Below are 53,149 nucleotides of genomic sequence, written 5' to 3' on the forward strand. Positions count from 1 at the left end.
AGATTGATTTGTTTCTGTGTCTTCAGTAAAACAAGTGTACTAAGAATTAAGATTCTATCAGGTATAATTTTATATACAAAGAGTTCAAAAGATTTGAATTAGGTCTTAATTTAGGTACCATAAAAACAAAATATTCCATTTTATTAAAGTAGAGTAATTTGTCTAAACTCAGAAGTTTCATAAGGACTGTTTTAAAATGTAAATTTAAAAGAGGGGTCAACAGCTAGATAAGAGATATAAGGAAAGCTCTAGGTGTAGAAATATTTATAATATGGAAAGTAGAAGGAAAAAGAAATGTTTCTGGATAAGAAATTCTTTTGTGTGGTAAAGTAAATAGTTGTAAAATGTCTAAGTATTTTACGTAACATTTGTAGAGCGTACATTTCAAAAGGTTTGTGTGCAACTAAATTGGTTATATATGAATAGCACAATCAGTTAAAGTTATCCAAGGTTTTCCCCAAGGTCTAATATTAATGTATTGATATAAACTAAAGTTTAAAACCTCTGTGTGTTAAAGTGATAATGGTTTCTTAAAACATTAATCTGCTTTTATCTATCAAGATAATTTCTTATGTCTGTTAAGTTTTATGATTTAGAAAAACTAGTCTTAAGGGAATTAGGGTTTGTACAATTCTAGTTAAACAACAACTGTTATTTTAGAGTATTACACTCTATTATGTGCTCCCCATCACTAACACTTTAGCACAAAATACTTCAAGAGCCCTCTGAGATCAGGAGTCTATTCATAATAAATTTGAAGATAAGTTGAATGCCTCACAGGCTACTATAGTTGGCTTGGAGTCTAAATTTTTCTTTAAAAGCTAAACTTGGTACATTTAAAAACATCAGTGTAATTGTGGTGTTGTTACTAGCCTCTTTGTATACTAAATGCGTTCATATCTTCCAAGTATACAAATCTTGTATAATAACGTTCTTAAAGGGACATTTTTCCACTCTGGTTTTCTTCAAACTAAAGATTAAAGTAAAGATTTGGAATCATAAAAGTTATATTTCTTGGTTCATAGGTATTATAAAAATTCAATATGAGTTTTGTCTTGTTAATTTCATTTGTATTATCATTGTAAACTTTATGACTATTTTCTGTTAATGCCTCCCAGAAGTATAATTTCTTAGCTCTTGCCCATCCTGGTAAAAATTGTTGGTCCCTTTTGTCCTTGTTATATTTATTTATTTTGTATTTATCTCATTCTAGTACTCATGTTTTCTTGTTTCTCTCATAGAAGCACTCACCTCCCAGATGACTTTACTACCTGTTTTTTTTTTTTTCTGAACCCGACTTTCAACATATACCCCTGGACTGGCCAAAACATTCCTAAAAGGAAAGACCAAACTGTCTGCCCCACTTTACCTCCTCTCAGCCTGAAGCAGCCAAAGCAGTCATCGCTCATGTCCCCTTATAGCAGTAAGGGTTTCCTACTCAGAAGTGAGAATGAGACTGGGACAAGGGAGAGGTAACTGCTTTTTTTTACATTTAAAAAAGAGAAGGAAATGGGTATATAGTGCTCCCTATCACTAACCCTTTGTCACAAAATACTTTAAAAGCCTTCTGAGATCTGGAGTCTATTGATAATAAACTTGAAGCTAAGTTGAATGCCTTACAGGTTACTATAGTTGGCTTGGATTATCAGATATAAAGTCTTTAGGCCAGACAACAATTACAATGCCATGTCACTTGCCAGTTTATTTGTGTAACACCTCTTCCATCACATAGATCCTAATGGAACTGAGAAAAGATAGAGATGCATCTGTTAGGAGTTTGGAATCATAACAATGTAGTTTAGATCTCTTACAAATGCACCATTACATCCAAGTCATATAAAAAGTAAGATTCCCAAGTTATTTCCTGCCAGTTTTAAAGAAAATCCTATTAAATGACCTGAATGGTTTCAATTCATAAAATATGCTAAAACATGCTGCATGGAATCTCTTAGGACTCATTTCTTTGCTCTTAATTCTGTGTTCTGTTCTCACAGTCAGCTGCAAGCTCATCTGATACAATTTCCAGCACTTCAGAGTAGACATGCATCAGTTACATTTAAATAATTAAAAAGGGAGAGATGTGGAGAGGCATGACTTGGATTATGGTCTTTGAATGCCTGTGGCTGTGCTGCTCTGGGAACTTTCTGTGCAAAGGTGCAGGACAAGATTTTAGGGATTCTGACTGTGGAAATATACAGGGAAGTGTTCCTTTGGTGAGTAAACTCTCAGTGGGTTTCTGGCACTCTGTTCCCTTGCTTGGAATGTTTGGCAGCTTCTCCTAGAAGCTAGTAAGATAACTAATACAGGTGTAGTATCTAGTTGCTATGCCATTTTCTTCATGAAGAGACTCTTGGTTAGAGTCTTATCAGCCTAGACCTTGATTTCAGACATTCAGCTCCTGGGAATAGAGGAACACCAAACAATAATGTAGTTATGACACTAATGATCCAAAGTAACCTATTGATATAAATAAAGCTTTGCAGTTTGGCCTCTTTGCAATTCTGCCATCTTTCCTGTCTCTGCATCTTGTCTCTGTGTCTCTTTTAATTTTCCTTACACAAGATTGCCCAGTTGCTATGATGATGAAGTATGATAGATGGATTGGAAGGAGGGGAGTGGGGGCAGGAGGTGCTGTGCTGGGTGACAGAATTGGATTGGGTTGGGTTCTATGCTTTTGTGATTATGTCAAGGTATATCCTGGTATTGTGTCATAACTAAAAAGAATAAAAAAGTAAGTAAGATAAAATTGGAGGAAATGTTTAAAAATAAAAAACAGGGTGTATACTCTCATTGTTTTTATTCAATAGAGTCCTGGACACCTTGGACAGAGCAATCAGGCAGAGAGAGTAATAAAATGTATACAAATAGGAAAGTATGAAATAACACTATCTATGCTTTTAGATGATATAATTCTATACCTAGGATAATTTGAAGAGTCTATCAAAAATCTCTGTGAACTGAGAAGTTCACTTATGTTGCAGGAATGAAAACCAACATACCAGGTCAATTGCTTTCTTTTACATTAACAATAAACTCACTGAGCATCAAAAAGGGTGATCCCAATAATATTGAACTTATAAAAAAACAAACAAAATCAAATAAGAACCTCAAAATAAAGATAACAAAGGAGATGAATGACCAGTACAATGAAAATGACCAAATACTGAAGAAAGAAACAGAAGACACAAGAGGATGGGAATATATCCAATATTTATGGTTAGGAAGACTTGGTTATTAAAATAGCCAAACTTCCAATAGCAATCTATGGATTCACTGCAATATCAATTAAAATGCTAATGGTATTTTTCACAGAACTAAAAAATTTATTTGGAAATCAAAAGACCCCAAATTGCCAATGGAATTCTGGGAAAAAGCAGGAATGTTTCAGGCATCAAAATACATGACTTCAAATTACACTGTAGAAACACTGTGATAAGACATCATGGTGTTGGCATAAAACTATACACATAGACCTATAGAATACAAAAGAGGAATGAGGAATAACCTCACTCATCTATGGTTATCTTATTTTCTACAAAGCAGCTAATATTATACATTGGAGAAATGACAGCCTCTTCAGGAAAGTTTGCTGGGGCAGACAGACTTCCATATAGAAAAGATTGAAACTGGATCCCTATCTCTCACCCTGCAGAAAAGTCAGCTAAATAGGATTCAAAGACCTTAATGGAAGACCTGAAACTTTAAATTACTTGAGTAAAATGTAGTGGAAATACTCTAATATGTGGGAAGATTTCACAATTTCCTGACAACTACTCCAATAGCTTAATAAATTATACTAAGGCTTATCTAAAGGTTTTACATCAAATTCAAAATATTCTGGCAGCAAAGAAAACAATCAAGAAAGTGGAGAGACAATTTACACATGGGAGAATAAATTTTTAAAAAATTATTTTTTTGTAGTTGCAGATGGACAGAATGCCTTTATTTTATTTGCATATTTTTATGTGATGTTGAGGATTGAATCCATCCTCATGCATACTACCTCTGAGCCACAACCACAGCCCTGGGAGAAGACATTAGCCAGCTTATTCATCCAAGGGAGGAGTACTTGCTGAACAATCATTGAACTCAAAAACGTAATGAAAATAACTAATTAATTCATTAATGAATGAAAAGAGCTGAGCAATGTCTTTACAAAAGAAGTATACATATCCAATATGCATATTTTAAAAAAAGCTTCAGCATCTTTAAGCACTGGAGAAATGGAAATAAAAACAAAATTTAGAGTTCATCTCACCCCGGTAGAATGGTTATTATCAAGGAAAAAACAATCTTGCAAAGGATGAAGGGAAAAATGAAACTTTATAAACTGATGGTAGGAATATAAATAAGTCCAGCCAATGTGGAAAACAGTGTGGATATTCCTTAAAAATTTGAAAGTGAATAAAATGTAGGTGCCAGCTATACCAGTGTGACTGTGTATCCAAGGAGTCAAAGTCAGCATGCTGTAGAGATACTTGCATACCCAATTTATTGGGGAACGAGTCACAATAGCCATTATGGAATTAGCCTAGACACCCATCAGTAGATGAATAGATAAAGAAAATGTGGTATACAAATACAATGGATAATTATTCAGTCAAAAAGGAGATAGAAACCATGAAGTTCCATATATTTGGAAAAAAAATGATAGAACTGGAGAATCTTCTTTTGAATAAAATGATCCAGACTTTAGAAAGACACATATTACATGTCTTCTCTTGTACGTGGAATCTATAAAAAATAAAAAGATGACATGGAAGTTATGGGGTGTTATTAGGGAAGGGAAAGGACACAACAGGGAAGAAGAAGGAACTATGGAGGGTAAATATTATCAAAGTACCTTATATGTATGTTGGAAACCCACTATTTTATACAATTAATATTTGCTGATTATTATAATAAAGACGAGCTTTATTTCTAAAAGTCCACACTTGTTAGAAGGCAGATGGCTCTCGCATTTAATGACTAGATGTTCCGTTGCTCTAAGGAAAATAATTCTTCAAGATAGGGACTGAGATTGTATTCGAATGACAGAAAACTTGGTGTCTCAAGTGTCCAGGGTTTTGCAAGTAATCTCTTTAGAACGTAGGTGTTCTACATTTTATCTCCCTCACATTGGTTGGTGTGAGTTTCAGCCCAGTGGCCCTAAAGAAGATATAAATTGACTAAGATTCTGTGTTGATTAAAGTTACTATTGTTGGTTTTTGTTCTGGCTAGTGTTCTGGGAAGCACCCTTCTAATTGTGACCTTCTCCAGCAAAGTGGGACTAGAGTGTGTTCAGAAAGGGTTTGTGCATTCCCATGTAACTTTACTGTGCAGATTAAAAAAATGAAAAAAGAAAAAAAGGATCAAAACAAAACTGCAATATACAATTCAGACATCCCACTCTTCAATAAATTGATGCATAAAAATATTTGGAGTCAAAGATGGTAGAGTTGTGAGAAGGGAAAAGGAAAAAAAGGAAAGTCTCAATAGAAAATTGAAAGGTAGTTTCCATTGGCTTTCAAAAATTTTCTCAGCTTCCCTTCTCCCCAGGGTTGTGTGAAGTTTGATGGTAGCTCCAGTCTGGTGGCTGCCAGACCAGATGGGTGAGTGAGCTGATAGCAAGATTATCTCACACACTCTTCCAGTTTTCCAACCCATTGTAGACAGCCCCATCCCTGTGCACTTCAGTACTCACTGAGCTGGAGACAGCCCAGTTTTTTTCCAGTTTCACCAACCTGTGCTCCTCCTTGGGGGAACTGCTCCTAGTCTTTGACATTCTACAGGCTTGCTAGAACCAGACTGGCCCACACAAACCCAGATGCAATCTGATGAACTTGGGCTTCAGATTCCCTAGGCTCTGACTTGCTGTGGTCCCAAGGTCTCAATGCCTTTTCAACTTGCAGAGAGACCACCAGGGATGTGCTCACACAAAGCACAAGAGGCAGCCAGGTGGTGGCCACTAGCACAACCAGCATAAAAATCTCAGGTGCAACCAGACCAGCAGGTACCCCAAGAATATATCTCCAGGCCCTGGCTGGTGTACCTAAACTGAGGTGGCCATGCCCTGAGATGGTGGCAGTGGTGGTGGCAAACCTTCAGGCCTTGGTGCCTGGTCATGGGAGTCAAGGAAAGATTGAGGAATTGTTCTAGATTGAAGTTAACTGAAGAGACATGACACACAGTTGTACCATGTGATTCTGGATTCTGAAATGAACTTTCATTGGATGTAAAAAAATATCTGGGATTTATTGATAAAACACCAAAGAGAATAAGGTTTAGAGAGTCTCAGTTCATCAATATTAATTTTTTAATTCTGATGGCTTGATTGTTGTTATATAGAAAAATTGCCTTGTTTTTAAGAAATACATACTAAAATATTTCCAATTTACCATGACCTTGACAATCTAAGAGCATAGACCCAATGTTTATAAAACGCCCTTTCCTTTGAGCTTGTTGGATGTTGCCTAATTATTCAATTCAGCTTATTCATTTCTGCCAGAAAAGTCCACATAATGACGCTTTTTCCATTTCAAATGTTTCAAAGTAAAACAATTCTATACATACTAGGAAATTTTCTAAATACTTGTGGTTGTTAAAAAAGGAAGCCGGGGATGATGAAGTTGTGGCTTAGTGGTAGAGTGCTTGCCTAGCATGTGTGAGGCCCTGGGTTCAATCCTCAGCACCATGTAAAAATAATGAACTAAATAAAGTTAAAAAACCAAGGAAACCAGGCTGGGAATAGAGCTCCGATGTTAGAGTGATTGTCTCGCCTGCACAAGGCCTTGGCTTCAATCCCAAGACCCCCCCTCCACACACACACCAAAGGAAACTAATTGTGGATATTTATAAATATAAATACAATAGTCTTTCACAAAAGAGTTGATAGTGCCAAAGGACATCTCAAAAAGTGCTGAGCATCATTAGGGTTTATGAAAATACAAATTAAAATTTCCATAAGATATAATTCTTATAATCTAACAGAATGATTAAAATTTAAAAACACATATAAAATGTTGACCAGAATGTGAAGCAACTGGCATTGTCAGAAAAAATTATAAGTTGATTCAACCATTTTTACATTTCTCAGGCATAATTTACTGAAAGGGAACATGTATCTAGTTTGCATTTTCTCATAGGTATATACTGAACAGAAATGCAATCCCTTGCAAAAAGATTGAATAGCAGGGCTGGGGATGTGGCTCAAGTGGTAGCACGCTTGCCTGGCATGTGCGGGGCACTGGGTTCAATCCTCAGCACCACATAAAAATAAAAAATCAAGATGTTGTGTCCACCGTAAAACTAAGAAATAAATATTAAAAAGTCTCTCTCTATATATTTCTTAAAAAAAGAATGAATAGGAATGGGTATATATATATATATATATATATATATATATATAGTTTAAAATAGCCCCACAGATCATAGTACACAGATCATTAGTACACAGATCATCAGTACAACCACTTTGGAAATCCATATACTGTTTTCTCAAAAGGCTAGACATGGAGCAATCATATGACCCAGCTATACCATTTCTCAGTATTTATACTGAAGAATTAATGTCATAATACTGCAGTTACATATGCATACCCATGTTTATAGCAACAAAATTTATAATAGTCAAACTATAGAACAAGCACAGGTGTTCCTCAGAGGATGAATGGATAAAGAAAATGTGGCATTTTATATATATATATATATATATATATATATATATATATATATATGATATGTGTATTATATACAATGAACTTTTATTCAGTCATAAAGAAAACTGGAATTATGTCATTTGAAGGAAAGTGGATGGAACTAGAGATCATTATGTGAAGCAGAATAAGTCAAAGTCAGAAATTTAAAAGTTGTATATTTTCTTTCACATGTGGAAGCAAGAGAAGAAAAGGAAAGAAAGATCTGTGTAGATCCCAGAGACTCAAAATTATGATATTGGTGTAAGAGTAGACAATTGATGTACAGAACATAGGGCTTAACATATAAAAATAAAATCAACTGAGGTTTGACAAAAACAAACAAACAAAAAACAAAAGAAAACAAAACAATAAACCCAAAGGCAATTTAATGAAGAAGGACAGGTTTTTTTTCAATAAGGGTGGCTGGGACAACTGGACATTCACATGTAAAAGGGTGAATCTAGATGGAGACCTTACAGCCACCAGGAAGGATAAGTCACCATAGATGGATGGTAAATCTACACATAAGGCACAAAACTATAAAATGTGGAGAAAATCGAGATGCCCTTCTTCAGAAAATAGCTTTTAAAACACAACAGAAACACTGTCCATAAAAGGAGGAACTGTTTAATTACTTTTAATTAATGAACACTTCTATTTTGCAAAAGATATAGCCAAAGAAATGAGAAGACAAGCCATTCATTAGAAGTAACATTTGTAAATGACATCTCTGAGAAAGGAACATTATTCTAAATATACAAAGAACTCTTAAATGGAATATTATGGAATTGAACAACCCAAGTAGAATTGGGCAAAACATCTGAAGGGAAACCTGAACGAAGATGACATTCAAAGGCAAATGAGCATGTGAAAAAAATGCTTAACAATCATACACCAACCCCTGATGCAAACTGAAAACAAGATGAGATTCCACATAGAATGGTTAAAACCAAACCACTGATCAAACTAAAAAGTTGGCAAGGATATGGTTTAATGGGGACTATTAATCACTGTTGGTGTGTTTTAGTTAACTTTTGTGTCACTGTGACCAAAATAGCTGACATGAACTAATTGGAAGTGGGAAAGTTCATTTGGGGCTCACAATTTTGGATGTCCCAGTCCATAGATGGCTGACTGCATTACTTTGAGTCTTGCCAAGGCAGCACATGATGGGGGAAGGGTCCAATGGAGGAAAGTTGCTCAGCTCATGATTCCAGGGCACATCACCAGTGACCCACCTCCTCCAGCCATGGTGATGAGACTTTGAAAGATATTTTAGTAGTCACATCTACCATGTGATCCAGCAGTTGTGCTCTCTGTAATTATCCACATGAATTGAAGACTTGAGTTCTCACAACAATCTGCAAATGTGTATATATAGCATTTTGATTCATCACTGACAAAAACCAGAAGTCAGCAAGAAGTCCTTCAATAGATTGATGTACAAACAAATGGTGGTAAATCTACAATACAATCTTATTTGGTGTTAAAGTGAAATGAATTCTGAAAGCATGAAAAAACCCATGAAGGATTCTTTGCATATTAATAATTGAGAGAATCCAAACAAAAAAGGCTGCATATTGTACGATTCCCAATGTGTAACATTCTGGAAAATGCAACATCAGGGTAAGACTGAAATGACCATTTGTTGCCAAGAGCTTGTAGGCTAGGAAGGGATGAATAGGCAGAGCTAAGAGGACTCTTAGGACAGTGAATGTAATCTGCATGACAGTACACTAGTGGTTACAGGTTAGTGTACATTAGTCAAACCCCACAGAATGTGCAGGACAAAGAGTCAACCCTATGTAGTCTATGATCTGTGAGTGTCCATGTTGGTTTGACTGTATCTAATGAACCACCCTCCTGAGGCTCACTAATTGTGGGAGGAGCTTTGAGTGGATGTGAGCAGGGTGTGCCTAGGAACTTTACATTTAGGTTTGGTGTTACTAAACTTCTTTAGAAGTTAAATTTTGTTAATTAAAAAGAACAACATTCTAATCCACAATTCTGGCAAAGTTGAGGTTTGTATACTATGAATCTTGAGGGCTTCCTGCTGATACCCTCCTGAGTATTTGGACTGGGATGAGAATTCTGTGCCATGGGAAGTAGGAAATCTCTGACTGGGGAGCTGGAAAACCAGGATTCTGAGAGAAGATCTTGCACTGTTGCATTAGTGACACTTCATCTCACTTGGTCACTGATTGTTCATCATTGCTAAAAAGTAAAGTTCACACACTTGATCTCAGAAAACTCTTGTATCTTTTAATTATTTTGTATTCTTTCATCTATCAAAGGAAAGGCCCAGACAGTATTGTCAGGCCAACAGGAGAAGAAGGGGTGATCAGGGACTCACATCTCTTAGGAATAAAGTGATTCCTGGGACAAAAGCAACTGAGGTGATTTTTACCCAAAATAAGTCAATCAGATTCTTTTTAGAGTTCAGAGCTCTTGGAGTCAAGCAACAGACTACTACTTGTTTTGCCTTGCAGGTAGTCATCCCCTGCCATGACATGGGATCATGCCATGTTCTGCAGGTTATAAAACTGAACTGTTTTGATCCCTATTTAGTCAATCATTTGTATAATTATTAACAAAATTCATGTTTACTTTGAAAGTCAGTGATTATGATGAATCATGAAATACTGAACCTTGCTGCACAATCAGGAAATGTTGGTGAACACAGTAGAAGTGAATGTCTTTTTTTTTTTTTTGCTCTTTGATTAACATATTGGTGGTCCATCTTAATGGGTTTCATTGTGATATTTCTATGCACACATCCAGGGTGTGTTGATTAAATGCAGTTTGTTCTTATCAACCCTTCTCCCATTCATTTGGCAGCCTCTATTAACTATGATCCTACTTTCCAGTCAATTTTCTTTAGCTTACACACATGAGAAAACATGAAGTCCTTATCTTTCTTTGTCTAGTTATTTCAGAGAATAAAATGTCTTCCCTCCTTCCATCTATTGTGCTGCAAAGGACACTATTTCATTCTGTTTTATGTCTCTATAATATTAGAATGTGTATCTATGCCATATTTTCCTTATCTGTTATCTGACAGTGGGCATCTAAATTGATTTCTTATTTTAGCTATTGCAGGAAGTCCCATAATAAACGTGGGCATGTGATAAACATCTCTTCATATGCTGATTTCATTTCCTTTGATGTTTACTCACAGGTGAGATATCTACATTTTACAGCAGTAGATCAAGTTTTTTTTTTTTTTTTTTGGTTTGTGTTTTGAGAAACTTCTATACTATTGTCTATAATGACCTTACTAATTTTAATTTCTACCACCAGTGTATAAGAAGTGAGTTTCTCCTTGTGGGGAAGGGTGCAAGATGCAGGGAAGGTAGTTCCTAGGCTCAGGTCTACCAAGAGCAGTCTCTGTGTCCGTGTCCTATCCTGGACACTGCATCTCCAACTGTATGTTTTCAAAACATACAAGTCATGGAATATACTGAATTCCTCAAAGTCATAGATTCCCAATTGGCCTGAGGGTGTCAATTTAGCATGACAAGTAATTTTCTTGCACAAAATTATTAGCTTAAGTATTTATCAATCATAGCAGCACATGAAAATATTTGTTCTTTCTTTTGTCTACTAGCTGGTAACGGGACAGCAACCTACTACATTTAAATCATAATCTTCAGGGTGCTTACTAGAAAACAAGAAATATCAATATTTTCTGTTTTATCTGTTGTTGGAAGAAAGCCTCCTGGAGAGAGATGAAAGTCCACTCAGCTTACTGTTTGTTTATGTGTCAAAGGGTTACATATTTGATTAGCAGGAGACCATAAAAGTTTGGATAGCATGGTCACAGTTATCTCAGTGGGAAGAGAAGACTCCAATGGGTCCAGTGGTGGTCCTGGTTCTTGGTCTCTCCTGTCTGCTTCTCCTCTCACTCTTGAGACACAGATCAAGGAGGGGGAAGCTCCCTCCTGGGCCAACTCCTCTTCCAATTATTGGAAATATCCTGCAGATAGATGTTAAGGACATCAGCAAATCCTTAACGAATGTAAGTATGGTTTGTGCTTCTTCAGTGGCTTGTGAAGGCAAGTCAGTTGATTGCTGTTTTTAAAGATAGTATACTTCTGGAGGAATACTCTTTTAACAGATGAAAATACTCCCTGTAAACCTTGATGTCATGTGCCATATTAGCTCCATGTTTTACACAGGATTGCTATGAGTATAGAACTTCTCTGCAGAATCAACAATTATGCCTGAAAGCAAAGAAATAGTGTAAAGATTTTTGCAATAGCATGAGGTCGGATATAGCAACAGGAAAGAAAGAGACACAAAGAGTCAGTGTCCAATTGATGATATCAGAATTCTTTGCCTGGGGCTGGGAATGGACAAGGGTAGAAGAAATGGTTCTTCCAGTGGATGTTCATGTCTTGGTTCTGCCTTTGCAGTGTGTACTTTGTGTAATAGCTGCAGACCCCAACCATGGCTGGGCATTATGATCAAGCGAATTAACTTAAAAATACCACTTTCTAGGGTTCACCATAGGGCTATCAGCATCTTCTGCAAAGAGCTTTGTAGGTGATCCTGAGCAGTCTCTTGGGTATTGATTCCAAGGTTTGCACAGGGGTTCGATAAAGTGCTCGAGCATCAAATGTTGATTCAGTGACGTTCCAATTTTGTTCTCTTATCTTAGCTGTGGAACCCTTGAAATGAATTTGGAATTCTCTGATCTCATTTTCATTGTTAATGAAACAGGGCAAATAAGACTGCTGAATGCATTGATGTGAGAATTAATTTTAATCTGTGTCTGAAAAGCCTTGAAATTATATGGCACATCAGAAGCCATCCATCAATGGCAGCTCTCAATCATTTACATATGAAATGCAGAAATATTTCCATCTCTGTGTGGTAGAATAAAACCTTAAAATGATGAAGATAATATCAGCCAGAATCAGCATGATGCATGGTTTAGGTAGTGATTTGGTTTGCTAATATTTGCATTTTTTCCCATTTCCAGTTGTCAAAAGTCTATGGCCCTGTGTTCACTCTGTATTTGGGCATGAAGCCCATTGTGGTGTTGCATGGATATGAAGCTGTGAAGGAAGCCTTGGTTGATCATGGGGAGGAATTTGCTGGCAGAGACTGTATCCCAATTTTAAAAAGAAGTAAGAAAAACTTTGGTAAGTGCACGTGCATGTGTGTGTTGTGCAGTGGTCATTGGGATTAGTAGCATGAAGAAAAGAGACCAGGGCTCCTGAGGCAGAGCTTGGCCATCCCTGTGGTGTCCCCCAGTAGCTTTCCTGCCTTGTTGGGTCTCCCTTCTAATCTCTTTCCTCCACTTGTAGGTATCGTTTTTAGCAATGGAAAGACATGGAAGGAGATAAGACGCTTCTCTCTAATGACCCTGAGGAATTTGGGGATGGGGAAGAGAAGTATTGAGGACCGTGTTCAAGAGGAAGCCCGCTGCCTTGTGGAGGAGTTGAGGAAAACCAATGGTGGGTGCCTGTTTGTGTCACTGACCTTACCAGAGTGCCCTCTTCTATAGTGACCTTCTTGGAGGCATTTCAGTTGAGTGAGAGCTCTCATGATGGGCCTTGGTTGTGACCCCATGTGGGACAGGGATGGTTTTAAAAAGGGACAAGACATGTTTGTTTATCAGTGTTGTCTGGGTAGTGATGTGCTTTGGCCTGCAGTTGGGGAGTAAAAGTTCTTTTGATCTGTTTCTGTTCTGAATATTTTTATTTTTCTTTCCAATCAGAAATTATGAACTTAGTATGTGAGTGGTTTTTTTTCCCCTAAAGAGTTAAGGAGCAGTGTTTTCCCTTAGTGTAAATGAGGGCAACCTATTCCATATCATGCCAGTAGAAAACCTTGGTGAGTGATGGGGAGGCAGTGACCCCACCACTCCTTCACGGAATCCCAGCTCTTTGCCATCTGCTTTCCTTACGTTGGACGACACTTGTGTGAGCAGCTTCACCAACATGGCTCAGGATTTCTTCCAGGTCCAGGCTGCAGTTTTGGCCAGTCATGGTGTATTGTATATTATTAATTGATTAGCTTTATCTTCATAAAATTGACCTCAATTATTTCTCTCTAAATACGGAATGATTTTTTATTTTTTTATTTTTTTATTTTTTTGTGGGGTGGTGCTCCTTTAAGAGCAGTATTTTCAATTAATTTTATTAAAATATAATTTGCATTCAATAAAAGGTACCCACAGTTCAATGTGTTTTAACAAAGATATTCCCACGCCCCTGGGTCTACCACTCCAATCAAGTTATAGATAAAACATTTCCATCTCTCCAGAAAGTTCCTTTATTCCTCAGTATAGTTAGTACTCTCCCTGATCCCAGAGAATCATTGGTTCTCATTTCTACTGCTACCTGCCACTCATCTTGCCATCGCTGAATCTTTAAACAAGTACTTTCTGATCTCTAGATTTTTTTTTCTGTTTATTTTTTTTCCTTTTTTTTATTGGTTGTTCACAACATTACAAAGCTCTTGACATATCATATTTCATACGTTAGATTGAAGTGGGTTATGAACTCCCTATTTTTACCCCAAATGCAGATTGTAGAATCATGTCGGTTACACATCCACAATTTTACATAATGCCCTATTAGTAACTGTTGTATTCTGCTACCTTTCCTATCCCCATTATCCCCCCTCCCCTTCCCTCACATCTTCTCTCTCTACCCCATCTACTGTAATTCATTTCTCTCCTTGTTTATATTCCCATTCCTCTCATAACCTTTTATATATAATTTTGTATAGCAATGAGGGTCTCCCTTCATTTCCATGCAATTTCCCTTTTCTCTCCCTTTCCCTCCCATCTCATGTCTCTGTTTAATGTTAATCTTTTCTTCCTGCTCTTTCTCCCTGCTCTGTTCATAGTTGTTCTCATTATATCAAAGAAGTCTTTTAGTATTTGTTTTTTAGGGATTGGCTAGCTTCACTAAGCATAATCTGCTCTAGTGCCATCCATTTCTCTGCAAATTCTATGATTTTGTCATTTTTATTGCTGCGTAGTACTCCATTGTGTATAGATGCCACATTTTTTTTTTATCCATTCATCTATTGAAGGGCATCTGGGTTGGTTCCACAGTCTAGCTATTGTGAATTGTGCTGCTATGAACATCGATGTGGCAGTATCCCTGTAGTATGCTTTTGTAAGGTCTTCAGAAAATAGTCTGAGAAGGGCAATAGCTGGGTCAAATGGTGGTTCCATTCCTAGCTTTCCCAGGAATCTCCATACTGCTTTCCAAATTGGCCGCACCATTTTTCTGTCCCACCAGCAATGTACAAGTGTACCCTTTTCTCCATATCCTTGCCAGCACTTGTTGTTGGTTGACTTCATAGTGGCTGCCAATCTTACTGGAGTGAGATGGTATCTTAGGGTGGTTTTGATTTGCATTTCTCTGACTGCTAGAGATGGTGAGCATTTTTTCATGTACTTGTTGATTGATTGTGTATCCTCCTCTGAGAAGTGTCTGTTCAGGTCCTTGGCCCATTTGTTGATTGGGTTATTTGTTATCTTATTGTCTAAGTTTTTGAGTTCTTTGTATACTCTGGATATTAGGGCTCTATCTGAAGTGTGAGGAGTAAAGATTTGTTCCCATGATGTAGGCTCACTGTTTACCTCTCTTATTGTTTCTCTTGCTGAGAAAAAACTTTTTAGTTTAAGTAAGTCCCATTTGTTGATTCTTGTTATTAACTCTTGTGCTATGGGTGTCCTATTAAGGAATTTGGAGCCTGACCCCACAATATGTAGATCGGAGCCAACTTTTTCTTCTATCAGACACAGAGTCTCTGATTTGATATCAAGCTCCTTGATCCATTTTGAGTTAACTTTAGTGCATGGTGAGAGAAAGGTATTCAGTTTCATTTTGTTGCATATGGATTTCCAGTTTTCCCAACACCATTTGTTGAAGATGCTATCCTTCCTCCATTGCATGCTTTTAGCCCCTTTATAAAATATAAGATAGTTGTAACTTTGTGGATTAGTCTCTGTGTCCTCTATTCTATACCATTGGTCCACCCGCCTGTTTTGGTACCAGTACCATGCTGTTTTTGTCACTATTACTCTGTAATATAGTTTGCAATCTGGTATCGCTATACCACCTGATTCACACTTCCTGCTTAGAATTGCTTTTGCTATTCTGGGTCTTTTATTTTTCCATATGAATTTCATGATTCCTTTATCTATTTCTACAAGATATACCATTGGTATTTTGATTGGCATTGCATTAAACCTATAGAGAACTTTTGGTAATATCGTCATTTTGATAATGTTAGTTCTGCCTCTCCATGAACAGGGTGTATTTTTCCATCTTCTAAGATCTTCTTCTACTTCTCTCTTTAGGGTTCTGTAGTTTTCATTGTATTAATCTTTCACCTCTTTTGTTAGGTTGATTCCCAAGTATTTTATTTTTTTTGAGGACATTGTGAATGGAGTGTTTTTCCTCATTTCTGTTTCAGAAGTTTTGTCACTGATATACAGAAATGCCTTTGATTTATGCGTGTTGATTTTATATCCTGCCACTTTGCTGAATTCATTTATAAGTTCTAGTAGTTTCTTTGTAGACCCTTTTGGGTCTTCTAGGTATAGAATCATGTCGCCCGCAAATAGAGATAATTTAAGTTCTTCTTTTCCTATTTTTATGCCTTTAATTTCTTTCATCTGTCTAATTGCTCTGGCCAGTGTTTCGAGAACTATATTGAATAGAAGTGGTGATAGAGGGCATCCCTATCTTGTTCCAGATTTCAGAGGGAATGCCTCAACTTTTCTCCGTTCAGAATGATGCTAGTCTGAGGCTTAGCATAGATAGCTTTTACAATGTCAAGGTAAGTTCCTGTTATCCCTAGTTTTTCTAATGTTTTGAACATAAAGGGATGCTGTACTTTGTCCAATGCTTTTTCTGCATCTATCAAGATGGTCATATGGTTCTTATCTTTAAGTCTATTGATGTGGTGAATAATATTTTTTGATTTCCGTATATTGAACCATCCTTGCATCCCAGGGATGAATCCTACTTGATCATGATGCACAATTTTTTTGATGTGTTTTTGTATTCGATTCGCCAGAATTTTATTGAGGATTTTTGCATCTAGGTTCATTAGAGATATTGGTCTGTAGTTTTCTTTCTTTGAGGTGTCTTTGTCTGGTTTCGGAATCAGGATGATGTTGGCCTCATAGAATGAATTTGGAAGAGCTCCCTCTTTTTCTATTTCCTGAAATAACTTGAAAAGTATTGGTATTAATTCTTCTTTAAAGGTTTTGTAAAACTCCGCTGTATACCCATCCGGTCCTGGGCTTTTCTTGGTTGGTAGTCTTTTGATTGCTTCTTCTATTTCATCCATTGATATTGGTCTGTTCAAATTGTGTGTATCCTCCTGACTCAGTCTGGGCAAATCATATGACTTACGAAATTTATCGATGTCTTCACTGTCTTCTATTTTATTGGAATATAGGTTTTCAAAATAATTTCTAATTGTCTTTTGTATTTTTGTAGCATCTGTTGTGATATTGCCTTTTTCATCCCGTATGTTAGTAATTTGAGTTCTCTCTCTTCTTCTCTTCGTTAGCATGGCTAAAGGTCTGTCAATCTTATTTATTTTTTCGAAGAACCAACTTTTAGTTTTGTTAATTTTTTCAATAGTTTCTTTTGTTTCAGTTTCATTGATTTCCGCTCTGATTTTAATTATTTCTTGCCTTCTGCATCATTTGCTGTTGTTTTGCTCTTCCTTTTCTAGGGTTTTGAGATGAAGTGTGAGCTCATTTATTTGTTGGTTTTTTTCTTTTTTTGAGGAACGACCTCCAGGCTATGAATTTCCCTCTTAAAACTGCTTTCATTGTGTCCCATAGATTCCTATATGTTGTGTCTGTATTTTCATTTATCTCTAAGAATTTTTTGATTTCCTCCTTTATGTCTTTTGTAACCCATTGATCATTCAGTGACATATTGTTCATTTTCCATGTGATGTAGGATTTTTTCGTCCTTCTTTTATCATTGATTTCCAGTTTCATTCCATTATGATCAGATAAAATGCATGGTATTATCTCCACCCCTTTATATTTACTGAGCGTTACCCTATGGCATAATATATGGTCTATTTTTGAGAAGGATCCATGTGCTGCTGAGAAAAAAGTATATCCAATTGATGATGGTTGATATATTCTATATATGTCAGTTAAGTCTAGGTTAGTGATTGTGGTATTGAGTTCTATAGTTTCTTTATTCAACTTTTGTTTGGAGGATCTGTCCAATGGTGAGAGAGGTGTGTTGAAGTCACCCATAATTATTGTGTTGTGGTCTATTTGATTCTTGAACTTGAGGAGAATTTGTTTTATGAATGTCGCAGCACCCTTATTTGGTGCATAAATATTGATAATTGTTATGTCTTGTTGGTGAATGGTTCCTTTTAACAGTATATAATGTCCTTCCTTATCCCTTTTCATTAACTTAGTCTTGAAGTCGATTTTATTCGATATGAGGATGGCCACCCCTGCTTGCTTACGAGGACTGTGTGCGTGGTATATTTTTTCCCATCCTTTCACCTTCAGCCTGTGTATGTCTTTTCCAATCAGATGTGTCTCCTGGAGGCAGCATATTGTTGGATTTGTTTTTTTAATCCATGTTACCAGCCTATGTCGCTTTATTGGAGAGTTTAAGCCATTAACATTTAGAGTTATTATTGATATATGGTTTGTACTTCCAGCCATGCTTGATTATTTATCCTTTTTAAAAAAAAAATTTAGTTTCTTTCTCCATGATTATCTTTCCCCCCACCTTCTGTCTTTACCGAGGCACTTCGCACTGATGGCTTTGGTTATTGTTTTTCATTTCTTCCTTTTTTTTGCTCAAGATGCTTTGCAATGCTGGTTTTCTGGCTGCAAATTCTTTTAACTTTTGTTTATCATGAAGGGTTTTCATTTCATTGCCATACCTGAAGCTTAGTTTTGCTGGATATAGAATTCTTGGTTGGCATCCATTGTCTTTCAGTGTTTGAAATACATTGTTCCATGACCTTCTTGCTTTCAGCGTCTGTGATGAAAAATCCATTTTTAACCTTATTGGTTTACCCTTGAATGTAATCTGCCTCTTTTCTCTTGTAGCTTTTAATATTTTATCTTTGTTCTGTATATTGGATATCTTCATAACAATGTGTCTTGGCGTTGGTCTACTGTGATTTTGTGTGCTAGGTGTCCTGTATGCATCTACAATTTGTATATCCATTTCCTTTTTTATTTCTGGAAAGTTTTGTGTAATTATTTCATTCAGCAGGTTACTCATTCCCTTGGTTTGAATCTCTGTACCTTCTTCTATCCTGATGACACATAAGTTTGGCTTTTTTGTATTATCCCATAACTCTTGGATGTTTTTCTCTTGATTTTTTACCAGCCTTTTTGAGTTGGCTAGACTCTTTTCAAGATGATATATTTTGTCTTCATTATCTGACTTTCTGGCTTTCATTTGCTCCACTCTGTTAGTGATACTCTCACTTGAGTTTTTAATTTGGTTTATCGTTTCCTTCATTTCTAGAATTATTGTTTTTTTTTATTATCTCTGTCTCCTGATAAAGATGCTTAACTTCTTTTTTTATCTGTTTATGTGATTCGTTTTCAATGTGTTCTTTCACTGTTTGAATTTGCTGTCTCATATCCTCTTTAAGGTTCCCTTCCATCCGTCTAAGGTGTTCCTTGAGTTCTTTATATGACCATTTTTCTGATGACTCTAGGTCCTCCTGAATATTTAGGCTGTCCTGCATTGTTTGTACTTCTTTTTTCCTTGCTTTATCATGCTGCTCATGTTACTTCTTGTTCTGTTTGACTGCTGAGTTACTGTTTACTCCTATAAATTTATTTGATGCTTGGGAGGAAAGGTATTAAAAGGGAAGGGAAGAAGTCACTAAAGAGAATGAGAGTAAGCAGGTAGAATTCAAGGAAGGGGGAATAAGAAAATTGAAAAGAAATGAAAAGACAAAAGAAGAAAAAAATAGGAAATAAAAAAAGAAAAAAAAATTTAAAAATAATAAAAATAAAATAAAAATAAAATTAGAAGAGAAAAATAAAAAAATTAAAAAAATTTAAAAAACAACAAGAAGGAAAAATGAAAATGAAAAAAAAAAACCCAAATCAAAAAAAGAAAAAAAAAACAAACTAATAAATGCATTCTTAGAGTTTGATTAACTTCTCTTCCAGTAGGTGGAGCTCTGCCCACCAGGCCAAGCTTCTCCTGTCAATACGCGGGAACCAATCACTGTGCAGCAGCTCCTCCTCCCAGACTGGGCGAGTCTCCAATCCTTTGTGCCTAGGGCCTCCTTTTGTGTCTAGTCACTTCCCCAATTTTCCTCTAGCCAGGCCCCTCTCACCGGTGACGCTCACCACAATATTGGCTACATGCCAGGTCTGCTGCTCCTGGGAGCCCTGTTTTCATGAACGACTGGGCACACTCTCCCTGTTTGCCATTCCCTCAGACCCTAAGTTTTTAGAGCTTGGGGCTGAGAATCCTCAGCGAATTTTACTTGCCCTCTGGTAGCAATGCCCCCGGTAGCTGGTGCAAGAGACCTCAGTTGTCAGCACTGGTGGGAGCGGTAGCCGGGAGTTCCACTCCGCGGGTCCCGCGCCACTTCTGATTCCCTCGGTCTGGCTATCGCGTTCACGGGAGAGCCTGGAGGGGCCCTTAAGGTTTCCCCAATGTGTGGAGAGGAAAAGTTAGGGAATTACACACCTGTATCTGCAGGTTTCAATGAAGTTATCTCCTCCGCCGCAGTCTGGTGATGTCAGTTCTCTTGCAAATGGTTCGTTTCCCTTTGCCAGGTGACCAATGCAACAGGTGGGTCCTTATTGTCTCTCCCAAGCCCCGTTTCAAACCTGTGGCCACTACCTATGAAGGCTCGGTTGGCATTTACCTCCATAGGATCAGAAGGGCTGACCAGTTGTTTCAGCCGGATGGATTAGTGCTTAGTCACAGCTGTTTGTCTGCAGGAAGCAGGTGAATGGGAGCTTGAATTCAGCCCATCCAGGCTCAGTGTGTGTTCGGAGAGGCCCAGACTGTTCGCCCCAGATCCACGTCAGCTCAGCATTGCCTAGTGATCCTGAGAAAACAGAATTTAGACTGTTTATGACTCCCTATGCCCGCACAGCTGAAGAGGTCAGAGACTTGATCTCTCCGTGCCCCCCACCATGTTGGATCCTCCGATCTCTCCAGAATGATTTTTATAAATAATCACAAACTACATCTTGTTATCCATATTTAGTGTTTTGATTCACATACTTTGGTTAAATATCTGTTTTCATATAAATCTACAAAGAACACAGACATTTATAAAATGGTTTCTTTAACTAGATTTTGAAGACTATCAGTGTCTCCTTACATAGTCTTTCCTAATATAATGTTAACTCTGTTTTCAGTTTTCCATTTGTTTCTTCCCCTTTTCATTGGATTTGGTGTTAGAAATTATGGTCCTTATTTTCCTCCTACTGCCAACTCTACTCACCTGTGAAGTGTCTGTGAAGTGAATGTGATTATCAGCTTCGATATCAATTTATGTGCAGTTCTGAGAATAGAACTCAGAAAATCACATTTTCTGTTTCAAATGAAATGGAAAAAAAGATTAAAAATTCAATTTTACCAGTGCACAACACACATGTATACACACTCCAAATTTCCAAGACTCTGCAAGTTACCTTCCACCTCCGTGGATGAAAATATCACATTTCTAAAAGCTTAGAGCCCTGCAATATTTAAAATGCTTGCACACAGCATCTAGGAGAAACTTTTTCTATTTTTCAAATGCCCTCCTATTTTTTCAAAGTGGCATTTTGCAGAGGGAGTGGTTTGTGAAGTAATGCCAGTGAGCCATTAAGTGTGGAGATTCCTTATTGATTGACTGCTGTATCTAGTTTATGTTAATTAAGATAATCTGTGTGGAATGTATATATACCCTTCCTGTCCTACAATAAAGGGCTCCCACTCCTGCTGTATCAATGTACACAAGTTCCTCCTCACCCCCCTGGTTATTTTGCTGCAGCCAGACTTTGGCAGATGGTGGCCCGTACGGGAAACGCCTGAAGCTTGGGGGTAAGTGAAATTGCTCGCCCCTGAAGGAGAGCAAAAAAAAAAAAAAAAAAATGGGTGACCATTTCAAAAAACAATGTGTTCTTGTTTTCATTTATTTCGTTTTTATTTCAAGTTGCCTGTTTCTAGAACTTTCTAGAACTTTCTCAGGCAAACTGGGGAAAATGGTTGACTCAAGGTTTGAAGTTGTTTGCCCCCGAGGAAGAGAAATTATTAGAGGAAGTAGGCACCTCAGTAAGATCAAGAACATTTAGGGCATATGTTGATACAATACAAAAATGTAGCCCATGGCTTTTTAAAGAGGAGTTGTTAAATATATCACAATGGGACCATCATGGTATCCTAAAGTGCTGAAACATCAACCACTAAATATAAAATCATGTACTCTTTACTTATTAAGTTCCATAAGGTAATATATTTAAACATTATGTGTGTTTTCATAAATTGGTAAATGGAAAAAAAGTTTAATATTGCTTTCTGTCTGTGTCTTTGCTGAAATAAGGTTACTAAGTGTTAAGATTTTATCAGGTGTAATTTATATACAAAGAGTATAAGAAGTTTCAATTGGGTTTCAATTATAGTATTATATTACCATAAAATCATGAAAGTATCTCATCTTATTAAAGTGGAGTAATTTGTCTAAATTCAGAAATTTTATAAGGGTTGTTTCAGAATGTGAATTTAAAAAAAGGGTTAACAGCTATAAAAGAGATATAAAAAGATTCAAGATGTGGAAATGTGTTTTAATATGAAAGCTGAAGAAAAAATAAATGTTTTTAGATGAGATAATCTTTGTGTGATAAAGTAAAAAGTTGTAAAATGTCTAAGTAAGTTGCAAAAGGCTTTAAAAGGTTAAATTGAAGGTGGTTAAGATGCCTTCATGAAGGAGGAAAGATTGCATTATTCGAAGCCTAGTTAATCTTAAAAGCATTACTTAAAAAAAAACAACCCATGAAAATGAGAAGATAATAGGATAAAAGCAATTTGGAAAAGAATATTAGAAATTTGAAGGGAAAAACTTTGAAGACAGAAGTACAGGAAGGTAAAAAAAAAAGATAGAAAAGATGTAGGAAGATAGAGAAGATGTAGGAAGACAAGAATTTTAAACCCACAAAATAGGAAACAAAAGAAATAGGAGGGAAGAAAACAACTAAGGATGAATGTACAAACCTTAGGGAAAAAAAAACTAGAAGATAGGAATAAGATAGAAAATGGTTGAAAATGTCAAGTAAAGGTTTTTCAGATAGAAAATGCAAAAAGCTAAGACAACTATTAGATACAGATATTCAATATAGAAAAAGGTAGAAGAGAGAAGTTTAAAGTCAAATATTGGATAAAATAGAAGAACAAGGATATTATTAATAATTTTTTTTCAAAAAGCCCATCAACTTTAATTTCTGGTGGTGCAAAAATTAGAAGTCTCAGATGAGGGTGTTAAAATTTATAGACAAGAGCCAATTTAGAAAACATTAAACTAGAAGGAAATTGGTTTAAAACCACATCAAAAAATTAAAAGGACTAAAGTAATTCTAAAAACTAAGGCAAAATGCTTTTGGAAGACTTGAATTTAAAAGGATCTTTAAATTTCCAAAGGATGCATATAGGACATTTTGGAACATCATCCCTGAAGAAAAATCAGTTAATGTTTTACTTAACAGAATTCCATACAATCCACAGGGACAAAGTATAGTTGAAAGAGCTCATCAAACTATTAAAATGTACTTATTAAAGCAAAAAGAGGGAATTGGGAAGGGGTATATATCCCCCAAAGATAAAGTTAAAATAACCCTTTTTACTCTAAACTTTTTAAATTTGGATTCATCAGGACTTAGTGCTGCAGAAAGGCATATGTATCCAAAAAATGTACATAAGCCTAAGGTACTTTGGAAGGATATTCTAACAGGATAATGGAAAGGTCCTGACCCAGTGATTGTCTGGAGTCGGAGTTCTGTTTGTGTGTTTCTACAGGAAGAACAGCAGCCAATTTGGATTCCAGAGAGACTAACCAAAGTGATTTCTACAGACCAAAAAGAAGATGATTTCACTCAAATCCATAACAGCTGATATCCAGAGCTCCAACTTGGCTATTCTTACATCTGCAACAGTGATTAACCAGGATGCTTTTTTCAATATCTATTTTATTATTGCCTTTTCTCATATCATAAAGTTCTATTTTATTTTTTGAGCTCATACAGACATATGTTAATGTTTTTCTGATCAGTTTTATTTTTTGAATGTGGAGTTTTTAAACATTACAATGGAGATTTCACCTGTGTAAAGCTACAAGGCCTTTACTATTGTCTTATGTGTTGTACGTTTGTGTGCACTCTTGTGTATTGTGTTGTATGTCTGTGTGTGCCTATGTCCATATATCATATATGAGGATAGCTCATGAAAAAATGGATCCGAATTTTTTTTATTCACGTGATTTTAATGGTTTAATTTAAATTGGGTAAACAGCTGTTGAGGATTGTTTTAATATGTGTACAAATAAGGAGGTTAACAGATCTGTTTGTTTACTTTCACCTTTCCTTTTCCTTTTCTGTTCAGGATAATGTAAATTGTTCAGAAAATTGTTTTCTTAGTACCTGTTGGAATGTTACAGAATTTTGTTTTAGCATCATTGCCAGAATTCCTATCTTCATCCCAGTGCTGGTGAAGACAAAGATAAAACAAAACTACAGCTTCTATGATAGCTATCACAGTAAACTGTATAAACTGATGCATCAATGAATAATAACTCAACATGTAATGCTCAATCAAGGAGTTGATTTACTTAGGGAGGAAATGGACATATTGATAGACTCCTCCGCTTTAAACTGCTTGCAGAACTTGCCTGGACTATGTATCACTTGTATACATTGTGAACTATCTGTTGGTACAACGAATTGTGGTAGTGCTGATGTATCTTTGCTGATGGTGTCACCAGTGATACAATTTTTCCAAAGGAGCTGTCAATTGGGTTGGTGTCATGGCATTTCTGTATCCTCCTCCCTTCTGCTAGTGATGGTGCATAGGCCTATCCACAAGTATGGCTGCATGCTGGACCGGTAGTCAGTGATGGGTATGATCCAATTGCAGTGGTACCAACCTTAGACAGGAGGCTGATGCCTAGAGGTCAGCTCATCCGATGACGAGTAAAGACCATATGGTGTATTGGACAACCTAACAGGCACGGTCCCTAAGCCACATTGCTTGTTGTTTAATTAAACAGAAGGGGGGAGATGCTGAGAGCCATAGCCAAGTAGGAATGACGCATGGCAATTTGGGTTGAAAGGTGACCCTGCTCAGGGATTAGGGTGGCTCTGGGGTTAGGGTGGATCCTGCTGAGAATAGGGCGGCTCCAGGATTAGGGCGGAATCTGCTGGGATTAGGCGTATCCTGCTGCCTCAGGCGCCCACTCCTTTGGTTTTTCCATTGAGTTCTCCCCGGGTTCTGAGAGAATCGGCACATGGAGCTGGATGGAGGCAGTGTGTTCACGGGTATTGTGGGTAGAGTGTCAGTGAGAGTTCGGGAATAAAGAGTTGCTGTTTCAATCTACAAGGCTTTGTGGTGGCTCTGTTATACTGTGCCCAGCCAGACTTCAGCACAAAAATGATTAAAATATACCGTTCTTTTCTTTCTGTCTGTCTTTATTTCTTTTTTTAATTGTTGATAGACCTTTATTTTAAGTATTTATGTGCAGTTCTGAGAATAGAACTCAGTGCCTCACACATGCTAGGCAAGCTCTCTACCACTGAGCCACAGTAAAATTCATTTTTTAAACTTTTAAATGAGAATAATATGTGTCTATTAGTTTTACATTTTTGATTGCCTTATTTGGGGTTTGTTTTTTGAATAAAAGTTGTTTACTTTAGCAAAGAAATACAATCCACTTATTGATATGACTCTTTCTTCTCAAAATTCACACACATTTTGCTTTTCTCATTTTTTTCATCTATATGCCTGAACTCACCCACAATCTCACTTTAGTTCCTCTCCACTGGTTCAACACAGAATTCTTTCTTCCATTCCTTACATATAAAAAAGTTTACATGCTCACAGCATAGCCACCTTCTGTATCTCATTGCTGTATTTTACATAGGCTTTACAGACCCATGTGATTATGTTCTGAATACTTGAATTATTATGTTTAAGATGGTCTTTTGCCTTTAAGAATCAGCACTTGGGCATGGTTGGGCAAGCTTGTAATGGCAGTGACTTGAAAGGCTGAGACAGGATGATCCCTAGTTCAAGGCCAGCCTAAGCAAGTTAGGGAGACCCTGAGAAATTTAGCAAGACCCTGTCTAAAAATATAAAAGAAAAAAAAGGGTTGGGGACTTAGTTCAGGGCTAAAGTGCTCTTGGGTTCAATACTCAGTCCAAAAAACCACAAGGGCTAAAGAGGTGTAAGGAAAAGCAGTGGATGTGAACTAAGTATTGTAAACTCCATTATTTAACATGTTAGGTTTTCAGGGCCTACTCAGAGTTAGGTAAAAGTGATACTTTGTTCTTTTTGGTACTGAAGATTGAACTTGGGGCACTTTACCAGTGAGCCATATCTCCAGCCCCTTTTATGTTTTGTTTTGAAACAAGGTCTTGCTAATTCTTAGGGCCTTGTTAAGTCCTTAGAGACTCACACTAAGTTGCTGAGGCTGGCCTCAAACTTGAAATCCTCCTCCCTCATCTTTTAACACCTCTGGGATTACAGGTATGTGCCATTGCACTTGGCAATTCTTTGTTTTAAAGCATGTGAATATTTTGCTGTCAGTTGCTCTGTGTACAATATACTGTTTAAAATGTGTACATTGTATATACCTGTGTTTCTGCTCTGGATACTGGACTTGTTAAGTAGAAAGTTAAGGCTTTTTAAATATCTATTTTTTAGTTTTATGTGGACACAATATCTTTATTTTATCTTTATGTGGTGCTGAGCATCGAACCCAGTGCCTCCTAAATGCTAGGCGAACACTCTACCACAGAGCCACAACCCCAGCCCCAGAAAAATAAGTGTTTATCTTCCCAAATAGCAGAATGTTGCAGTGTAAAGTGTATTAGTCAAGGCAGTGGATATGAGCTGAGTATATTAAACTCATTTATTTAGCTAGGGAGGCTATCACGGCCAATTTTAAAGATATTTTAAAATCATTTCCAATTCTTTTTTATTGAAATATTTTTATTAATTTTTAATTTTTTTGATAGTTGTCCTTTAAGTTATACATGATCATAGAATGTATTTGACTCATTTCCAATTCTTTAGGCTCACCCTGTGATCCCACCTTCATCCTGGACTGCGCTCCTTGCAATGTGATCTGCTCCATTATTTTCAAGAACCGGTATGACTACCAAGATCCAGATTTTCTCACCTTGATGAACAAGTTCAATGAAAACATGAGGATTATGACCTCTACATGGGCGCAAGTGAGGCCAAGATCCATTCTCCCTTAGAAACACTTTAGTCTTTTTTCTTCAGACACATCCAAAATAGTATATGGTGCTTGAGGTGATGTGATTGCCTGGATTGTACTGTCTTGCCTAGAGCCATGGAGCAAATATCTGGGAAAGGTTTTGAATTCTTTATTTGACATGCAGGAATATGAAGGTGCACATATAGAGCTGGCTTTGAGCCCACTCCAGTGAGTGGATATTTCTTTACATATCAAAGGCCTTGTATTTGTAAGGCCCTTGGTGACTGCCCAAGGGATAACCATGTCACTCAGTGGACATCCTAGGACTTTTTGAAAGCTCCCAAAGCCCACAAAGCCTGCCCACCAATCAACACTTGGAGGACTTTTCATCCAAACATGTGGCAGGAATATCTCAATTCAGAAAAAGTATATTTTCTGCAAGTAAAGAGAATAATAGGGACAATGAAACTTTGAGGAATCACTGAGTGGGGTAGGTGTTTTGATATGTAGCTGCTATCCTAGCTAAAAAGATCACTGGCTTAGAAGAGACTGGTCTAGAGGACAGTTGAGCTCCATGTATTTTTGGGCCACCTCATTCCACATCTGAAGCTGGTTGACAGAAATAAAAAAAAAGGGACTAGTGTTGTGTTCTAAATCAATGTTTCCCATATCCCTTAATGTCTTTTGTTATCTATGAAATGTGAATCACCTTAATTCATGCTGTCATATTTCATGTTTTGGGGAAAATTGATGTAGTAAAGAAGTGAAGTTGTATAAAATTAAGTTTTAGAATAAAGAAGTTTTTAAATTTCAGGAATGATTATCCCTTGTGATGCTCCAGTAAGAAAATTCTCCCATAAATCATTCTATAAGAATGATTGAATTATATATTTTTCAGTAACAATGACACCTCAAGATAGAACCAAATTTTATTTACATATAGAGCAATAAGTTCTTATGAGAGCTGGCAACATGTCACCTATGTGTTAATTAAGTACTTTTTATAAATATATTATTGTTTTCTCTTATAGGTCTACAATAATTTCCCTGCTCTCATTGATTATCTGCCAGGGAGTCATCACATTTTATTCAAAAATATTGATTATATTATAAATTATATTTTGGAGAAAGTAAAAGAACATGAAGAATCCCTGGATGTTAATGATCCTCGAGACTTCATTGACTGTTTCCTGATAAAAATGGCTCAGATACAGTGTTGCCATCAGCCTAGTTTTTTGATTCCTTGATCATTTTGTGGTTTTCTGAACCCCTTTAAATTTGTAGAAATGATACATGATCAGGACAATAGTGATTCTGAAGCACTTTTGTGACCCAGTGTATCATGAATCTCCATGAAGCATCATGGAAGACATGCAATTATTAAATAATTAGAATATGCTGACTCTATTCTTTAGATAAAAATCTATGTGAGTAGAAAGAATGCACACCTAGGTGATTGAGAGAGTTAATAAATACACAAATTGTTAGTTAGACTGACTCAAAGAAAGAAGAGATGACACAAATTAATAATGAAACAAAAGGAAGGTTGTGGTTGCCAAAGAGACAACTTCCAATCAAGCTATAACATATAAAATACCATGCCATGACATGAGGATGGAGTTCATCTCTGCACAGGTTTTGGGGACATGGAAAGGAGCAGCTTACCCCAGGTACACCACCTGCATGTCCTGTGGACTGAAACAGACCTTGACATGTGCAGCGTGGACAGCAGAGCAAATTGCAGATGGGTTGAGTCTTGTAGGTGGTGGTGTGGGCAAGAGTAGGTGCAGAGACGAGAGAGGCCTTTTTGAATGCAGCTTTAAATGAAGTCACATAGAACACAGAATTAGAGATGGTGTCTGTCAGGGACCCTGCAAGTAGGTTGTCACTGCAGCATGTGTTAAAAGGTTATTTATTCCCATTGAATTTCGTTGGCACCCTGTCAACAATCAGTTGTCTGTAAATGTGAGGCTTTATATGTGGACTCTCATGCTGCTCCACGATGGGTATGTCCACCTATTGCCAGGAGATTCACCATCCTGACATCTTGTCCTCTTCAGTATTTCTGTGTTTCATGTTTTGAAATAGGAATGTGAGTTCTCCAACTGTATTGTTGTTGTTCAGGACTTTTAGTCAATTCTAGGTTCCTTGAATTTCCATATCAATTTCAAGATGAGAGAGTCAGTTTCACCAAAAACCAGTGTGGATTTCTGACATGAATTGTAATAAATTTGTGTTTCATCATTGTCACTTAGAAAATTGAGATGAAATTAACATACCATACAGTGAACCTTCTTGAAGTTAACTTTATTGGTATTTATAGCTTTTCTGTGTTCTGTGATCATATCTGTATCCAGTTTCAAAAGCTATTCATTTTTTCTCAAATGTATATGCACCATGGAATGAACACACCCCTCTTCCTCATCCCCTGCACTCTGATTTCTGTCTGCATGGATCTGCCTGTCGTGGATAAATAATGAAAGACCTTGTGGCACATGCAACCTTTTGTTTCTGGCTTTTTTTATTCTATATAATGCATTGGAGACTCATCTAAGTTGTAGCAAGTATCACCATTTTGCTCTTTTGTGTGGCTGAGTGCTTATCTTTTTTACTGGTGTCCATACTATGATTTAAAATTTTTGATAGAATTCACCAGTATATCACACAAATCCACCTTTCTCTTGGGAGGAGTTTGATTACACATTGTCTATGTTGTTGCAGTTGATCACGTTTTGCATACTGACCTTGAATCAGTGTTTGTAATTTGTGTTTCTATTAAATTTTTCTGTTTTTCAGATTTCTTATTTGCTTTTGTACAGTAATTTAAGGTAATCTTTGTTGCCATTTTTATTTGTGTAAAATCAGTAGTTTCCTGCTGTCATGTCTGAATTTAGTGGTTGGTGTCTTCTCTTTATTTGTGCTTAGTCCAGCTAATGATTTGGGACCTTTGCCTACAGTTTCTGAGAAGCAGTATTTGGTTTGAGTGAGTGTTCAGCTGTTTTCCCACTCTGTTTTTCATTTCTTTTTTTTCTCCTCTCACAATCACATTGCCTTTCTAAGAGGTAATGAAGCTCTGTTTTTCGTTTCTTTGGGCTTTGCATTCAGCCTGCTCTTATCTTCCTAGTCCCAGGTTGAGAAGTTACATTGTACTTGAGCTCTTGTCTTCCCTTTCATTGTAAGTTCTGCCCCTCTAAGTTTCCCACTAAGAATTGTTTTTTTGGCTTCCTGTCAGGGTTTTGTTGTATTGTATTTTATTTCCTTTGCATCTCAGTCCTATCTAGTTTTCCTAGTGATTCCCTCCTTAACCCATTAGTTGTAGAAGAGCATATTGTGTAATGGAAGATTTCCCTTCTCTCCTTGAATTCTAGTTCCATTCCATTCTGATAAGGGAAGATCCTTTCTATGATTTTGTGTTTTGAAAATTTATCAAGAATTGTGTATGTCCCACCACCTGGACTTTCCTGGAGAATAGAAGGGTTTATGTTCTCTTGAGTAGAATGCATATTCTTCTAGTTTCTCTGCATTTGTCAATGTTTACCTCATACATATTGAGCTCTATTGATGGATGGATATGCATGTGCACAAAAGCATTACATATTTTTGATAATGTCTTAACTGATCAACATTTTTCTATTGAAACTTAAATTTACTCTTTTTCTTGGTTTTTAATTTTTTTCTTATTATTTATCATGTGGTTTTCTCTTAACATGGTCAATGTTAATAATCCAAGTTGAGTTGATTCTAAGCTTCAAATTGCATAGAGATAGTCTTACTCCCATGCAAACTCATCTCTTTTTTTGTTGTTATTAGTCACAATCTAAATCTTTAAATAGTTTCCCAGTTTTAAAAAAACAGTGTTTTTTTTTGCATATTTCTTTAATTTAGAAACTCAAAGAACTACATAGAAATCAAAGAGAATCGGAGCATATTTTCTACTAAAACATGTAGTTGTTATTAATAATGATAATTATTTCTTAATATGACCTTGGTTTATTATCTAGTGTTCTTTTGCTTTTTATTTTCTCCCATATTTTATTGTTGCATAATGTTGTATTTAATGGTGGGATTCATTTTTTCATATATGCACAGGCACACAGTATAACATTATGATTTGGCCAATAACAATCCCCAGTATTTCCCCTTTTCCTCCCCTCTTCTCTCCCCATGAACACTTTCCTTTACTATACTGATATCCCTTCCATTTTCATGAGATCCCACCACAACATTTTTTCCTTTTTCCCATGTAGCTTTCACATATGACTGAAAACACATGACACTTGATTCTCTGATGCTGTATATGAGAAAGCAATTTCTGCATGTTTTCAGGCTCTATTTGCATGGTATTTCCATTTTTCACATTCAGCCTGTGGATGTCTTTGCCTATAATTTGAATCTCTTGCAAATCATATATAATTTGATCTTTCTGGAAAAATCCATTCTGGCAGCCTATGTGTTTTAATTAGGGGAGTTGAGACCATTTACATTGAATATTATTGTATAGAGTTGATTATTCATTGCTGGCATTTTGCTTTAATTAATGTTTAATTTGGTCCTTTTCCTCATTTGCTTAGCTGTTCTTCAAATGAAATTTATTCTTTTGTGAGACTTGGATTTATTTTTGATTTTTTTGTATAGTATTTCTTTCTGTATGTTCACTAGTAACAGCTTAGTAGTCATTAATTTTTTTAGTTTTTGCTTATCTCAGAAGGTTTTTGTTCTGCTAAAATTCTGCTCGATAGTTTCGCTAAATGTAGCAATATTGGTTCACAGTTATTTTCTTTCAGGCACTTGGAATACATCATTCCAAGTCCTTCTGTATTTTAGAGTGTGACCTCAGAAATTAAAAGTAACTTTGATTGCCTTTCTTCTAAATGTGACATGAATTTTTTTTTCTTGAGTGTTCTAACATTCTATCCTTGGTCTGTATGATAGGTCTTTTCATTATAATGTTTTGTGGAGAGTTTCTTTTTTCAATCTTGTATATTTTGGTTTCTGAATGTATCCTGTGTCTTGATGGCCATCTTGCTCTCTGCATTTGGAAAAATTTCTGTTATTATTTACCTGAAAAGGCTATCAATTCCATTAGCCCACAGTTCTCACTCCTCTTCAATTCTAATGATTCTTAAATTTGGTTTCTTAGTGTTGTTCCAGAGTTTTTGTATATTCTGGTCATGGCTACTTCTTTTCTTTTCTTTTCTTTCACAATGTTTGTATTTTCAAGACTGACCATTTTTTCAGCATCTGTCTTCAGCATCATTTACTCTACAGAGAGACAGCAGGCACCAATTTTACTACTGTCTGCTTTTGCTTTGATTATTGCTATGTTTGTTTCCCTCTTTACTGTGAGATGATGGTAATCTACAGGGAAGTAGAAATTCATGGGATAGAAATTCTGCTGCTGAACTAAACCTGATGATGAAATGGGCACCTTCCTGTATGCATAAATTACCAGAGTTCATCTCTAGTTTATTACAATAAATAGAAGAGAAAAACCAGTAATAGCCCTAAGTAGGAATGGCTAATGGTGGGCCTTTAGGTCCCACTCAGAAATTCATTTCTACAGCAAAAGCAGTGAATTAACATAAAGTTTGTTTATATACCAACATTGAGAGTCTCACAATCTAGAGAAATCCAGGACACTTTGGCAAGAGAAGACTGTGCCTTAAATTGGCCTACACATAAGAGTGGTAAAGAAATCCACTTGAACCGATGCATACAACAACACAGGAATATAAGATATATGACAATCATTTGTATTTTCATATCAAGGTAACACATAGCTCAAAAAGTTCATAATTCACTAGCTACTTACCCCAAAGATACTAAAGTGGATGAAATATTTAATAAATAAATAAAATGAATGAGTATAATATGATCAATCAATACCAAGAAAATGTAGAAAAACAGCTGTGTGAATTAAGGAAGTCAGTAGAGGATGTGACTGAGAAATTTATGTAATTTATTGTCAAGGATTGGAATTTACCATTGCAATTGGTTGACTCATTAAGCAAGAGCTTTTTTCTGTTATAGCAATTGCTGAATAGCATGATGAAGGCTAAGAAATTCATTTACTTGATAGTTGTTCCAAATAATTTTTTTTAAATCTATATTTCTGGAGACAATTAATCACATTTCTGTTATGTCAGAAGCAGTAAAAGAAGGCTGATGGTGATTTCCCTAAGTCCTGTGATCCAATAAGTAAACAAGAGGAAATCATTGTTTAAATTCTTCATGTATTGCCAGTGGGGATGTCACTGGAGCCCATAATGTTTGAAGCAGTGGCCAGGCTCTGTGTGGACCATCAACAATCAAAAGATGCAACATTGATTATTGAAAGAACCTGTTCCTAGTTTTGGTGAGCAATAAGCAGGCTGCACAGAAACACACTACACTATGCCCACAACTGTTTGTCCCAGAATTGGGGAATTGGGAGTGTCAGCTTCAATTTGAAATGCAAAATTACTGTAATTTTTCAGACACTTTCCTTATTAACTATTGCTGGATGGTGAAGATCTTTGCCTAGACTCCACAGATCCCTAGAAGTTTCATTAAATGGGTTACGTGAGGTTGACAGTTGCTTTCTTGGAAATGCCAGTTCCTGGATGTTCTTATCTATGATGATTGTGACATCACTAATTAATGCTTCCAAAACAGTGTTAATATTTGAGTGTGTAGCATGGAATGTGTGCCCATTTATTTAGTTTTAAAAGAATTTTCTAGGGACTGGAACTATATATAGCTCAGTGGTAGAGCATCTTCCTTGCACATGTGAGGCACTGGGTTCGATCCTCAGCACCATATAAAAATAAATAAAGATATAGAAAAAAATGAATATAAGTATTAAAAAAAGAATTTTCTATATGGTTTATATAAACAAGGCTAATTGTGATTGCATATATGCCTCTAAAAAGTAGCTCTCCAAATTCATCTTAGGTGATAGAAACATTAACATTGGTTTTAGAGCACACCGGTTAACACTGGTCTATGACTGATAATTTGAGACTTAATTGATGAACTTTGACTTGACAGGCTTAGTATGAAGTAGGTATTTCCAAGATATATACTGAATTTAGTTACCCAGTATGTGTGTTGAAAGAGATTAGTTTGTTTTGATAGTGTTAATTACATATGTGAAGCATAACACAGCCATATAGAGATTATGAATGTACCATGCTGGCCCTGGAGCTAACTGTCAAATAATGTATTTTTTATAATGATGATCCCCTTTATTCAGTATTTAAACAGCTATGATGTTTCAATTCATTTTCATAGTCTTTTCAGTCCAAAACTTTATCCTTGGCATCTCATTACCCATTCGCTGTCATATATCCCATTTGGACAATTAATGTCTCAACTTCTTGTCTTTATGGTTAGGTGTCTTTTCAATTAGTGCATTCTTATTCTTGCCCCTAGACCATTATATCTGTTCTGTCCCTTGTTCATTACATTAGTGATGGCCCATCCTATCTTGGTGAACCTCTTCTCTTTCCCTCTGATGACTTCTTGGATTTGCTGCCATGCTGTTCTCATAATTTGCACTTCATGAAAATTGTGGGTTGTATTGAGATTTTATCAATTTTTGACAGAAAAGAACTGAAAACTCCTGTTCAGACTCATAATATCTACCACGATGTAGTACTCATTCACCTACTTTCTGTAATACAAATCAAAAAGCCTTTCATTTTTGACTCCCTATTTAAGATTGGGGCTTTCACTTTTATGATTAAACCTTCACGTCCAGGGTGAGAGCCACCCGACATGCTCCTTCTGTTTTGGGGAAAGAAACATGTTACACAGCTCTTAGATCATGCTGCAAAGAATCTCAGGTAGGAAATAGAGTGTAGGAAATGAAGTTTGGGTCAAGGAATATACAGTCTCTGCCACGAAAACCAGTTAATGCATGTTTCAGGGTCTGTGTTGGCCAACTTTACAACATTATGAGTTAATGTGGTTCACTGTATTTTCATCGATTGGAAAATGACTTGACATGTAACAGTATCAAATCATTCCTAGGAAAAGGACAATCAAGGGTTGGAGTATACGTATGACAACTTGGTAACTGCTGCCTTTGATTTGTTTGGTGCTGGCACAGAGACAACAAGCACAACACTGAGATATGCTCTCCTGCTCCTGCTGAAGCACCCACAGGTCACAGGTATGAACACAGATGAGGAGCAAGTGAACTGAGAGAGTTGTTGGGAAGAAGTGCTTGGTCCTCACTTGTTTGTCTTAGAGAAGCTTCACTGTTTAGTTTTCTCTGCCACCAAGTGTGATCAGGAGGAGGGCTGAGAAAGTGAAGAGAGCATGGCAGTAGGAGAGGCAGTGGAACCCTGGTGCAGTGTCTGCATTTCATTGGAGGTGATTTGTAGTGGCAGAGCCAGCATCCAGGGGCATGGGAATGTCTCCTCTTTGTATCCCTAAATACCACTTGGTTCAGCAGATAAAGACTTGAAGATGCCTCTCCTCATTCTCCTAATTCTAATTCTAGGGTAGGGAAAAGGCAACTCCTTCTTGAAGCCTTGGTGGAAATCCTAGAATGTAATGAAGCTTCCTGAGATGATTCCTCACTTGGACGTATTCTATTCATGTATATATGTCAGAAAGGTATTTTAATTTTTGCAGATCTGTTCCTAATTTTTTAATTCATCATTTCAACAGACTGCTTCCATAAAACTTGTGTTTCATGGAATAAGAACATTTCTTGAGGGGTGGTCAAAATTTTATGTTTTATCAATACCACTTAAAAAAAATCACCTTTAAAGGAATTTTGTTCCTGCAGTAGCAATAAGCATACTTTTTTTGAGACTTGTGTGAGGATTCCACTAAAAGGATGGCAACACAATTATTTGTTAGACTCATTCTCTTTCAAGCAAGAAAGGATGGGAACAATAAACACTTTATATACTCTTCACCAAGTTTCTTAATCATAGAAGGCAGATTCAAGGATGGTGATGGAAACTAAAAGGAGGATGGTCTTGTAACCTGAATATTAGAAGAGGAAAATTCATGAAGAAAGAAAATCAAACTCTGTTCTTAAAATTCCAACAAGATTATCTTGTTTGGAAATAACAGGAATCAATGAAGGGAGAGTGAGATTGAAAAGGGAGGCTTTTCTGCTCAGGCAAATCCCTTGTCAGCTAATAGCATTAAGCCATTCTTTTCACATCTTCACTCATCAGGGGAGAAATAGTTTCTTTGCAGGCAAAGAACTGCAAGGAAACATAGTGAGCCTGATAATCCATTTCCTAAAGGTCCTTATGTAGTGGCAAAGAAAGATTGAGGTGTGGGGCTGAAAGGAAGCTTTGAAGAATCTGTGCTCTTTCTTCAACATCCGAAAAGTCATGTGCTCTCAAGGGAGGGAAGAACTGTGGAGTAAAGACCTTCATATTTTGCCATCTTAGTAGAAAATTCTTCCAATCATCTATCAGAGAAAGTGAAATAAAAGCATCCACCCAAAACACAGGGTTGTAGCATTGCATATCACAAGGGATGAAAAATTCATTAAAACATCCAGAGAAATATCCCATGACTTATGGGAAACACCAGAGCAGCACCAGAATTCTCACAAGTAACTTATTTTTTCCTGTAAAATGAGAGTGTTGGGGAGACTGCTGGGTGCTGGACCTAGGAAGCAGCCTTCAGCATGAAGGTGGATGATGCAGATGACAGGAGAGAACTCAGGAGCAAAAGGGATGTGAGGAATAGTCTGAGGTTTCCTACAGCTGGACAATGATTCCTGCAGTATAAAACATCTACCTGAGCATCTTGAATAATCCTAACTCAAAATTGGAAAATGATGAGCTCACATAGAGCAACTGGGAGAAGACCAAGAAAGCACCAACAATGTAACATAATCATAATTTCATATAACAGATATTATGTGTATACTATCAGAAGGTCGTACCTCATGGATGTTGATATAAGCAAAAATTGCAGTCCAATATATCCTCGTGAATAGAGTCTGGTGGGCAATCGTGTGTGTGTGTGTGTGTGTGTGTGTGTGTGTGTGTGTGTCACTTTTATGATTAAACCTTTCCCAATTTTGTGCTTAACTCATTGAGTTATGCAAACTCTCATTTCCACATACCTGGAAATCATTAAGTGTTGTGTAATAATGCACACACAAGAAACAGAGAATCATGATTTGAATATGACTTTAAATTTCAGAACAAGGTGGTAGAGTACTTAGTGCCTGTGGCTAAGATGTGGGAGGATAAGGCTGGGATTGTGGTTCTCTGGTAGAGCTTTTGCCTGACATGTGTAAGGCACTGGGTTTGATTCTCAGTACCACATATGAATAAAGGAATAAAATAAAAGTCTGTCAACAGCTAAAAAAAATATAAAAAAAAGATGTGGGAATATGATGGGAGTTCCACTGAAAATTGCTCTCATACAAAACCTTCATACATATATATCAATCTATTGTACTTTATATTAAACATAAATTATTTTATGTAAATTTAATATTTGATACCCATTTTCTTTCGGCTAGAACTGTAAATTCTTGATGTGTTTATATTCTGTTAAATTTTTCAAAAATATTATTTAGTTCTACTTATATTAATTCTGTGGGATGCTAATTTATAAGTATGGTCTTATTTTTATTTTATTTACTTTCTTTGCTTCTATCTACTTTAAAATGTAGTTTATAGAAGAGTGTCATATATATATATAAATATATGTAAATATATATATATATATATGAAACATGTAAATATATAAATATTTACATATTATATATATTGGCACTCTGTTTATATATAAAGTGTGCCTCTGGGCATATCATTTATATTCATAATGCTGTTGGGACATCATTGTCTAGCTTCTCATGATATTCAATTGCTATGACAAATGTGCCCTTTCTCTCCTATCCCCTCATTTCTTTCCTGTGTCTTATCAGCCAAAGTCCAGGAAGAGACTCAGTCTGTGATTGGCAGACACTGCAGCCCCTGCATGCAGGACAGAAGCCGCATGCCCTACACAGATGCTGTGTTGTATGAGATCCAGAGATACATTGATCTCCTTCCAGTCAACCTGCCCCATGCAGTGACTTGTGATGTTAAATTCAGAAATTACCTCATTCCTAAGGTAAGCTTGTTTCTTCTGGGATGCACCTTAGTGTTCTTCCTGGTCCCAAATCCATAGTAGGTTTATAATTCTCTAACACACAGGATGAGAAAAGTCGCAAAACATTTGGCTACTTAATGACCTGTGTGTAGTTTCTAGTTTGGATATAAAGCTTTCTAAGAGGTGGATGTATCTGGCCAGGTGAGCCTTCCAAATTGGTTTTACATTTTAAACATTGTTTTTGCCATTATTAAATGTCTACATTTCCATACCAAGGTTAAAAATTTTGTTGTCACAGGGTGTGGTGTCTCATGTAGCTTAGGAGGTTGAGGCAGGAGGAGTGCAGGTTCTAAGCCAGTCTTGGCAATTTAGCAAGGCTCTAAGTAACTTAGATAGACCCTGACTCAAAATATAAAATAAAAAATGGCTGGGGATGTAGCTCAGTAGTTAATTAGTGCTGCATTCAATTTCTGATTAAAAAAACTAGTTTGTTAATTCCCCAAGTGATTTCTTAGGTTTTCCTCATGAGAACAATAAACCTATAGACAAATTAAGTAAGAATTTATATCCTGACCTGTTGATTCTTTAAATTGATGATTAAGTTCTCAATTTATTTTTGCTTCGTTTAATATTCTCAGACATGTTTTTTTTTCAGTTCAGTGCCTCATAAATATTTTGGTATTTTTTTCCTGTAAAATGAATATTTTTATTCATGCTATGTCATTTAAACACATCTAATGGATGGCATTAGAGCAGATTATGCTAAGTGAAGCTAGCCAATTCCTAAAAAATAAATGCCAAATGTCTTCTTTGATATAAGGAGAGTAACTAAGAACAGAGTATGGACGAAGAGCATGAGAAGAAGATTAACATTAAACAGGGATGAGAGGTGGGAGGGAAAGGGAGACAGAAGGGAAATGCATGGAAATGGAAGGAGACCCTCAGGGTTATACAAAATTACATACAAGAGGAAGTGAGGGGAAAGGGAAAAAATACAAGGGGGAGAAATGAATTAGAGTAGAGGGGGTAGAGAGAGGGGAGGGGAGGGGAGGGGAGGGGAGGGCAGATAGTAGAGGATAGGAAAGGCAGCAGAATACAACATACACTAGTATGGCAATATGTAAATCAATGGATGTGTAACGGATATGATTCTGCAATCTGTGTACGGGTTAAAATGGGAGTTCATAACCCACTTGAATCAAAGTGTGAAATATGCTATATCAAGAACTATGTAATGTTTTGAACAACCAACAATAAAACTTTTAAAAAAATAAAAAAATAAACACATCTTTGCCTCTACTTTCTTACTGGTGTGTGGGATTATATTTGATTTTATCATTGTGATGATGTTACATCTAGTAAACTTAATAACTTTCCTAGTAATTGCCAATGGTTTGTCTGAGATACATTTGCAATGTCAGTGTTTTTTATCCTCTTATCTGAGTCAATTTCATGTATTTCCTGTTTTTATATCATTAATTTCTCTTTATTGCATTACTGCCCTTTATAGGATTTTTCCATCACATTGAACAGAACACATGATTTCAGTCATTCTTGTTTTATTTCTTATCTACAGGAATGGTTAGAGACTTACTATCTCATTGCAGAGAAGGTTGTTTTACATACAATGTGGTAGATGTTCTTTTTAAAATGAGGGAAATTTTCTTCTCTTAATTTCATATAAACTTTGGTCAAGAATGTGTGTACACAAATTGATTTTCAGCATCTGGGGGATACATTATATGATATTGGATGGATTTTCTGCAGTAAATATACAAATTGCAAATACATACACAGAGCTGGATTTGACCTATCACATGTTTTCATGACTTCAGTGCTTATAGCAGATTTTTTGTCAATCATTTTTCTTTCAAAAATTTCTTAGATATTAAATATCAACATGGTCCTAGCTGCCTAAAAATATGTGAGAAATGTTCCTTGATGTAGGTATGTTTCTTCCTTCTGATGGGCCACTTTGTCATATGCTTGATATGCCAAATCTGTTTTGGTGAGGAACCAGGTATCACATGGGGAAAAATGTAAAATTTCAGAGCTTATGTTATTCTAGAAAGGGTTCATTTCTTTCCCATAAATGTAAAGAAGGTTGTAACACTTTCTTCCCTCTTTTTTAGTAGGACAGCATATGAACATAATCAAATTGTGCCATTCCCTTTCCTCTGTCTCCCATTTATGGAGTCTATCTATGTATCTATGTATCTATCTATCTATCTATCTATCCATCCATCCATCCACACAGGGGATCAAATACAGAACCTTGCACACACCAGGCAATGTTCTACTACTGGGCCTCATTTCCATCATCCACAGCTGAAGTCTTGAGATGATTTTTATCTGTGAAGCGCTAACATTCTTTCTACCACATGCTTTCTGTGTTCATCCAGAAAACCTACTTTCTGTTACAGAGTAGATTTTAAAATTTGAGATCAGAAAATATCACTATTATATTGAAAATAATACAAGTAAGAATTGTCTTTTCATTGGAAAAATCTGGTAAGATTCATTAGGTTGCACCTATAAAGGCTGTCCTGGGGAGAAGACTGATGGCTTCAGGGGAAGGAAGGTCATGGGACTTGCTCTTGTATTTAGTGTAAGGATTAGGACCTGAACTTACTCTTTTTCTAGCAGGGGAACAAAGAGGAGATGGTGTTTATTTCTTATTGGGATGAGAGCATAACATTAATGAAGGTTGATTGCCTCCTTATGTTCAACTAAATGGGAAATAGACTGAAGAGTCAGGCATTGTCAGTCCTCCTTATCCAATGCATCTGCTTTGTGGGCCTCCTTGATGATCCCATTCTGCTCACTGAATGGCAGGTTATGATATGGCTGGTATCTTTGAAGTTTATAGAACTGTAGCCTCAAGAGAATGATCCATTTATTCTCTTCTTCTTGGAACAGTCTGATATAGAATTTTTCAATCCTTGGTTGCCATTTTCCAATTAGATACATTATTTTTCTTCCATAGGCTGAAATCAATGATGTCAGTGGAGATGACAATCTAATAGGAGTTGATTGACTTCTTTTGTAATTGTCTACAGCCAATATGGACTTTGCAGGATACTAGGATTCTGTTGACATTTCTGAACTCTGCATTTGCAACATGGAAGCAGTTACAGGCAATCTTTGGAGCATTATATAGAACATGACCAAGTTCTATGTTATGGAATCTGAATTAATAAATTGAAAAATATTTTTTTCATGTAAAAATATACTTCTTTATCTTTCAATTTAAACATTCTTTGCTCACTGTTTATATGAAAACACATGGCAGGCTGCATTTTGTGGACTTTGTTGTTCAACCCTTTTATGAGACATACTGTTCCATTAGACTTTCTATAATCATATGAGTTCAATTTTTGGATTTATGTCCTATCGGAAGAGAATTTGCAAAAACCAGTTCTCAAAGATTTTACCTTGTCTTTTTGTAAAAGTTGTGTTGTTTACCTCTTAGTTAATTGATCAGTTTTTCTTTTATCTTTTGCTTATGGTGGTATTATTCTGCTTCATTTTTTTATTTGTGAATTTCTATATGTTCAAACAACTTTTTCTAAACATGTATCCACATGCATCATGAGAAAACCTTGTCATATATCACTACTTTAACTATGCTTAAAGAAAGAATTTTAAAAGCAAATTGATACATGATTTTATTTATTTATTTATTAATTTTTGTGGTGCTGGGATTGAACCCAGGGCCTTGTGCAGGTGAGGCAAATGCTTTTATGGTTTTTTTTTTTTTTGAAATATGGACCAGGTTTTCTTTTACCTTTGGCTTATGATGGTATTGTTCTGCTTCATTTTTTTAATTGTGAATTTCCATATGTTCAAATAACTTTTTCTAAACATATATCCACATGCATCTTAAGGAAACCTTGTCATATATCACTACTTTAATTATACTTAAAGGAAGAATTTTAAAAGCAAATTGATACATGATTTTACTTATTTATTTATTTTTGTGGTGCTGGGGATTGAACCCAGGGCCTTGTGCAGGCGAGGCAAATGTTTTTATGTTTTTTTGAAATATTAGGGCATTGAATTTTTCCCACTGGTATATTTTTTAAAAAAATTGGAATTGAAATAAAATTTAGAAGTGTATTTATACTTTAATATCTGTCCATTAAGCTATTTACTTATAGACTGGTGCCTCAAGTCATTTCAAAGAATGATGATTTTCTCCTACACAGTAGTCATTACATTTATACTCAGATATCACTCACACTATAATACTTACAAAATCCTATGTTTAAACTAATTTTATAATATTCTTGTAGATTTTTCTTGTACAATTTAGTGTCCAGTTAAAGAACAGACATGTAATGTGATTATCTTTTCTATTTACTCTCCATAATCAGGGTTAGTTCCCTTTCCTGTACTTGTTTGTTTCCTTTCATCGTGTTCGCCTTACCGAGGAATCCAGGACAGAAATCACACATTCCTGAGGCTGGCTTTGTATGGTAATTTTCTAGGGATTAGATTCTCATCATGAATTTGGGAAGAAAACTCTATAAGTGTCAATGAAAGTGTCACTGCATCACATGGTGAGGTGGGAACACATCGTGTCACTTATTCAATATAGCTTATGCTAATTTTCTCAGGAAAGAAGGTGGTATCCAACAGATCTCTCCATTACAGAGCTTCTGCTCTTATAAGTAAGTGATAGACATCACATCATGGTCCTTCAGGACTATGTAAACATCCTGCTTATGAAATCACTCACCTAACTGTTCTAGCTTTGATTGGTGCTCCTTGCTTGAACTGATATTCAGACGGAAGGCATTGTAAAATGATATTGCTGATTTTATTCCCTTTTGCTTTATGTAGTTTTGTCATATGGTTTCTCTCTCTGAAAATGTCACTGCTTGTTTTGGGACACAGTTTCCATTTTTCACACCAGCAGATTGAGCTAAGTAATTTCCATTGTGCCTTTCATCTCCTGAATTCCTGCTTAAATTGATCTGTCTTTGTTATTTCCAGGGCACAGCCATATGGACCTCACTGACATCAGTGCTCCATGACAACACAGAATTCCCCCACCCAGAGATATTGGACCCTGGGCACTTTCTGGATGAGCATGGCAACTTGAAGAAAAGTGACTACTTCATGCCTTTCTCATCAGGTAAGAGAAATATTTGAGATCAGCTACTTCTTACCTGGTACCTCGTCTGGTTTTAGAACATTTGTTCTTTACATGAGCAGAGCACCATTGTGTTACCAATGTACTCTCCCTGCTAAGCTTTTCTTCTGTAAGGTCAGTCTCATTTAAATATTCCTCACCCACTAAGTGAAAGGCATCTCACTCCATGATGTTGGTTGGTTTCTAAATGTTGTTGTTCAATACTCCTCTTGCACCACTGTGGTGATGGTAGGTTCTACAAGCATGAAATCACATAGCAAAGGGTCTCTAGGGATGCAGATTAGTGAATAACTGATTGTACTCTGGTGTGCTTAGTGCGCTGAGGTAGGGAAGATTTCTGGGCTGGCTTGCTTACCAGGATAGGCTTCCAGGATGTTGGAATATAATATTACACTTGAGGCTTATAATGGAATTTGTGTCCTCATAATTAATGATGTTTGAGCTGACTCAAAAGAATCACATAGAATGGAGAAAAGAAAAGGCAGGACATTTTTAAGGAAGCAATGAATCACCACAGAAGAACTTTTGTTCTCAGTCAGGGATGTCAGAAATTGCCGGATAACCACGAACTTATGGAAGAATTGGGGATGAAGGAAGAGACCCTACAATGACCATAGAGCATCCTGCTCTTCTCCAGTTATGGTTATGTGTCTTGGATATTAAATCTCCCATTTGTAATCTGTTTACTGATTCTTTGCTCATGGACTCTCCTTCCTTGATTCCATGACTCCAGATGTCTGCCTTATATCTTGCACTGTACATCCCATGATGATAAGTCAAGGAACCACTCTTCAAGTCTCACATTTCAACAGGTTAGAAAATTAAGATGGACATGGAAAACTATGATTCCAGGTGTTTCATGGTTCCAAAAGAGCATGAGTATTATGTTGAGGATAACAAAGAGGGCACGATTTTAGTGCTTGAGGGTATCCTAAAGAGTGTAAAGAGGACATGAATTTCCACTTGTGTCCTGAATGGAATGAAGGGAAATTGAGTTTTATACAACAAGATTAGCATGATGTAAAAGGTAAACATTCATGGTTCTTTGGAGATTCAAAAGATTCTGTTAGAGGTGAGATTAGAGGGTTGAAAAATGAAGGCAAGGTCATACAACATCAGAATAGGAATAGAAAATACAAGTAACAGAGTTCTTTTCTGAAAAAATATACTTAGAAACTTCAAATTCAAAAGTATCATTCCATTTTAGGAATTCTATATAAAGTGTTTGTCACAAAGCTGATACTTCCAAAAATACTGTTTGAATGAAGCAGTTGTTAAATAGACAATAAGTGTCTACCCTTTTTCCATTTGTCCATCCAAACATTCAATCATTCATTAAGTGTTTATTTATATTCTCATTTTTACATAAGAAGCACAGTGCTTGTCACTGTCCAAATGACACATAAGCATATTGTGTTTTTTGTTTGTCACAGGAAAACGGATGTGTGTGGGAGAGAGCCTGGCCCGCATGGAGCTGTTTTTATTTCTGACTACCATTTTACAGCACTTTCATCTGAAATCTCAGGTTGACCCAAAGGAACTCGATACCACCCCAATAGTCAATGGATTAGCCTCTCTTCCTCCCTTATACAAGCTCTGCTTCATTCCTGTGTGAAACAGAGCAGACCACGTGGCTGCTGCTGTGCGCTTGTCTGCAGTCCCTTCCCCCAGGGCATCGTCCACATCCTTTGGCCATCTGTGATGCATTCTTGACCTCTCCTCTGCATCTCCCCATTCTAGAGAGTAAGGGAACACACATCTTCCTTTATAGAGTTTTTTTTTTCTTTCTGGTCATTGTACAGATATACCCATTCTTTCCTGTGTTCTGTAATACTTGTATTGATCACCCCAAGTAATCACATGGATCTAATGCTGAGTTATTGATACATTATCACTGTCAAACATCATGGTCATTTAGAATATGATCTGTCAGAACCATCTATCCCATGCATGTTCTTAATAAAATACATAATTGATTTCTGGGTCAGTTTTCAAATTTCTCTTCTTTTCTGCAGTATTTTAAGAAAATAGAGTCCCAAGATCCAATTTGGTTCTCATAATGGTAGGCACATTGAGGCAGTGGTCATTGAAGAAACCAAGGGAGATTAAAAAATTCATAGAAACAAATGAATATGGAAACAGAATCTATAAGAACCCTTGGGACACATCAAAAGCAGGCTTAAGAGGGAGGGTTATAGTTATAAGTGCCTACACTAGAAAAACAGATCTCTAGTAAATAACATAATGATGTTTGTCAAGGATTAGAAAAACAAGGAGAAACCCAATTCCAAAGTGAGCATAAGAAAAGGAATAATAAGATTTGACAAGGAAGAGATGAAATAGAGATTGAAAACAGAGTATGAAGTATTAATGTAATAAAGGGTTCTTTTGTGAACAGATAGACAAAATTGAGGAACCCTTTGCCAAACTAACCAAAAGAAAGGGGATATCCAAATATACTACATGGGAAGTAATTAAGGCATATTATAACAGATACCACTGAAATCTGGAGGATCTTGATGGAATGTTTTGACAGATTATATGTCCGTAGATTGGATAATGTGGAAAGTTCTAGGCATAAGACCTACCAAGGTGGAACCAGAAATTGTAAGAAGCCTAAATATATCAATAAAAAGCAATGATGTTGAAGAAGTAATAAATGCAGATAGACTTTAAAAGAAGTACAATTGTCCAAAATCTATTCCTTAAAGAGAAAATGAAGGAATGCTTCCAAACTCATTCTATAAATCTAGTATTATTCTCTCATCAAATGTGATGGCTTGTGTGCACATAAACACAAGCACACTTTGTATACAAATGCACAAAGTATAAACCAATAACCTTGAGGAACATAGAGATCAGTGTCCTCATTACAATACTTATACGTCCAATTCAACATTATATTAAAAAATCATGTCCCATGATCATGTTGACTTCATTCCAGGGACATATGTTTTGCTAACCTTGGCAAATCGATAAATGTAATACACCACATAAATTGAATCAAGGGTAAAAATCTCAGGATTATTTCACTGATGCAGTAAATTCCATCAATAAAATCCTGCATACAGGGGCTAGGGTTATGGCTTAATGGTGGAATGCTTGCCTCATAATTGTGAGCCACTAGGTTCGATTCTCAGCAACACATACAGATAAATGAATAAAAAAAGGTCTATCACCATGTAGCAAATATATTAAAAAAAATTCCGCATACATTCACGATAAAACGACAAAAACCGAAGTAAAGAAGGAGAACAGTGACTTTGACTGCCTCTGGGCTATAGCTACACTGACCTAGGAAATTTCTGTGTGATGAAGCAGGACAAGTTTGCCCAGTTGCTATGGCGATGCCTTGCCTGAGGAATTTCTTTTCAAGGCATGGGACTATGAGTCTTGACTCTAAGATCAGACACCTGCTGCCAGAGATAGAGAATCATAAGCATAGCAAGATAATTATAATTGATTGTAAGTGCATTGACCTTTAAGCCTGCCTCCTTTGAGGAAACGTTTCCACAGAGAGCCTTTTGATGATAAAACCTATATAATAAACATGTTGAGCTAGGTATGGGTCATTGGTTCTCCATCATAGTATGGTGTCCCATGTGTTTCTAGATTTCTCTCAGTGTCTCTTTGTCTTTCTTCGTCTCCCATTGCCCTTTGCCATACTCTAAGGTTCAGCCATGCAGGTTGTGGAATTTGGCTCGTGAGCAGGACACAGGGGGAACTTTAAGGATTAGGTGAAGGAAAACTCCTGAGGAATCACATCAGTTAAAGAAAGGTAAGGACTGCAAGTATATATCCAAACCTACAAGTTCCAAAGAGAGGAAACTTTGTGTACAAATGCTTAAAGTAATGTTTAAATCTCAAGGAATGAAAAAAAAAGAAGCAAAAAGGTGTCTCGAGAGAAAACATAAACTATAGCACCACACCTTAAGATATTGGTTTTGCAAAAGAAAAAAATGGGTAAAATGCTCTATGCATGAGGTTTTGCCTCTCAAGCTCAATACAGCAGCTCTCCTTACTTCTTAGCTTCTTCCAGATCTCTATCTCTCCTGGGCTTGCATTTGAAATGTAAATTGCAGAGGCAATGATTCAAAACCAGTTTGAGGCCAAAGAAAAAAAAAAGTGTCACTTTTAGATTCAAGGTGCTGTGGGGCCTAAATGGCTGGCTCTATCCCCTCTCACTCTCTACCACTCTGCTTTCTTAATGAGTTCCTCCATAAATACTATATCACAGGGAGAAAAATGGGAAGATCTCATATATACAAGTCTTCTTTACTTGAGGATTTCATTTGTTTCACATTCTTTAAGTATCAGGATTGACTGTAATCTGATGCCAAAATACACTCTGATCTGATAAAGATGTTCTGCATCTTCCTTTACTAGAATAATTAATGGCTGTGTCATCTTTTTTTTTTTTAAACGTCTGTTTTTCTAAAATTCCACATTTTTGAGCTCATGGTTTTATGGTGAATTCACATTTGATCCTTCATGCCTAAATTAGTATATTTTCCCAATCAGTCCTGTATCTATCTATAGAGGATATTGCACTCTGTCTTTGTTCAGAGGCCAACTTTTCAAGAGTTGATTCTTAAATACATTGGGAAATCTCTTTTCTTTAAATCCTAAATGGTAATTGATGTGGTGGTTGTCTCCAGTAGCTATATGTCTGATAGCTACTGGAGACAAGTGGCCATCTGAACATTTGATTTCTGTGTCTTCCATGGCTGTCAGGCTTTACACCTAATATTTCCAACTATACAGGATTGCCCTATATTTAAGTCATAATGTAAAAGTAATAGGCTCCCTTTTAATTTCTAAAAGGTTAAATCTAATAGAGGGTTTAATAAAGCTCCTACTGGTGGAGATCTACCTGTTGCCTCCTACCTGTGGGAATCTACCTACAAAAAGCTACAAGATATTTGTTTCCTGTCTGTTTTGCATATGTGTGTACACCTGTGTATTGTATTGTTGTTTCTACATATGTGCTTGTGTCCATTTATCATGCACATGGTATCACAATTGTCATATAGATAAATGAGCATTCATAAATTAAAATTTAAATAAGAAAATGATCCAAATACCTTTTGGTTCATGTGACTTAAAAAAAAGAAGTTCAATTTAAATTAAGTAAACAGATGAGAGTAAAGATGTTTTTAAAATCCTAACTCAAGTTTTTCTAAGTGGTCAGACAATAAAGTGTTGGTTTCTGTAAAAATGTCTAAAATGTAATATTGATTGTTCCTAGGTTTTTTCTGCAATAGTGAACAGATGGCTTATACTGTTAACTACACTGGTTTGATATCCTGGTTTTTACAGTTAAAATTAGTAAATTAGATTACAATATATGGAACCAATCTTTATACATGTGTTTGTTAAAGAGGAGACATCTGAAAATTCCATAAGGTAATATATTTAAATATTATATGAGTTTTCATAAATCAGTAAGTTAAAAAAGGTTTGAGATTGATTTGTTTCTGTGTCTTCAGTAAAACAAGTGTACTAAGAATTAAGATTCTATCAGGTATAATTTTATATACAAAGAGTACAAAAGATTTCAATTAGGTTTTAATTAAAGTACCATAAAAACAACATATTCCATCTTATTAAAGTAGAGTAATTTGTCTAAACTCAGAAGTTTCATAAGGACTGTTTTAAAATGTAAATTTAAAAGAGGGGTCAACAGCTAGAAAAGAGATATAAGGAAAGCTCTAGGTGTAGAAAGATTTTTAATATGGAAAGTAGAAGGAAAAAGAAATGTTTCTGGATAAGAAAGTCTTTTGTGTGGTAAAGTAAAAAGTTGTAAAATGTCGATGTACTTTAAGTAACGTTTGCAGAGTGTAAATTTCAAAAGGTCTATGTTGAACTAAATTGCTTATATATAAAGAGCAGAATCAGTTAAAGTTATCCAAGGTTTTTCCCAGGGTCTAATATTAATGTATTGATATAAACCAAAGTTTAATCTTCTGTGTGTTAAAGTCATAAGGATTTCTTAAAACATAATCTGCTTTTATCTATCAAGATAATTTCTTATGTCTGTGAAGCTTTATGATTTAGAAAAACTAGTCTTAAGTGAATTAGGGTTTGTACAATTCTAGATAAACAACAACTTTTATTTTAGAGTATTACACTCTATTATGGGCTCCCCATCACTAACACTTTGGCACAAAACACTTCAAGAGCCCTCTGAGATCAGGAGTCTATTTATAATAAATTTGAAGATAAGTTGAATGCCTTACAGGCTACTATAGTTGGCTTGGAGTCTAAATTTTTCCTTAAAAGCTAAACTTGGTAAATTAAAAACATCAGTGTAATTATGGTGTTGTTACTGTCCTCTTTGTATACTAAATGCATTCATATCTTTCAAGTATACAAATCTTTTATAATAAAGTTCTTAAAGGGACATTTTTCCACTCTGGTTTTCTTCAAACTAAAGTTTAAAGTAAAGATTTGGAATCATAAAAGTTATATTTCTTGGTTCCTAGTTATTATAAAAATTCAATATGAGTTTTATCTTGTTAATTTCATTTGTATTATCATTGTAAACTTTATGACTATTTTCTGTTACTGCCTCCCAGTAGTATAATTTCTTAGCTCTTGCCCATTCTGGTAAAAAATTGCTGGTCACTTTTGTCCTTGTTGTATTTATTTATTTTGTATTTATCTCAATCTAGTACTCATGTCTTCTTGTTTCTCTTATAGAAGCACTCACCTCACAGATGTCTTTACAACCTGTTTTTATTTTCTGAACCAGACTTTCACCATATATCCCTGGACTGGCAAAAAAAATTCCTAAAAGGAAAACCCAAATGTCTGCCCCACTTTACCCACTGTCAGCGTGAAGCAGCCAAGGCAGTCATGGCTCATGTCCCTTATAGCAGTAAGGCTTTCCTACTCAGAAGTGGGAATGAGACTGGGAAAAGGGACAGGTAACTGATGTTCTTTAATATTTACAAAAGGGAAGGAAATGGCTATATAGTGCTCCCTATCACTAACAATTTTGCACAAAATTCTTTAAAAGCCCTCTGAGATCAGGAGTCTATTGATAATAAACTTGAAGCTAAGTTGAATGCCTTACAGGCTACTATAGTTGGCTTGGATGATAGATACAAAGCCTTTAGGCCAGACAACAATTACAATGCCATGTCACTTGCCAGTTTATTTGTGTAACACCTCTTCCATGACATAGATTCTAATGGAACTGAGAAATGATAGAGATGCATCTGTTAGGAATTTGGAATCATAACAATGTTAGTTTAGATCTCTTAAAAATTCACCATTACATCCAAGTCATACAAAAAGTAAGATTCCCAAGTTATTTCCTGCCAGTTTTATAGAAAACCTGTTAAATGACCTGAATGGTTTCAATTCGTAAAACATGCTGAAACATGCTGCATGGAATCTCTTAGGACTTATTTCTTTGCTCTTAATTCTGTGTTCTGTTCTCACAGTCAGCTGCAAGCTCATCTGATACAATTTCCAGCACTTCAGAGTAGACATGCATCAGTTACATTTAAATAATAAAAAAGGGAGAGATGTGGAGAGGCGTGACTTGGATTATGGTCTTTGAATGCCTGTGGCTGTACTGCTCTGGGAACTTTCTGTGCAAAGGTGCAGGACAAGATTTTAGGGATTCTGACTGTGGAAATATACAGGGAAGTGTTCCTTTGGTGAGTAAACTCTCAGTGGGTTTCTGGCACTCTGTTTCCCATGCTTGGAATGTTTGGAATCTTCTCCTAGAAGCTAGTAAGATAACTAATACAGGTGTAGTGTCTAGTTGCTATGGTCATGTCCTTCATGAAGAGACTCTTAGCTAGAGTCTTATCAGCCTAGACCTTGATTTCAGACATTCAGCTCCTGGGAATAGAGGAACACCAAACAATAATATAGTTATGACACTAATGACCTAAAGTAACCTATTGATATAAATAAAGCTCTGCAGTTTGGCATCTCTGCAATTCTTCCATCTTTCCTGTCTCTGCATCTTGTCTCTGTGTCTCTTTTAATTTTCCTTTCACAAGATTGCCCAGTTGCTATGATGATGAAGTATGATAGATGGATTGGAAGGAGGGGAGTGGGGGCAGGAGGTGCTGTGCTGGGTGACAGAATTGGATTGGGTTGGGTTCTATGCTTTTGTGATTATGTCAAGGTATATCCTGGTATTGTGTCATAACTAAAAAGAATAAAAAAGTAAGTAAGATAAAATTGGAGGAAATATTAAAAATAAAAAACAGGGTGTATACTCTCATTGTTTTTATTCAATAGAATCCTGGACACCTTGGACAGAGCAATCAGGCAGAGAGAGTAATAAAATGTATACAAATAGGAAAGTATGAAATAACACTATCTATGCTTTTAGATGATATAATTCTATACCTAGGATAATTTGAAGAGTCTATCAAAAATCTCTGTGAACTGAGAAGTTCACTTATGTTGCAGGAATGAAAACCAACATACCAGGTCAATTGCTTTCTTTTACATTAACAATAAACTCACTGAGCATCAAAAAGGGTGATCCCAATAAAATTGAACTTATAAAAAAACAAACAAAATCAAATAAGAACCTCAAAATAAAGATAACAAAGGAGATGAATGACCAGTACAATGAAAATGACCAAATACTGAAGAAAGAAACAGAAGACACAAGAGGATGAGAATATATCCAATATTTATGGTTAGGAAGACTTGGTTATTAAAATAGCCAAACTTCCAATAGCAATCTATGGATTCACTGCAATATCAATTAAAATGCTAATGGTATTTTTCACAGAACTAAAAAATTTATTTGGAAATCAAAAGACCCCAAATTGCCAATGGAATTCTGGGAAAAAGCAGGAATGTTTCAGGCATCAAAATACATGACTTCAAATTACACTGTAGAAACACTGTGATATGACATCACGGTGTTGGTATAAAACTATACACATAGACCTATAGAATACAGCAGAGGAATGAGGAATAACCTCACTCATCTACCATCATCTTATTTTCTACAAAGCAGCTAATATTATACATTGGAGAAATGACAGCCTCTTCAGGAAATTTTGCTGGGGAAGACTTCCATATAGAAAAGATTGAAACTGGATCCCTATCTCTCACCCTGCAGAAAAGTCAGCTAAATAGGATTCAAAGACCTTAATGGAAGACCTGAAATTTTAAATTACTTGAGTAAAATGTAGTGGAAATACTTTAATATGTGGGAAGATGCCACCATTTCCTGCCAACTACTCCAATAGCTTAATAAATTATACTAAGGCTTATCTAAAGGTTTTACATCAAATTCAATAGATTCTGGCAGCAAAGAAAACAATCAAGAAAGTGGAGAGACAATTAACACATGGGAGAAGAAATTTTTAAAAAATATTTTTTGTAGTTGCAGATGGACAGAATGCCTTTATTTTATTTGCATATTTTTATGTGATGCTGAGGATCGAATCCAGCCTCATGCATACTACCTCTGAGCCACAACCACAGCCCTGGGAGAAGACATTAGCCAGCTTATTCATCCAAGGGAGGAGTACTTGCCGAACAATCATTGAACTCAAAAACATAATGAAAATAACTAATTAATTCATTAATGAATGAAAAGAGCTGAGCAATCTCTTTACAAAAGAAGTATACATATCCAATATGCATATTTTTAAAAAAGTTTCAGCATCTTAAAGCACTGGAGAAATGGAAATAAAAACAAAATCGAGAGTTCATCTCACCCCGGTAGAATGGTTATTATCAAGGAAAAAACAATCTTGCAAAGAAAGAAGGGAAAAATGAAACTTTATAAACTGATGGTAGGAATATAAATAAGTCCAGCCAA

The 53,149-nt window shown here is 36.1% G+C and overlaps 1 protein-coding gene across 7 annotated transcripts; it reads left to right on the plus strand.

Annotated features, from left to right (window-relative positions):
- The first annotated feature begins 11,522 nt into the window (after positions 1-11,522).
- On the plus strand, positions 11,523-45,138 carry LOC113178342 (cytochrome P450 2C5-like). Of its 7 annotated transcripts, XM_077798475.1 has the most exons (10): positions 11,523-11,694; positions 12,661-12,823; positions 12,989-13,138; positions 26,963-27,123; positions 28,142-28,323; positions 33,318-33,328; positions 35,140-35,265; positions 38,011-38,198; positions 43,176-43,317; positions 44,769-45,138. In XM_077798475.1, the coding sequence occupies exons 1-10, from the start codon at positions 11,527-11,529 to the stop codon at positions 44,948-44,950; spliced, it is 1,473 nt and encodes a 490-aa protein (XP_077654601.1). In that variant the 5' UTR covers positions 11,523-11,526; the 3' UTR covers positions 44,951-45,138. The 7 variants fall into 7 exon arrangements, with proteins under 7 accessions (XP_077654601.1, XP_077654602.1, XP_077654597.1 ...); XM_077798476.1 differs by lacking the exon at positions 33,318-33,328 and having other exon boundaries at positions 12,989-13,139; positions 26,994-27,123; positions 28,142-28,325; XM_077798471.1 differs by lacking the exon at positions 33,318-33,328 and having other exon boundaries at positions 28,142-28,340.
- Positions 45,139-53,149: the final 8,011 nt, after the last annotated feature.

The sequence above is a fragment of the Urocitellus parryii genome, chromosome 5, assembly GCF_045843805.1.
Source record: "Urocitellus parryii isolate mUroPar1 chromosome 5, mUroPar1.hap1, whole genome shotgun sequence".
Taxonomy (NCBI): domain Eukaryota; kingdom Metazoa; phylum Chordata; class Mammalia; order Rodentia; family Sciuridae; genus Urocitellus; species Urocitellus parryii.

Coding starts and splice junctions, on each gene's coding strand:
- LOC113178342 (XM_077798471.1), top strand. CDS start 11,527: ATGGGTCCAGTGGTGGTCCTGGTTCTTGGTCTCTCCTGTCTGCTTCTC. Junction 12,824..12,988: donor AAGAAGTAAGAAAAACTTTG/GTAAGTGCACGT, acceptor CTCCACTTGTAG/GTATCGTTTTTAGCAATGGA. Junction 35,266..38,010: donor GAAGCACCCACAGGTCACAG/GTATGAACACAG, acceptor GTGTCTTATCAG/CCAAAGTCCAGGAAGAGACT.